The sequence below is a fragment of the Pinus tabuliformis genome, chromosome 3_2, assembly GCF_031772625.1.
Source record: "Pinus tabuliformis cultivar Carrire ecotype Pingquan chromosome 3_2, CPIR1, whole genome shotgun sequence".
In the NCBI taxonomy this organism is placed as follows: Eukaryota; Viridiplantae; Streptophyta; class Pinopsida; order Pinales; family Pinaceae; genus Pinus; species Pinus tabuliformis.
In genome coordinates, this window is record NC_142302.1 from 1,225,730,259 (window position 1) to 1,225,802,347 (window position 72,089).

General features: G+C 36.8%; 1 protein-coding gene across 2 annotated transcripts; it reads left to right on the forward strand.

Annotated features, from left to right (window-relative positions):
* The first annotated feature begins 18,474 nt into the window (after positions 1-18,474).
* LOC149185158 (polyadenylate-binding protein 2-like) lies at positions 18,475-53,122 on the forward strand. 2 transcript variants are annotated; one of them, XM_089417783.1, is made up of 9 exons: positions 18,475-19,002; positions 50,339-50,457; positions 50,579-51,238; positions 51,392-51,469; positions 51,585-51,674; positions 51,793-51,939; positions 52,043-52,222; positions 52,312-52,536; positions 52,640-53,122. In XM_089417783.1, the coding sequence occupies exons 1-9, from the start codon at positions 18,777-18,779 to the stop codon at positions 52,877-52,879; spliced, it is 1,965 nt and encodes a 654-aa protein (XP_089273909.1). In that variant the 5' UTR covers positions 18,475-18,776; the 3' UTR covers positions 52,880-53,122. The 2 variants fall into 2 exon arrangements, with proteins under 2 accessions (XP_089273909.1, XP_089273910.1); XM_089417784.1 differs by having other exon boundaries at positions 52,043-52,213; positions 52,309-52,536.
* The last annotated feature ends 18,967 nt before the right edge of the window (positions 53,123-72,089 follow it).

Genomic DNA, 72,089 nt, shown 5'->3' on the forward strand with positions numbered 1-72,089 from the left:
GCCCATAGAGATATGGGATCCATTTCTACAATGTTATAGGATTACTAGGGACCACAATACCACCCTCTCTCTCTCTCTCTCTCTCTCTCTCTCTCTCTCTCCCTCTCTCTCTCTCTCTCTCTCTATATATATATATATATATCTATATATATATATATATATATATAGAGAGAGAGAGAGAGAGAGAGAGAGAGAGAGAGAGCCTTGGAAGTAACTTTTGAGGTAACTCTCGAGCATTTCCCAATGTTATAGGATTACTAGGGACCACAATACCACCCTCAATTTAAAAATCTAAGTAAAAAGTGGAAAACAATAAAATGACATTGGTAAGGCTCTATCTTTTTCATTCTCCACTAAGTGTATGAGGATGATGAAGCATTATTTCTCATGTGTGTGTGTGCAAACAATAATTTAATTGATACATTTTTAGTATATAAGTGAATGTAGAAGTGAGAGAATAAACTAAAATTTACATTCAAAGCGAAAGATAGCTAATAAGATTACATTACTAAATTAATTGTAATAAATAACACATAAACAACACCTGATCTCAAAAACCTATTTACACAAACAACACTTAAAATAACACAATTAACATAAATAAAACACTTAACCCATATACCCACACAGATAAATAACATAAACTCACACTTATAATATTCATATAAGTAATGCACATGTACAATAAACTCACACATATGCAATACACATTATTATTGAACTCACACACATAAAATAAAATAGAGATCTATAAAAAGGTACCTTAAAACTTTTCTAACCTATCAAATGAATACTGACAAAACAACACATAAACAAGTTATTAATGAAAAAGTCCAATATACGTCCCAAAATCTGTATCGTATCCTTGGGAATGGTAAGCGTGTCAAGTTGAGAACAAATCACATAATGGGGCAATCGCCCTCAGCATCAAATGATAGCCTGCAAGAAATCTGCAAGCTTCTTGAAAGCAGAGGAGATAAGACAATATATGATATCTCAAAATGGGACGAATCCGGGTTCTGGATTGATTGGAACTTTAGTAACATACCAAATCATTTATCACAGCAAACAGAAACGCTAAAAGAAGAACTTCGTGAAGCAGCTCCGGTGCACAAGACAGAAAAAGATAAATGGGGTTGGGGACCTACAGGAGTATACTCCTCAGCCAAAGGTTACGAGTTGTTGTAATCACACAGAGATAGATCTCTCCTTGCAAGGTTTTGGATGGAGGTATGGCATCCATTGGCGTTGTCCAAGGTTAACTTCTTCTTCTGGATATTAATGCACAAAAAGATTTTCACTGGTGAAAACTTATTGAAAAGGAAAATAGCAGGTCCGTATAGATGCTCACTATGCAAAGAGGCCATGGAAACCAAGGATCACCTGTTTGTAGACTGCTCATTTGCAAACAAAGTTTGGACTCTCATACTCCAAGGACTCAAGGCGGCAATCCCCACTAAAATTTCAGTAGTGGACTTATTTTTATCTTGGAAATATCGCTATCCTTTGTCCTCCCTCAACTCCTCATGGGCTAGAATATGGATCACCATTCCCAAATTTGTGTGTTGGAAGTTATGGTTAGCTAGAAATGAGCAGATATTCAACAATGAAGCCTGGACACCCAACACGGTAGCAGCAATAGCAAAAGGCCTTCTCCTGGAAACTTTGAACTCCCAAAAACTCAAAGATGACTCTTCGGTGCAGCAGGAGGAAAAGAGTTGGCTTGGAACCCTTGCATTAACCCAACAAATCCACAATATTGGAAAACCCCAACTCAATCCTGAGTGGAGGCTAAGAGATAAGAACGAAATATTTCAGAGTTGGTGGAAGCAGCAAGGAATAACTACAGTCTTCTTTGATGGTGCCTCAAAAGGGAACTCTGGGATAGCGGGAGCTCGAGGACTCATATACTCTTCTGACAGAAGCACCAAAGAAACCTTTTGTTGGGGACTAGGACAACGATCCAACAACCAAGCAGAAATCTTGAGCTTGACAAAAGCATGTCAAATAGCTAAAGAAAGAGGACATCGAGAGCTGCAAGCATTCGACAATTCAGAAATCCTGATCAAAATGATACATTCGAAAGGTCAATTTAATGATGCCGGCTTAAATAAGAATCTGCAAAGGCTGAGATATATCCTACAAGACTTCACTTCCTTTAAATGCTACCATATCTCAGAGAATCAAATAAAGAAGCAAACTATTATGCCAATAAAGGATGTCTTTTGAGCCAAGGAGACCTCAGCATAAACGAGGGAGAACCAAAAAAAAATTGCATCCCATGAAAAAAACATCAGCTTGTAACAGGAAAATGTAAAAATCCTGCACTGAAGATTGTAAGGCTTCGGCCATTTAGAGCTCTTTATTAATAAAAATCCACACCCGTTTCAGTTAAAAAAAAAAAAGAGTCCAATATACATACATATTTACAAGTTTAAGCAAATGAATATAAATTTAAGCAAATGGAAATATTACATGAGTAATACCAAAGTCTTCACAAAATATTTTAGCCAACCCATATTTTCCACTGGTTTGCACATTTTTTCTTGGCTTAGAACATGGTCCATCTTACAACAATATGGATGAAGAATGCCAACAACGAGAAAGAAGTATACCTTCTTTTCCCATAAATTCCAATTGCATGTTACATATATCTACTTTCCTTCCCTTAAATGTTGGGAACGGATCATACTCAACACTATATTTTCCATTTTGCTTTTCACGAAGATATGTATATTTTATTGTATTAAACAAATTTATGCTTTGGGAGTTGTAATTAGGATTGTAGTATTTTAGATCGGTTCTTAATTTTTTGGGGTTGTTTTAATGTTTCTTACAATGTTATATTTTAATAATATTATGTATATATTTTATTCCGTGAATTTTGTGCAATTATTATGGTATAATTTTGTTATAATATTTTTATAATAAATATATAAATATTATTTAGCAAAGTTTTTCGGTAGAAATTATATAAGAGAAATTTTTGGCCGACACATTTCGAACCAACGAGTGTGGTTCATCATCAGGATCATAAATTTTTGGTTCAAAACGCGTTGGCCAAAAATTTCTTTTATGTGATTTCTACCAAAAGACTTTGCTTAATTCATTATAGATCACGAAAGCCTGAATATATAAATATTATGTTTAGAAGAGAAAGATTATGAGATGATGATGAATACAATACATATTGAAAAAAGGAAAATAAAGCAAAATATGGTATGGTGTAGAGTTTTGTAATAATATTCTTTATTATTTGTATATAACATTGAAATATATGTATTTATGTTATGAAGATTTACTAATATGTAAATATTATGTTTAGAAGAGAAAGATTGTGAGATGATGATGAACACAATACATTTTGAAAAAAGAAAAATAAAGTAAAATATGGTATGGTGTAGAGTTTTGTAATAATATTCTTTATTATTTGTATATAACATTGAAATATATGTATTTATGTTATGAAGATTTACTATTAGAATTTTTATGAACAATATTTTATATTTTGTTGTACAAAAGTATGAAAAAAGATATATATATATATATATATATATATATATATATATATATATAAAGTATTAAAGTAAAATAGAACATTTTCTTTTTTTACAAAGGAGAATCAAATTTTTAATTTTAGAAATCATTTTCTATTAAATAGAGTCGCTTTTTATTTACTATAAATACAATTTATCCTACCTTTATTAATTAATATTAAACAATAACTTTAAATTTTAATTACATTCTGTTAGGGTCCTATAAATTATAGTGATCAATTGATGATTATCTAGTTATTTATTTTGGGAATCTGCTGATAAAATTTAGCCTACAAATACACCAGGTCTTATAGTCTAAATTGTCTTTGTACAAAGGCCCTAGGAGGTCATCATTGAGATGTCATGAGTCAGCTATCAGAATCCACCCTTTCCATTGTTAAAAGATGAAATGTCCCTAAAGTTATTTCTAATAGTTTTGATTTTAAATGAGTTTTAATTTTACAAAATATATATGTATTTTGTAAAATTATTTATTTGAAATATTAAACTTAAATCTAAAATAACTTAGAAAACCCAAACTCTAAACTATGGAACCATATTTTCCTTAATGCGTCACCCAACAATAAATTTTGAATTAAAAAATCCAAAAGTCAAACGAATGGTTTACAAGTAAAATGAATTTGGAGGTGAAAGTAAAAGGAGATTTACAGGTGTGAAATGAGGTTACAGGTGAAAGAAAAGGGGAAGATAAATATTACTTTACCAACCATAGCAAAATAGGACATCGGTTTCAAAATCCATGGGAAAGCAAAACAAGACATGGTTTTTAAAACCCATGAAAACAAGGCATGGATTCCAAAACAAGATGGTTTATTAAATCCTTCAAATAAATATGTTGAAATTTTAATTATGAAATTCATTTACAGGTTTAATCAAAATATTTGGAAATATTATTCAAAATAATTTTTTCTCCCCAAATATTTTGTGACAATAATGAAGTATTCAAAAGATGATGAAAGGCAAAAAATGACAGAAATAGAACTCAAAGGGACAACTAGATGATATAGGTGACAAAGTTAATCAGATTTGAGAGGGCAACTAACAGGTTTTGTGAAGACAACTTCAACCTTTCCATGTAGAGGATCAACATTAATGAATCAATTTTCAGATTTGAAGGCTGAATATTTCCAGCAGTTCCAGATTTCTTGCAGTTTTCCAGTGATTGATTTTATTTTTAGTTTATTACTCAATTTTTTTTTCTAGAAATTGTTAGATATTATTTTGGAATCTGATATTAGTTTAGTAGAGAGTTTATAAATATATTGTAATAAAGTTGAACAAGGGTTGGAACTTGTATGAAGAAAGCATACCTTTTGATGTAAGTTGTGCATGTACTGAAGTGATCAATTTCATCAATATAGAAAGTTTGTTCCAGGATTCCTGTGTCAGGCAATTGGTGATGTCTCCTCTCATGTGAAATTGTTATTTTCTCAGTTTTCCATATGTTTTCGTCTCTATTGTTTAAAGAAGATTAAGGGCTGAATTTGTTTAAATACACTATGCTCTGGCTTATAAACAATATTTATGTTTTCACTTTGATATTAAGTATAAAATTCATCCTAGCATGCTCTATGTTTAATTGAATCTAAATCTTTTCATCCCATTCACTCCACAAATGCTCTAAAGATCCAAAAGCTTACCTACCTTGCCCTGTTACATCTGTTCTGTCATTTTTGTATTTAATCACCCCAAGGCTCATGACTCCATGCCCAATGGACTTTCCATGCAATTTTCAACCAAATCTTTGAAAAAACCAAGCTCATAACTCAATAGCTAGCATAATATTTTAAAACAACAAATCTAAATCAGAAAGAGAGATCCCTCTCTGAAACTGGAAGGGCTAGATCCCAACTTTGCAAATGATTTTGCGATTACCTCTGGCTTTCTCTACATAGCCTTGGGAAATTACAGAGTGATAACACATTCCATAGAAAACATTTGTCATAAAACTTATTTGTTCTATGTACAAAAATGTTTAATAATACATAACATAATGGGAAGTTGAATCAAAGTAAAGATTTGTTTTCAAAATAGATCAAAGTTGTGATTAGATGAATACTACTCATTTCCAATCAATAAAAATCAAATATTTAGAAAAAGACAAGACATTTCATCATATAATTGATTTAATAATTATGGTGAAATTTTAAAAACAAAATCACAAAAGGTAGAAAAGTATTGACAATGATATTAAATGAAATACATTAAAATATATTTACAATAAATATGAATGCATAACTAATAGTGAATTAGGATTAACAAAAATGAGACACACTATGAAGAGTAGAAATGACATTTCATTATTTTGTTGGATTACTTTTAAAGCTTTCTTTTTAAATCTCATTATGTTCTTTTATTATCTTATATGGTTTATTTCATTTTTTAATTTTATTGTAAAAGATAAATATAATACTGGCACATGAGATCTTAGCCGGAGGTAGAACACTAAAATATTATAACGAAACATTTAAAAAATAATATATATTTAGTTTAATTACCTATTCAAATTTGTTTATAATATATTTTACATTACTATTTTATTTCTACACAATGGTTATATCATATTAAACAAGTACAAAAGTAATATACAAATAAATAGAATCATATATTTTATTGGTTAATTAGAAAAAATTATGATGGTATAATATATTTCACATTACTATTTAATTTCTACACAGTCGTCACTATAAGATATTATACAAATACAGAGTAATATACAAATAAATAGAATTATATATTTTATTGGTTAATTAGAAAAAATTACGATGGAAAAATATTTTATAATTTTGTCAATATAATTTTATTTATTTTAAAAAAATTTCAACAATAATAATTAAATACTTTTATATTGTTTTATCTTTAATAATAATTAATAATTTAATAAAAAATCATATGATAAATAATTTAATTATATCATACATAAACAAACACATTGAGGTTTCAACACAATTGGTGTGAGGTTTCAACATAATTGTTTTGAATTGTATTAGGAGCTAACAATAATATGGAAATTGCATTGGAAAAAATGTTCTATTGGAATTATATATTTATAGAGAACAAATTGGGAAAAAAAATATGTAATCACCTCAATTGTCGCCTCAAATCTTTAGTTTTTTTTTCGTTAATATTTCATTTATGTTTATTAAATAATATGATGCAATGCTAATAAATTTGGGAATTTATTAGTGCATCAAAGTGGAATGTATCAATGTATGAGCCAAGTTTGAGGGAAAGGTAATAATTGGTTTGTTTATTTTCGTTAATTTCTCATAATGTTTATAAATACAATAATATTATATTATTTTTTATTTGAGTAGTTTTGAAGTGTGATTTTTTGAAAAGTTTTCCGGTTTATTTTTTGATCTAATTTGTTTAGAATCCAACAGGTATTCATTGAAATCACAAGTTTGGTAGGTTAACTCTTCACAATCGAAGTGCCCTAGGGTTTTTTGAGGGTGTTGAATCCATATATGCAGTCAAAAAACCAGTTTAAACAACACAAATCAAGATTTGATCACAATTTTTTTTGCAAGATTCCAGCTAGAAATCCACCAAAAACTCTAAAAATTCGCACTTAAACCTAATCTTTTTTTATTTAGTTGTGTTTATATATTTATTTTTTCAATAAATTTACTATCATTACTAACCAATTTGATCTCTTTGTAGAAAATCCTGTAGATTCACAAGCTAATGCAATTTGCTAAAGCAAGAGACAAGAATCTACTTCTACTCTTTACAACAGAAGCCCATAAACGTAAAGCAAACCATAATCAATAGGGGAAGAGAATCAAAGGCATATAACACAATAAATATTTGGGGAAAGCCATAGCTCAAAACCCCACTATCTGTTTTGTACTAATCCGGAAAATCAAGATGAAATTACAACGCTTGTTCTCTCTAGAACAATCCCATCACTCAACAAATTCAATCTCCAACTCAAAAGCAAGCTCAAGGCCAAATCTTAGCCTCTTCACAAGCTCTCCAAGTCTTTATTCCAATGTATAATTCCTATGAAGGATAGCTTGTATTTAAAGGGAAATAAAGCCTCTAAAAATAGCACAATCCCTCAAGGATTAGTTCATGAATGCATGCACTATCAGTGCAACTCAGAAAAATCTAAAGCAAATAGTACATTGTCCCTGCACTCTAGTCTCAACTGGGTCTTTCTCAGAATCGACATGCATGAGTTTCTGATGAGTAAATATTCAGTTAACTAGAGTAACATTGGTGGAGTTCATTAGTGTCACCAGTGACTGTTAACTCACTATTATTTCTCTCAATCAATTTGAGAACTAATTTAACTGAATTGACTCATGAAACTGAGTCTTCTATTTTACAACTCATAATTAACTCACATTGGACTCCTACAAAGTAGGGAGAACATATACATGACTTCCAACTCGAATTTCCTAAGTTAGGTAAGTTTAATAAACTTAATTTAACTATTTTAAGTTGTTATGAGAATAGAATTCAAATTTAATTCACATTTTAATTCAAGGACAAATTAAACTGAAATTTCTTGTTGCCATTTCTCAACACTCCCTCTCAACAAGAAAGAGATTATCAACTACCCCAATCATGTCTTTGTGAAACTCGAATTTACATCTTGCTCCTTCGTGGGAATGTAATCTAACAACATGATCTGCCTCAATACACAATCTCTAAGATGATGATATCGAATATCAATATGCTTGGACCGATCATGAAAGACTAGATTTTCATAGAGTTTGATACAAATCTGATAATCACAATAAATCACTGTCAGATCCATCTCCTGACCAAACAAACCAATCATGATCTTCCCCATCCAGATAGCCTCACATGTTGCCTGACTTGCAGCCATGTACTTTGCCTCTGCCGAACTAAGTGCAACAGATCTTTGTTTTCTATTGTACCAAGAAACTGCCGCTGACCCAATACTAAAGATCCCTCTTGATGTGCTCTTCTTGTCGGATGGACTCCCTGCCCAATCTGCATCGATGAAGCCTTGAAGCTTCACTCTCTCTGTCCGTCTGTACCATAACCCAAACTGAGTAGTGCCTCTGAGGTATCTCAATACATGTTTTGTCGCCTTCCAATACAACTTGGTAGGCCTAACCATCGCTTGACTAAGTTGGTTAACTGCATAGCACATATCTGGTCGTGTGTTCACCAAGTACATGAGTGAACCCACAAGTTGTCTGTAAACAATAGCTTCCACTACTTCCCCTGAAGTAGCATCCTCCTTCCTCCAGTTACCAGCTAGAGGAGTCTCCATGGGTTTACTTCTCTCCATGCAGAATCTCTTGAGTATCTCGTTGGCATACTTGCACTGAGATACAAACAACTCCCCATCTCCCTGCCATACCTCCATGCCAAGAAAGTAATGCATGAGCCCCATGTCCTTCATCTCAAACTCCCTTACAAGGTCCTCCTTGCAAGAGTTGATGAGCTTCTCATCACCTAGTAGTATAAGATCATCTTCATAAAGTACAATGATCAACAACTTACCTTCCACCACTATGTGATACAGGTTCACATTCGCTTCACTCTTCGTGAAGCCCAACCCAGTGAAGTAGCTATCTATCCTGGTGTACCAAGCACGAGGTTCTTACTTCAGCCCATACAACGCTCCCTTGAGTCAACACACATGCGACTCACAGTCCAAGGTTTCAAAACCTTCGGGTTGTTCTATGTACACCTCTTCCTTAATCATGTCATTAAGGAAGGTAGTCTTCACATCCATCTGATGGATCTTCCAACCCATCTGTGTTGATAGTACCAAAATAGATTTGATTGACAAGTACCTTGCAACAAGAGCAAAGGTCTTATCATAGTCAATCCCCTCTACCTGTGAAAAGCCACGGGCCACAAATCTGGCCTTATGCTTCTCCACACTACCATCTGCAACTTGTTTTACCTTGTAAAGCCAATGTGAACTCACAACTGACTTGTCCTCTGGCCTCGAGACCATATCCCAAACACTGTATCGAACTATGGAGTCATACTCCTCCACCATTGCCCGACTGTTGCACTGCTTCTTGAAAGGAAGATGGCTCTGTCACAACACATGCACCCATAAGTGTCGTGTATCCAGTGTACCTCTCTGGTGACTTCCTTTGTCTACACTGAGAAGAGGGTGCTCCCACATTCTCCCGTGCATCATCTAGCCTCTCTAGTGCACTTTCTTCCCTCTTTGGAAGACTCTGCCTAAGAGGATGTCTCCACTCTCTGAACCTCTGCATGTGGCTGCTCCACATCCATCTGAGGTCCCTCAACCTTAGGAGCTAAAAGCTCCTCATCTGCATGTAGCTCAAGCTCCCTCTCAAGGGATACTCGCATGGCCTTCTCCTCATTGAACCTGATATCCTTGCAAACCATTGTTATCTGACTGGTCAACATGTACACCTGATAGTTGTGGGGTGTATTAGTGTACCCCACAAAGATCCCCAAGTTTGTTGTTGGCTCAAGCTTCTTTTGTGCATCTTTGGTAACATGGCAATAAACCGATGATCCAAAAATCTTGAAGTGACCAACATCCGGCCTCTTACCAGAATAAGCCTCCTCTGGTGTCTTCATATTAAGTATCTGATGTGGGTTGCGGTTCTGAACATAAATCGTTGTGTTGCATGCCTCAGCCCACAAGTGTAGTGGTAGGCCTTGATCATGCAACATCGCCCTTATTTCGCCCTACTGCTCCTGTTCTTCCTCCTAGCAACCACATCCTGTTGAGAGTTATGGGGTGCCATCAACTCTTGTTTAATCCCTTCCGCTGCATAGAAGTTCTTAAACTCATTGGGGACATACTCACCATCATTATCACTCCATAGAGCTTTAAACTTCTTACCAGACTCTTTCTCTACCAATGCTTTGAACTTACAAAACTTTGTGAAAGTTTGATCTTTTTTCTGCATAAAAAAATACCCAGCATTTACGAGAATAGTCATCAATAAATATAACATAATACATGTGTTTGGTCGTGGATGATGTCGAGAATGGTCCACACACATCTGAATGGACTCTCTCTAGAATAGACTCTGCTCGACTGTCTTTGTCACCAAAGGAAGACTTGGTTGTATTTTCCCAAATTACAACCCTTGCATGTATCAACTTGCTCAAGCGTACCTTGGGAAGACAGTAGAGATTTACTGCAATATCTTCAAAGCCTCATGATGCAAGTGGCCCAATCGCCTGTTCCACAACTCGCCAACATCTCGGCTCAACATCTTTTCCGATTTTGAACTCAAAGCAACACAATCCTCTACCTCTATCTTATAGATATTCTAAACTCGAATCCCTATCTTATTTACTTGACCCGTGGCTATGTGTCGAAGAAACGAATTTCCTTTTGAAAATATCACATCATAGCCTTTATCCTCAAGCATGACAATGGATACCAAGTTCTTCGTCAGCCTAGGTACATGCATAACATTCTTCAAGGTGAGTGAAGTTGCATGCTCCCTATGAAAAGTAATAGTGCCCACACCAGTAACACTATACTTACCGTCATCACCCATCTCAATATGCATCTTGAGATCTTTCTCCTCCAGTTCACTAAATAACTCTTTGTCGCCAGTCATGTGGAAAGAAGCTCCACTGTCTAAGTACCAAACACTTCCCATCATTGAAGACACCATGCATGCAATGAGGGAAAAGTCCAATTCGAATTGGGAGGCCAAAGCCTCACCCGCCGCTCCTCCTGAGGACTTCTCCTTGGACTTTTTCAATGGACAATTTGTAGCAAAGTGACCCATCTTGTGACAATGAAAGCATTTAACTTTCATCATGTTCTTCTTCTTACCTCCATGATAAGAATCTGATTTGGAATGGGAAATTTTACCTTTCCCCTTCCTCGCCTTGATTGCTAAGGCACAATTCTCTTCATCATCAGTCTTTGATGAAGAGCTATCCCTGGTGTTCCTCCTGATCTCATCCTGCATCAAATTTGACCATAGTTGTTCCCAATCTGGCAGCTTCTCCCGACCATTGACAGAGTCCTGATAACTATGCCAACTCTTTGGGAGTCCAAGAAGAGCAAGGTTCACCATATCCTCCTCGACAACCATGATTCCAACACTTCCAAGTTCATCCCGACATTGAGTGAACTTGGTCAAGTACTTTGGAATCGTCTCGCCTTTCTCCATCTTGATTTTACGAAGTTTATCCTTCAGTGCCAACTTCCTTTGATCACTGCTATTCTGATACAAGTCCGTCAATGTTTTCCACATAGCATGCAGGGTTTCCTTTCCATGGAGACTTGAGACAATATGATCTCGAACTCCCTCAAGGATTATCTGCCTTGCCTTCACCACACACTTCTTCCACTCAGCCAAGTTTTGTGCATCAGTAGCTGCTAGCTTAGGAATTGCTTGTTCAACAAATTCCTTCAAGCCATTGTCCTCTAGCACAACCTCCATCATGTCCCTCCAGGCTATGAAATTCGAGTTTCCTTCCAAGGCATACTGAAGCCTCAACCCATGGAATGCCATTTGCCGATCTTGAAGTATGTATTGCAAATTCGAATTTCACCTGTAATTCAAAACTTCGAAATCTCCCTCATCCGAAGTCTGATTCGGTCGATTTTTTTTTGAATTTGGGTATATTTTCCCAAGGAATCCAGATCTACAATCTGTTTCTGAAAATTTTGCATAGAAATTTTCAGATCTGCCCTGCAAACTCTCGGCCCAAAAAAAATCTTACTCCAATACCATGTAGAAAATCCTGTAGATTCACAAGCTAATGCAATTTGCTGAAGCAAGAGACAATAATCTACTTTTACTCTTTACAATGGAAGCCCATAAACATAGATCAAACAATAATCAATAGAGGAAGAGAATCAAAGGCACATAACACAATACATATTCGGGGAAAGCCACAGCTTAAAACCCCACTATCTGTTTTGTATTAATCCGGAAAATCAAGATGAAATTACGATGCTTGTTCTCTCTAGAACAATCCCAACACTCAACAAATTCAATCTCCAACTCATAAGCAAGCTCAAGGCCAAAGTTTAGCCTCTTCACAAGCTCTCCAAGCCTCTATTCCAATGTATAATTCCTATGAAGGATAGCTTGTATTTAAAGGGAAATAAAGCCTCTAAAAATAGCACAATCCCTCAAGGATTAGTTCCTGAATGCATGCACTATCAATGCAACTTAGAAAAATCTAAAACAAATAGTACACTGTCCCTGCACTCTAGTCTCAACTGGGTCTTTCTCAGAATCAACATGCATGAGTTTCTGATGAGTAAATATTCAGTTAACTAGAGTAGCACTGGTGGAGTTCATTAGTGTCACCACTGGCTGTTAACTCACTATTAGTTCTCTTAATCAGTTTGAGAACTAATTTAACTGAACTGACTCATGAAATTGAGTCTTCTATTTTACAACTCATAATTAACTCACACTGGACTCCTACAAAGTAGGGAGAACATATACATGACTTCCAAAAGACTTCCAACTCGAATTTCCTAAGTTAAGTAAGTTTAATAAACTTAATTTAACTATTTTAAGTTGCTATGAAAATATAATTTGAATTTAATTTACAATTTAATTCAAGGACAAATTAAACTGGAATTTCTTGTTGCCATTTCTCAACACTCTTTTCGAGGTTGTCATTTTTATGGACTCTTCCATTGACATACACTTAACATGTATCCAAGTTAACTATAATTACCTTGTAACCATGGATTGACCATCCCCTTGTGTTGCTTCATCTTCCCTACATGATTTCTTGCACCGAACATTCTCTAGCACAACTCCACTCTTTACTCTTGCCATGTTTATAACTCCTTGGTGCATTGATCCTCCCTTACACTTAACCACTTCCTTATTTACTTAAGTCTGTCGCCCCTTAGTTCTCTCACACTTGCATGCACTCCTTTGTGCTGACATGCCTGTTTCACTTATAGACACTCATTCTAATGCACTTGCTTGTGCATTGAATTCCTTTGTGCCTCGATGCTACAAAGTCCTTAACTTATAAGTTAGACACTCTTATTTCAAGAAGCCAATTGTGTGCAAGTTGACAATTTTGCATTAATATTAGGGCTGATAAAGACAATTGTGTTCATGTTGACAATCTTGCATTAATATTAGGGTTGATAAAGATTGGGTGTGAATATCTAAGTGTGTAGGTACCAATTTGTCCTTAACATTAGAATAGTTTAGACATGATACAATTTGGACCCTTGCTAATAATATTTTCACAATTATTTTTATTCAAAAATTTGATTAAAAAATTAAGAAAATTACTATAACTACAAATATTAATCGTTGAAATTGTAAAATTTGTAAACAATAAAAATTTAAAAACATACATAATCTATTTTCCAAAAATATAATTTCAACAACAAAAAATTATATAACCAAATTTTAATGATGATCCAAAGAAAAAAAGTCCATCCCATAGAATGTTTAGACTTCTTCCATAACATTTGGCCACTTGAACCTGAGTTGAATTTCTTACAACCTATGTGCATTTCACATTAATACCAAAGAAAAAAAGTCCATCCCATAGAATGTTTAGACTTCTTCCATAACATTTGGCCACTTGAACCTGAGTTGAATTTCTTACAACCTATGTGCATTTCACATTAATACCAAAGAAATAGTGACTCCTATATTAATAACGATTGAATTTTTAACTTTTTAATCTCTGCTAAAAATAAAATCCATATTCGGCACAAAGTCGTAATGGCCTCTTCACAAGCCCATTAAAACCATAACAGTCTTTTCAAATTCCTTTTATACGCATATTAAAAAAATAAAATACTTTTTAGTCATTACTTATTTTTTAATTGTTTGTACAACAAAAAAATCCTCTTATCTAAAAGCCTACTAACCTATATTAATTGAAAATTCTCTTTCACAATAAGATATAGATCTTAATATGCTAAATCCTAATATACTAAGATCCTTCCTTATTTTAATGAGTATAACAATAAGAAAGTGAGGCTATTTATTAACATAAGTTAATTAGTAACATGGGTAAGGCTATTTATTAACACAAGTTAATTAGTAACATGGGTAAGGCTATTTATTAACACAAGTTAATTAGTAAGGGTGAACATAATGACTTTTTTGATATTCCCCTCCTATTTTTTTTTTTAATAATGTTAGTTTAGTGGTTTTGTGTTCTTTTTTTTTAAACTAACAATATTTTATTTTATTTTAATCTAACAATATTTATAATAAAATAGGTTAAATATTTTTAATAGGTTTGTTTTTTTATTTCTTAAATTTCTATGTTGAATATTTATATAGTCTATAGATTTTGGATAAACAGTTTTAGATAGACGTGATAAGGTGTTATGTTAAGGCATTTCTTGATGTGAAGTCACTAGTTCAATTCCCCGCCCTAAAAAATATTCATGTCTATGTTTTTTATTATTGGAAGTTAATTTGGGAAAATTAAACTTCCCAAGGGGCTTTTTTAGGCTCGATCAATGATCAATGATTCCTACCCACAATCCTAGTGATAAGTATTCCATTGTGAGTAGATTAGTCTTCTTCCATCTAATACAAATGCTAGCCCTTATCTAAACTCAACCTAAAAGAAATAAAAATAAAAAAATTCCTACCCACAATCCTAGTGATAAGTATTCCATTGTGAGTAGATTAGTCTTCTTCCATCTAATACAAATGCTAGCCCTTATCTAAACTCAACCTAAAAGAAATAAAAATAAAAAAATTAATTGTTCGTTACAAAATTCCCTATTAAAACATGTTGATTATTCCTTACACAATTTCCTATTAAAACATGTTGATTGTTCCTTACAAAATTTCCTATTAAAACATGTTGATTATTCCTTATAAATCTCAATATATTACGATTTATTTATTTTTATTTTTTATTTTTAAGTCCTTAAGTTGAATATTCATATCCATTTGAGTATGATATCGTGATAAAAATGTTTTTTGCTTTGTTTTTATTTTAATTCATAATTAAAAAAAAGATCTATGATGGGGGTGTCAATCTCCGAGACATGCTCTACGCATGGGCAATGAAAGGTTGTATACGATAGATGGGGAGGAGGACAAATCATTTGACCTCCCACTACGCAAGATGTAAGGTGAAAGGATATGTGTAGCGTGTGAGCTTTCATTTGTCTTCTAACAAAAGTCGCGCTAGTAAGGTAAGGTGTTTAATGACACATGTTGGGGCTGGTGTAGATTATAATGGACTTGCTGAGTGGAGTTTGTTCGCCGTTTGTTTGAGTTGCTGTAGTTTGAATGGGTTCTTCGACTCTCAGGTAGTCTTGGAGTGGTGTTGATTTCGACATTGTCGCTCCCCCCCATTGTGCTCGAACATCAAAAGCTTCAAGTTTGTATGCTTGTGCCCATTTCGTCGTAACTGTTAGTGGGTTGTGGGCAATTTGTAGGATAGGGTGGTTAGTCTTGGTGTCCATTCTTGTGGTGCTAGGTAGATTGTTGTCTGAATGTTTTCTATGGTTGGGGTGGTGCCTGGGCCCTTCATCTGCGTTGAGTCTTTAAGTCATATGCCTCTCTCTGGTTTTATCCTGGCCCTCTACAACGCTTGCTTGTTGGGGTGTCATCTACTGGGTCTCGGGGAGGAATTCTGCTGGCAAAGGAGGTAGCGGGGTGTTGGCTTGGGCGGATTCAAGTGTGGATAAAAGCTTGGCTGGTAGTTTGCTCAATTGGGTTACTACCATTCGATCTCGAAGGTCACCAGGGGATTTGGTGGTGTTTTCTCTAGATTCCATTAGGCTCTGGTTAGGCTCTCGGGGTTCTGGGCCCTAGGGTGTTGTCAGTTGGCCCGTGACTCTACTTCCTGGTGATTCCCATGTCAGTGGAGAGGAAGAGGCATTGGTCTGGCTGGTGTGGAATTTGTTTGTGGTTGAGGCCTTCTCCTTCTTGGCTTGTGTGGGGTGGTTGTCAGTTTCGTAGGGGTGGCTCCTGATGGTTAATTTAGGGTTGGCATCATGTTTGCTCTAGCTCATGGTTTGTCGAAAGGGATTGAGGAGCGCAACATGCCTCATCATGGGGGTCTATTCATGTGCATTCATCATGCGTCCAATTCCATAGAGTTCTCGTTCCCAACCCTTGAGGATGGGCGTCTCGACCAATCGGGGTGGCTAAGACAACACATTGGAGGTGGCGCAGGGGAATAAGACTGATGCAAAATCCAAGCGGGTAGGGTGTGTAACTAGCAATGTGGTCCTGGTGTCATCCAGAGCTCGAGGTGGCAAGAGTGGTGCGAGCTCCGGGAGGGGTGGTCATGTAACTAGCAACGACAAGGAAGGGGCTGTGGCTTGTGGTTATGCAGCAGGCATGCGAGGTCATCGGGGCGTGTGGGCCTTTCAAGGCGCTTAACTGTTGGACGACACATTCGTCCTGTCACCCTTTGTGATATGTTCCAATTTGTTATGGATCATCTAGAAGCTTATGACAAGATCAAAAAGGAAGAGCATAAGGCTGTCATCGCCACGCTTGATCAACTGCATTACTTTCAATGCCATGTTAGAGAAAGGATTGTGGTGGTTTGGTGGGGGCAAAATTTGTTAGCAGAGAAGTTCGAGAAGCTAGAGTCATGGCTGACTCACTTTGAGCAACATTTTAACTAACCATATCGCCCCCCTCCCCCACTGGGGACTGGGCCGGATAATCCAACGTCATTTACCTTTGATGATTGAGTATGGTTGCAAGTTTCCTTTTCTATTTGTCTTTTGGTGCTTTTGGCTTGTTAGACTTTGGACTTCTAATCTACTTCTCTTACTGTTTCTATGTCATATGGTGATAACATTGGTCAACAAACCCGATTGGGGTGAGACCACTTACATTTTGATCAATGAAAATTTTAAGGATGATTTTTTTTTTTTTCAAGTTTAGAAACCTTGGCTAATCTTATTGGTCCCTAATATGCAAATTGTAAAATGTTTGGAAATATCTTTCTAAAAATATTCTTATTTCTAATGATTTAATATAGAAACTATAAATTTGTGTGATTTTTAAGATGAGATAATTTTATGCTATAAAATTTGGGCAAATCACTTTAGAAAAAAATGTAAATTGGGTATTTTTTGTTGTTGGAAAAAACATGGAAAATTAACCCACTTATGAATAGCCCTAAAATTTTCCCTAATTTTGATATCTATGTATTTTCTTTTTGATTAATAAATAGAACTTCAACTTACAAAAACAAATTTATTTAAAAACAATTTTTAAAAACTAATATTTTTTGGAATAATAATTATGAGTTAATTTACTATTATGAAATAATAATTAAACATAATTTTTTAACTAATAATAATTTTATGGCATTTTGTTAAACATAATTTTTTAAAATAATAATAAATTTTATGGCATTTTCACTTGGTGAGAGTTAAGTGATTTGTTTGGAGTTTAGTTTCATTTGAAAGTAACTTAAAAAGATAAAAAATAGGCGTAGTCTAACGAGGCCGAGGAGTTGGCCAGACAGTGATGGAAATTCCGGTTATATTTAGAGAAAATCTAGTAAGGATTTTTGTAAATCTAAGTTATAGTTGTTAAGCTTAAAAAATTTAGGTGTCCTTAAGGTTTTTGATGGTGCTAAATCCATTTCCACCATCAAAAACACAAACACTGCCTCTACATTTTTTTGCCCAAATTCCAACCACTTTTGACTGTCCCGTCAATTCCTATACCTCGTTAAACTACTCCCAAAAAAATACCACTTACTATTTTTTTTCACCTCAATGCGTCAATTTTTTCAAATGGCGTTAGACGACCCAAAAAAATACCACTTATTATTTTTTTTTCACCTCATTGGGTCAATTTTTTCAAATGGAAGTTGTTATTTATTGAGAGGAAAACGGAGTAAAAACACAAATAATAACATATATAAAACATGAAAGAAGAATCGAGTTGAGAAAATCATTGTCGGTTTCAAGTTTTGGTCAACACGATCGTTGTTGTTGAAGATATGATAAACATTCCTAGTCTGGTCTTCTTGCATGTGACCCGAGGGCAAGTGCGGTAAGCTCCTCCCGCCGCTTGTTTTTAGCTGCAACGAAAACCTCAGGGAAAGCGCCCCTGAGACTTGGACGTGTCAGGGCGTGTACTGTGCAGGTCCAGGTTCCATATTTAGTAAGCCTCGACAGGAAAAATTAGGGCTTCAAATAAATACCCAAAAACACGTTGCAGCTCTCTTCCTTTCCTGGTCTGCGCCTCTGCTGTTGCTGTTCTTCTTCTCCTCCTTTGTTAACAGTTCATTGGTTTTCTCGTCCATTCATTTGAAGCCATGGCGCAGATGACGAATCCCGTTCAGCAGCAACAGCAGCAGGCAGCGGCGGTTGCAGCGAACGCTTCTCTGTATGTGGGAGATCTGGATCCGACCGTCACCGAAGGGCAGCTCTACGACATCTTCAATCAGATTGCCCCCGTTCTTTCCATTCGCGTCTGCAGAGATCAGATCAGCAGGAACTCCCTCGGTTATGCTTACGTCAATTACAACCACTCTCACGAGGGTATTTTAATTCTATCCTTCCTTCTTTTAAGACATTGGACTTTTTAGCGATCTGGTAAAGACCGCGTGTTTTTTATGTCGGAAAATTTCGAAGCTCAAATTTTGCGGATTCTCCATGTTTTGGAAATTATGTTATTGATGATGATCATGGACTCCAGGGTAAAAATAACTTGTGTGAAGGTTTCAGGGCTTGTTTTCATATCAATAGGGCATTAACGCAAGGAAGGAAATGGGGTTTCAAAAGCTCTTTGCTTATCACTAGTTAAAATTTCAAACACCCTTTACATGCCTCAATCACAAATTCTTTGATAAGCATTTGGTCAAAGCTGTTTTGACCTTTGATCAAATCGTTTTTGCTAATATTTAGGTAGGCTCTATTATTAATTATTGTTTTCTTTAGTGGGCATTCATATAAATTTTATTCTATCAGTTTCAAATCATTATACCTGTTTTATACAATGGAGATACATTGCCTAACAGTTTTTTCTTCGCCATGTTTTCTCTCCTATTTTTTTATAGCTGGAAAAGTGGGGTTTGCATGATCATCCTAGGAAATTTAGCCTTATACTTTATCCTTATTGTTTCTTGAGGAGCGCTCCTGTATAAATTGTAACGTATCAGGAATATTCACAATAGCGTTGCTGCCAGCAGTCCTTAAACACATTACAAATAGTGGAATTCCTAGCAGTCATACGACTAGGGTTTGGCAAAAGTCAGGCAATACTTAGCTTATATTGCGTTCCCAAGCTCCTTTGATGTTATATCTGTTACCCTTGCGAAAAAAGCTAGCACCCAGTAATGTTCTGGTATGGAAATTCAGGCTTTGTTTTTGTATTCCAAATCATTTAAAATTTTGGAGAAGCTTAAAAAAAATGTTGTTCAAATGCAGTCCGAACCAGTCAGCAGCAGATTAACCCTCTTCTCAACAGACAAGAACAACCAAAATGACAGAAAAAGGCTAGAAAAAGTGTGAAATATTCTTATATTCGCTGGCCGAGTCTTTCTCTACTGACTAGTGAGTCAACTTGGTCTCAATAATAGGGTTTCCTTATCTTTTTTAAGAGAATGAAGTCAACCTTGCCTTTTCTAAAGCCAGACCCTGCTGCTCGGACCAAAGCATATGGACTTGACTAAAAGTAAATACCCTAAACTAATCTGGAAATAGGTCAGCTGCATTACTCTTTAAAGTTTAAACACATCGCAAATGGTGAAATTCAGAGCAATACTTTTGTATCAAAGGGCATGGACCTGCCCACAAATAATGAAAATCACAACCTTTTCCCAAATCCCATTGATTTTTATCTCTACCAATGTTAATGTAGTTGTCATTGAGTGAACACCTCCATTCCTGGTCTCCTGTTCCAGAATCCGAACTGCCACATAATTAATTCTGGGACGCTGGAAATTCAAGTCAATGTCAGCTTGAATTTAAATTGACAAAGTTGTGCAACATGTCTTCATTTTTGGAACTCCCATTCTTGGAAGCTAGAGTGCTACATTTTTCCAGAACAGGAGTTGAAAGTAGAAACCAAGATACAAGGCCTAGAACCAACACAGGTAACCAATGAAGAGTATACTTTCACTCCAAGACCTGAGATCCCATGCCATTCAAGAACATGAGGAGTTGTAGCCCAAGTAAAGGCCAGAAGTTGACTTGGTGAAATTGCACAAAATGTATTTATTCTTGACCTTGGGTGCTATGCCATTACTAGGAGTTGAATTCCAATACAAGGCCCAAAATTGACTTAGTGAGCTGAGGACGAGGACACGCCACTATAGAATCTTAATTACCATGTTAGTATCGAACAATGTGTAGAAATTTTTTAGGTCCCTTTAGCCCCTCCATTTTCAGTTTGTTTTGCTCATCCTTGTTTAATGTCCACAACCCATTTCAATGTAGTTGATATATAAACACGAGTGTGCATTCAAATAAAACACTGCTAGGCTACCAGTACTTTCAATTTTTGCTTTCAGCTGATAATAGACAACACAAGCATACACACACAATTTACGACATTGATATTTTTAGTCAATCTTTGACCTTGGAAAAACACACAAGGGGAAACCATAGTATTCAAAACTGGAACTGGTGACCGGACCGATCCACCTAATAAACCGGTTTTCAACTGGGTACTTGGGTACTTGAAAACTCTGCCAGGTTCCTAGGAAAATGTGCCACAGATCTGGAAACTCGTGCACAGGTTCAGCAATCACTGCATAGAAGATTGTGCCACTGTCTGCTCTTCTCTGCTCAGAAAATCAGACTTCCAGATCTGAGATTTCATGCCACTGACTGTACCATCTGCACACCAAAATTTGTGACACAGAACCTGCAATTAATGTCCTCAGATTTCGAGCCACCTATGGCTACATCAGACTCAGCCCTCAATTTCAGCGCTGCCAGACTTTAGCAATTCCTCCTGAAAATTCATGCGACAGTCTGACAAATGCCCCCTGAAATTTGTGCTGCCATTTGAGGAATCTCAGCTCAAATTTTGCAGTGACAGATTCAGGAATCTCCTCATTTTTTGGGCTGATAATACTGCCTTTCCTGCCTGGAAACTCATGCTGGAAACCTGCCTATATCTCGAACCGCATGCTGTTATCTCAGCCTAAAAACTCGGGCCAGTTTCCTTGGGATATGTGCCTTCTCTTCAAGCCTTGAACTCGGGCCTGTTGTTTCTCCTTGAGCAAACTGCTATCTCAGCTATCACAGCCTCCTTGCCTTCCCCTCCTTGCTCTTCTTTCCTCAACTCTTGCACATGAAGAATGAGAACCTCCTCTTGTAGAAGCTATCTCAGTCTCCTCTTCTCCAACTCCACACTTGAAAAATGAATTCTCTCCTTTGCCTTTTCTCCCCTTTTAGTCTCTCTAATGAAGAGAGGCCCTGATGAAACCTTTTTTCTTGAGATTGAGACACATAGGGCATTGAGAAGGCCTGATGAAACCTTTTTTTCCTGAGATTGTCGGCTGTAACGATATGAACACGATACCCTTTTTCAAGCACTCTCAGTGGTATAACCAACCCCAAGAAATGCGACACTTTACTAGAAGAGGGAGACGACCTTCAATTGAATTGAAACAAGGTAAAAGGTACAAATAAAGAGTGTCTTTGATCCATCCAATGAATCTCCCAATGATCATTGGGATGACTCCTATATATGAAAATAACACTCTATGAAGAATGGAAATAATTTGCCGTGTAAGTATGTGGCACCATAAAAATCTTACTTGAATGAGAGCTAAGCAAGGCATTGGGGACATTATTAATCATATGAACTGTGGAGAAATGAAGAATGTGTGGTTGCTAGTTGAAAATCTGTATGATAGGAAAACAAATTTCTCCTATACTTACCTGTGTATTATTGATGCTTGTAGCATCAGATATGAACTTTTGCATTGGTATAGTGTTGGAGGTGTGGAAGTCATCAAAGAAGGTCCTTTCTATTATGTAATTCACTTTAATTAAAGTTAATTATTAAAGTGAATATTCTTTTATTAGTCTGATAAAATGTAAAGTATTTACATTAGTGATTTAGATATAATCTCCACCGTTGATTGGGATTTAATCTCAACCATCAATCTGTTTGAGAGATTAGGCTTATGGACACTTGGTCATCGACTCAATGTTATGAATGAAAGAGAGTGGAAGGAAAAGACATAGCAATAGTGATACTCAACGTTTGAAAAACACATGTGAGAGAGTGAAATAATTTTCATTCATTGTGCAAGTCCAAAGGAGAAAAGAGGAAATAGTGTCAACAACAAAGGAGATAATCCTAACACTCAGAAATTGAAGGGGTCATACATAGTAGGTGCAAAAGGCTATACAACCAAACAAAAGAGAAGGGCAACTGTACAAATTTCCATGACAGATTCCAACAACAGTGGGAGGGTTTTTACAGTAGGCTTTGGCAAGGCCGTACAGGCTGCACAGTGCACCAAAATAGCTATGTTTCTCTGTAATTTTTTTCTTGTTTTCTCAGTGGGCTATGTTCTTAATTTGGGAGCCTTTGTAAGCTTGGAGTAATCTAATCGAAAGCTGATACTTAAAAGGCAGAAATTTTTGTGTGTATTTTGAAGATTGGTTTCTTCTAGCTTTCATTGATTTTTTTTTTTTTGTTGCGTTAAATTTCTAACAAGTGTATTTTATTCTATGAGCTGAACAATTCAATCTAAATTAAGTTTTCTGGTAAGGAAGTTATTAGAAATTAATTTACCTATGTTGCTGGAGTGGAGATTTTAACATGTCAGTGGATGGGCAACAAATCCAATTTACTATAGATAGGAAAACATATCAATAGTCCAATCATGAGACAACCATCAGTAGACATAGGAAACACAATTGCTTCTTTGAATTATGTTGCTTGGTGTTTTATTTGGTGGCTATTTCTGTTGAGTATGTTGGCAGTTTGATTGTTGTCATTGATGGCAACACCACTAAACATCGCTGGTCATTGATGGCTTTGCTGAAACTCCTACTTATGTTGCTTGGTGTTTTATTTGGTGGCTATTTCTGTTGAGTATGTTGGCAGTTTGATTGTTGTCATTGATGGCAACACCACTAAACATTGCTGGTCATTGATGGCTTCGCTGAAACTCCTACTTACTCTGAGATGTAAAAATTTCTCATTTCCCACCCTGGTTTTCAGTTTCACCTTATTTCTCCAAAGTAGTTAAATGCTCTTTCCCATATCCATACATTTAACAGCTGGAAAGTAAATTTCACTGAAAACACAAATTCTGGAAAAAATTACAGAATGCTGGAAAATGCGGAAATAAAAATCAGCACATACAAACAGCCATTCAACACATTTAAACACAGTGATTTTTGGTCAAGGTGACCCTGGAAAAACCCCCTACAACTCTTGGGGAAAACCAGTTCGAAAGCTCCTCCTTATTTCTGGAAAATGTGTTTTACAGTGAGAGAAAATATTCAGCAAAAATCAACGAGCAAACTTTTACAACTTATCTCATTTTCCGTGCCTCACATCCAACTGGAAAAACTTGCAAACAACAAAATTGAACAGCAATAATGCTGTACGGCCTCCTCGATTTTTGTGCCAAATTTCAGCGTTAAATGCTATTGTATGGCTTGCCTAGAAAAGCGTGCAAGCTGCCATAAATGCTGTTGTACGGTTTCTTCGATTTCTATGCAGAAAAAACAGTAGTACAATGTACAGATTTTTGCCTAGAAATGCGTGCCAAGGTACAACCACTTGCTGTACTGCCTCCTTTGAAAAACGTGCCAGCAATTTTCAGACTTTTTGCTCCTCGATTTCTGTGCAACCTTGCTGTACGGCCTCTTTGGAATTTGAGCCAAAACTGTTGTACGACCTTTCTAGAAAATCGTGCCCAAAACCTGCCCTTCACTATGTGCTAACTTAGCTGTACGGACTTGCTGGAATGCTGCCTTGGAATGTGTGCCAAGCTATTGCCTCCTCCTCACTGTCCAAAAATCTCCCTTGCTCTCTTGCTCTCCTTCTCTCAATCTGCTCATGAAAGAATGAATGACCTTTTCCTCCTTTCCCTCCTTTAATCTAACCCTAAGTGATTTTTGGGGAATCCCCAAATCCAATGGCTGAAATAGATTGAGATCTAGGGCTGAGATTAAATGCTCATTTAAATCTCACTTTCTATTTTTTAATTCACCCCACTTTAATAAAGACCCACTTAGTCATTTATTTCCAAAGTCACTTTTCCAGGTTTCCTTTTTAATTTTACATTGACTTTATTAAAGTCACTTTAAAATTAGACTTTAGTAACTTTATCACTAAAGTCACTTTTAAATTAGATTTGACTTTATAAAAATTATAAAGTCACTTTAGGAGAAAAATTAAATTCTTTTGGACACTTTTCCCTAGGGCAAAGATCAAAGCAGAATCACTTGTCCTCCGGTACTAAATTTCAACACTCCCTCGTACCGAGGAAGGTGTTTCTCACCACACCCATCTTGTCTCCGAAGTAGTCATGCTTGCCCCGTGGTAAGGCTTTGGTAAGAATATCTGCAACCTGCTCATCAGTGGGAATATACTCAACCTTCACAGCGCCCTTCTAAACACAGTCTCTGATGAAATGATATTTGATCCCGATTTTCTTTGACCTGTCATGAAATACTGGATTCTTTGTGAGTTTAATGCAACTTTGATTATCACAGTAAATCATTGAAGGTCTCAACGGCTGACCAAATAAGCCAAACAACATCTTGCGAAGCCAGATGGCCTCACAGCTAGCTAGACTGGCTGCCATATACTCTGCTTCCACTGAACTCAATGCTACTGACTGCTGCTTCAGGCTGAACCATGACACTACTGCCGAACCCAACCCAAAACAGCACCTTGAAGTGCTCTTCCTATCAGAAGCACAACCTGCCCAATCAGAATTAGTATAACCTGCCAATCTCACTCCATCCCCCTGCTTGTAGTCCAGACCATAATCCACTGTTCCCTGCAAGTATCGCAAAATGTGTTTTGCAGCCACCCAGTGAACCTTCCTATTCTCACACATAAACTGACTCATCGTGTTGACTGCAAAACAAATATCTGGTCTAGTGTTGACCAAATACATCAAGGAACCAATCAGCTGCCTGTACAATGTGGGATCCACCAACTCGGAATCCGAAGCATGAAGCTTCTTCCAGTTGGTGATTATCGGTGTCGACATGGGTTTACAATCCTCCATGTGGAATCTGCCAAGGATGTCCACAATATACTTCCCCTGCCCCAGGAAGAAATGCCCCTCCTCCTGCCACACCTCCAAACCCAAAAAGTAATGCATCAAGCCGATGTCCTTTATCTCAAACTCCGCCGCAAGATCTCTCTTGCTGTGCTCTATGAGTCTCTCTGCACCTGTAATGACCAAGTCATCCACATACAACACCAGAACGAGAGGCTCTTCACCTACCACAATATAGTAAATGTTCGGATCTGCCTCACTCTTTGTGAAACCCATCCCCTGCAAGTACATATCTATCCTGGAGTACCAAGCTCTAGGAGCTTGCTTCAGGCCATAAAGGGCCTTCTTCAGTCTGCACACATGAGACTCCTTCCCATGCACCTCAAAGCCCTGTGGCTGCTCAATGTACACCTCCTCCTGTATGAAGCCATTGAGAAATGCAGTCTTCACATCCATCTGGTGGATCTTCCAACCCATCTCTGCTGTTATCGATATAATGGAGCAGATTGAAGTATATCGAGCCACAGGAGCGAAGGTATCCTCATAATCAACTCCCTCTACCTGGGAGAACCCTCTAGCCACAAACCTCGCTTTGAATTTCTCAATGCTGCCATCTGCAGCATGCTTTACCTTGTAAAGCCATCTGGAAGTAACCACGGATTTGCCCTTAGGTCTCGGCACCACCTCCCAAACATCATTCTTCATGATAGAAGAATACTCCTCCTACATGGCCCCTCTCTAGACTTGCTGGCTAGCTGCCTCCTCATAGCTAGAAGGCTCAGAGTCAAGGATGCTGGTAGCCATTTTCATATAGCTACAAAACCTCTCAGGTGGTCTACTCTCTTTGACCGACCTCTTAGGCTCAACAACAGATGTGGCATCTCTCAAGGTGTCCTGAAGCCACTTTGGCTTCCTTTTCCCTGAGCGTACTTCTCCCTTTGGAGAATGAAACTCCTCCTCATCATCATCAGGAGCCTGAACTCCTGACTGTCTGTCTGCTATCCTCCTGCCTGCACCTGAACCTGTAGAAGCTGAGGTACCGTGTGAATTGTCCATCAGTGGACTCCCTAGTGAACTGCTCTGCATGCTGCCCGGAGCACCACCCCTCTGGCTCGGTGAGCCACTGCTCACTGACAGACCTGACATCCTCATAGATGTACCTTCGGATCCTCCTGATCCCTGCCCACTGGATCCCTGTGACTGACTCAACCGCTGCTGAGGGTCTGGCTGATCCAGATACTCTAACTCCTGTGATGTCCTAAAGGCCCTGTCCTCCTCGAACTTCACATCTCGCCTGACAATAACTTTCCTCTGTGCAGGAATGTAAATCCGAAAGGCCTTTGAGGTCTCACTGTAGCCCACAAAGATACCCTTTTTGGTGTTGGGCTCTAGTTTGGTCCTCTTCTCCTTGGGTATGTAGGAGTATGTAATGCACCCAAAGATACGAAGATGACCAATATCAGGCTTCTTCCCAGAAAAAGCCTCCTCCGGAGTCATGTGCCCCAAGGCACGATGCAAACTCCTGTTCTGCAAATAAACAGCTGTGTTGCAGGCCTCTGCCCACAAGAACAATGGCAACCCCTGATCATGTAACATGGCTTTGGCAGCGCATCCGATGGATCTGTTCTTCTTCTCCGCAACCCTGTTCTGTTGGGGGTTGTAAGGAACAGTGAACTCCCTCCTAATGCCTGCCTCCGCACAATAGTCAACAAACTCTCCAAGGGTGTACTCTCCCCCATTGTTCGACCTCGGACTTGATCTTTCGACCTGTCTGTGTCTCCACAAGAGCTTTGAACTCCTGAAACCGCTTGAAGACCTCACTCTTGGTCTTCAAGAAATAAATCCAGGTCCTCCTGGAGTGATCATCAATGAATAAAACATAGTACTCAGATCCACTCAAGGAAACATGAGACATCCGACCGCTCACATCGGAATGAATCAAATCAAGTATCCCAGTCGCTCTGCTGTCACTGCTGGGAAAAGGGGATTTGGCAAACTTGCCCATCGCACATCCTCTGCAAGTATCAAAGTGATCAGTATTGAAATCTGGCATACCTGTAGTGATCTCCTGTAAGGTCCTCAAGGCTCCATGATACATATGCCCCATCTTGCGATGCCAAACTAGCTCTGCTGTCGGTACTATTGCTCAATGCCAAAAGGGGCTGGAATGCAAACTTGTACACCTTTGCATGGCGTACACTCTAGCTGAATCAGCTGGAGTGGCCCTGAGATACATCAACACTTGTCCTCCCCTGAACAGTACCTCATATCCTTTGTCCTCCAAAGCTGAGATGGATATGAGGTTCTTTCTCATCCCTGGCACATAAAGAACATCTGACACCTTCAAGGGAGGTTTGGACTCCCTCTGAAATGTCAGTGTCCCCACACCGACTGCTCTAACAACTCGGTCATCACCGAGTACTACCTCTATATCAGTGCCACTCTCTGAAAGCTCTGAGAAGTACTCATGGACTCCTGTCATGTGACGTGAAGCCCCACCGTCCACATACCAGATACCCGAAGATGCTCCGCTAATCAAGGGAAAAACATGCTCCCTCTGAACCTGAGTGGCAGGTGATCCTGCACTAGAGGACTTACACACAGTGAACGCAAACTCCTGGTGAAAACGATCTGCAAAGTCCTCAACTTCTGCTGAAGCTGCCATGCTCTGGTTCTTCCCTTCTTCTTCTTCTTCTCCGGACACACAACTGCATAGTGTCCCACCTTTTGACAATTTGAACACTTCACCTTGGAATAGTCCTTCTGTGTGTTACTCTGTTTACCTTTACCTTTGCCTTTGCCCCCACCATTGCTTGTGGAAGCCTGCTTCTTCCCTTTGCCTTTCTTGCCTCCTGCCACTAGTGCTACATCCTCAACTTGCTCAACTGGCTTGGCTGTCCCAAGTTGACCTTTCCTGATCTCTGTCTGAATGCAATCATCCCGACACCTCTCCCATGTGGGAAGGGTCTCACGTGCACAAACCCCATCAGCAAAGTTCATCCATGAACGGGGGAGACCATTCACTGCGATCCGCACCAACTCAGTGGGTGGAATGACCTCTCCAACTGCTGCCAACTCATCTCTCACATTAGTAATCTTTGTGAGATATCTAGTTGCACTATCATTGCCCATCTTAATGGTCTTCAACTTCTCCTTCAGGACCATTTCGGTTCTCATTGGTACTCTGGTAGAGATTGGACAATGCTGTCCACATCTCATGGGCATTTCTCTTTCTTCTCACATGAGGAATGCAATGGTCTTTGACTTCTTCTAGAATCAGTCTCTTACCCTTGTTGTTCTTTCTATTATAAGCAACCAACTGAGTAGCATTAGTAGGCACAACAACAGAGTTTTGTGTGGTATGCACCATGATGTCCCAGACTTCTGCCTCCTCAAAGATGCTCTGCATTCTCTCCTTCCAAACGCTGTAATTGGAATGCCCATCCAACCTATCCTCCACCCTCAATCCCAATGACATCCTGCTGTCCTAAAACTGAAAAATAGCACTGCTGTAGTAAGGATAAAACTGCTGTTTGTGAAAAATCAGCTTGCTGGAATTTTTTTCCTTGCTGTCCCAAACTGCACTTCAGCATTCAAGCTCTGATACCATGTAAAAATTTATCATTTCCCACCCTGGTTTTCAGTTTCACCTTATTTCTCCAAAATAGTTAAATGCCCTTTCCCATATCCATACATTTAACAACTGGAAAATAAATTTTGCTGAAAACACAAATTCTGGAAAAAATTACAGAATGCTGGAAAATGTAGAAATAAAAATAAGCACATACAAACAGCCATTCAACACATTTAAACAGCCATAAAGAAGGATGGCATAATATCGTCTTTCGTCATCTTGATAGTTCTTAATTCCTTCGTTCTTTTCGAGGATGAGATCTATTCTCTTTTTCCAGGTTTTGTAGTTGGAGGCTCCTTCTAGTTTGTTTTCTCCCGTCATTGAGTTTGACATAGTTCCTATAGATAGTAGATTTTTCTTCTTATGTAATCGTTTTCCTTAATGACCTTCGTTCACTCTCCTTTTCTTTAGTAGATCTTTAGGTTGCCTTTTCTTCAGTAGATCTTCAGGATACCATGTTGGAAAATTGGAAAGGTGAAAAGATTTTCTCTTGTTGATAATTACTTGTGATTTTCTTGAGTTATTATTATCTTTCTTATGTTCTTCCTTTATCTTAGTTCATCAAGCAATTACCAAAACCAAAACACGAAGATCAAAGACACCAAATGTAGGCGCACAACCATTTGGTGTCCTTGATCTTCAGTAATTAGGTTTTCCCCTATATAGGGGAAAACCTAGTCAAGAACTCTTTCTTCAGTAATTCAAATGAGATAGACCAAGACCCTAGACCAACAAACCTTCCTCCTCCACCAAGTCAACCTTTCAATGAGACACAACAACCTTCAATAGTCTCTTCTTGTCCAATAACTACAACCCAACATCAATCCAAAAATTTTGTCTTCAACTTCACCAACAGCTTCAGAATTTCAGCTTCCCAGCAACCGCAGAATTTCAGCCCCCTAGCAGCACTCCAAACCTTCGCACGAGTGGAATAGGAGAGAGAAAATTCGGTTTCTTGATCACGATGATGACCTCCTTCTTCTTTGCTAGATTCTTCTTTCTTGTCCCTTGAATTTCACAACTTTTTCTTGCCTAGAAGTTGCAATACGAACTTGATGAGTGAGTGTGTCAAATGAAGTTGAGTTGCTGCCTTTATATAGTGATTCTGCTGCCCAGTTTAGGCCGACTTGTCCAGTTTGAGGCCGACTTGGCGGAGGAGGTCTAATTGACTTATTTTACAATAAAATAAATTTCTTCTTTGACAATTAAATCCCAAGAAGGGTCTTTTACAATGTGACATGGACAAAGACACTTGACATAAACCCTAGAAGCCTTCAATGGAGGCTTTGACTTAAAAGCAATTGACCCAAGCATGAAACCCATGTTTTAATAAGTCAATTTCTTTTTCTTTCTTTTGATAAATATATTCAAATACAATTATGAAGACCGACACTAGTTACATTCTTCAACAACTTTTCCTCTTCCTATTACTTTAGCTGAGGTATCATTTCCAAGAATAATGTTGCCACCTTGACCTTTTTTAGAAAGTGAAATATGCTTTTATCTCCTGTCATATGATGAGAGCATCCACTGTCTATATACTACTGATCATTTGTATTTCGAGCACACAAAAGTAACTCGCATTTCTCTTGCTATTCTTGCTTTGTTTACCATGCCTTTGAACTTAGTTTTCTGTTAATGATCTTTGCGTCTGATATCTCCTTCCTGGTCTGAGTCAGTTCCTTTTGTTTGGTTTGCTTTAAAGTGCTAACAACTTACTTCTACAATCTTTTGCCTTGTGCCCAAAATTGTTACATATGTAGCATTCAACATGATCTAAGAAGGGGGCACAAGAATTGTAATTTCGGAAGGCATAATAACCTCTAGAGTTACTGCTTACATAACCATTCCTTGAGATCTTATATGCTTTCTTGCTGCTATTATTCTGATTTCTTACATAATGTCTACAATCTATGACTTTTGTCCAAAAATATTGCAAGAAAAACAATGGTCATAGAAAAAGCTCCGATACTTGGGAGTACTTTGCCTTTGAGAAGGGAAGCTTCTGAGTCTTTGATGACTTCATCTTTGAGGGGGATAAAATCTGTGCTGATTTTTCACTTGTTCTCTATGGTTGTTTGAATTGCTGTTGTGAACTTTCTATTGTTGCTGCTGAGTTGTATTCTTGTTCGCTCATTTTCTTTGTTGTTGCTGATTTCCTTTGGCTGCATTTCTGTTAGGTCCTTTGACTACTTCAACATAGCTGATTGATTCTGTCTTCAGCTTTCTTAGTGCTTAATTCTCCTTCATAGCCCAGACCAATTTTGATAAGAGGGGATCTTTCATTGTTAAGAATACCATCTAGGGTTTTGGTACACTTATCAAACTTTGAATATTGATTTACGTCATCGTTGGTTGTTTCTAGATCATTTCTTGGTGCAACAATCTCAGCTTCTAGTTTTTCACAATGACCTTCCCATTCATTTAGCTGATTAATCACTACTTCATTCACTCTTTTGAGTTCTTCTTGCAGAGTCTTCAGGATAACAATTGTCTTCTTTAATTCTTCAACATCCTGATCTTTCTTCTCATAAACCTACAACGATTCCTTTTGTCTTTGATTTGTTACTGTGAGCCTCTTAATCTCCTCTAGAGTAGAAATAAGTTTTATTCTAAAATACATCTTCTCATCATGGTCTTCTTCTTTCTCCGAATCCAATGTCTTCTCCATAGACATTAGTAAAATCCCTTCTTCATGTCCTTCATATGGATTGTCATAAGAACTTTTCTTATTTTGCTCATGGGATGTTCTCTCAACTTCTAGTTCTCCTTTATTATTATCATTTTCTAAACTTGCATATGAACAATAAAGAGTAAGATGACCTATTCTTTTACAATTGCAACAAATTAGTAGCTTATCTGTGTATAACACCTCATTAGCATCTTCTTTACCTCCATGACCATCTTCATCCTCTGAATACTTTTGATGATCAAAGCTTGGGCACTTAAGAAAAGGGAGTTTCCTTTATCATCTGATTCATTACTTGAGCAATCAAGGTCTTCAACCTTTATTGATTCCTTTTGATTTCCTCCTTCATATATATATATATATATGTATGTATGTATTGCAACTGATCTAGCATTTCTTTTGCAGTTTCACAATCTCTTACTTTATCAGAGCCTGAAATTGATAGTCCACTCAAGATAACTTTCTTGGCTTCTGTATTATATTCATTCTTCTTTCCATCTACTATAGACAACTATACATCTAGGCCAAGAGCTATTAAATAAATCTTCATTCTTACCTTCCAAAATGCATAACCTAATCCATTCAATAATGGTACTCCATCTGGGGAAATGCAATCTTGATTTACCATGGTCCCTTGTGATCTAATTGATTCTAGATCAACAGTGTGCTCATTTTGAAGATCCGCCTTAACCTCAACCTCTTCTTCTGAATATAACTTCACTTCTTTTTTATCTAATATATTGCTAGTATACTCACAAACTTTGATGTGGTCTGTCTTCTTCTTGGATGACTTCATCTGACTCTTCCTTTTGCTGGCCATTATCTTTGAAAGATCTTCCTTCCAGTTGTTAGGCTGTTTATGAAGGAACCTGCTTTGATACCAATTGTTAGAAATATGATTACACTGAGAGGGGTGTGAATCAATATAATAGTGCACACTGAAAAGTTTGAAATTTTAATATAGTTTTCCTTTGTCTCTGCAACAAAAAGTGCATATTAGCAAGGTGAACTCATTGAAATTGATAGGATAGCACTAAAATGCAAATTTTGACTGTATATGATAGATTAAGTTTATAATCCTGACTATCTAGGAGTTTGGAATTCCAATTTGACAATGGATGATTTTCATCCCTGAGCAACATTCTCAATGGTTTTAGTTAGCATAAGATCAATTTTTAGCATATCTTTAACTTAGTGATGGAATCACCCACATATTTTCAGAGGATATAGCTTTACTTTTGAAGAAGCACAAAGTTGCTAAAGTCGATGATCATTCTTGTTGATTAGAACAAATATCGACACAATATATTATTTGCCTCAATTTTTATGACAACTGAAGATCGTGGATAACGATTGAGGATGTATTTGTAGGAACCAATAGAAGGTCATCGACAGTTCATATATGATATCCTATTGATGGAAAGGTTATTTTATGATATATAGATTAGTTTGTAACAATTTATTAATACTGAGGCATGTTGGATTACTATAGATGGGTATGTGTCATGCATGTCACATTTACTTTCAACCAATTTGTGATGGAGGTACTTACGTTTTGGAAGATAATTAGTTCTGCGTACCACCAGCTATAGAAAGGAATTGGACATCTCAGTCCTCCTCTTTTGATCTTTTAGAGATGCTAGGGATGCAGACTGGCAAGAGTATGTGCTCTGTGTTTAATCATCAGCGAGAACAAGAGAAAAGGGTTTTGAAAGAACAAGAGGGGATAGAAGTTGACAATGCGATTGAGAAATGAGAGAAACTTGATTCTGATGATTAACTGATGCTTTGGCCTTGTCAGAACACTTTCAACATAGCTTTATCTTGTTCAATGGTCATGTTTTGATTATTTTGGTGGAAGGAAGATATAGTCAAAATCAAGGGAAGAATAGCTGTATTCAATTTACTAATTGAGGAATCAAGAAATACACAAGGGAGAGATGTCATTCTACTATGGAAGAGACTTTATGCATTAATAGATGATCAAAACGCTCCAGAAGGAATAAGTTTCATTCCACTAATAAAGAGATACAAGTCAATTTTTCCTGTAAAGATGTCCTAAGCATATAAATCTTGTTCTAGCAGAATGATTGGAAATGTAACTAATCACTAATGGCCATTTTGCCACTAAAAAAATCATTCTGCTAGTGAACAAATTTTTTGGTTTTGTTTTGTAAGTTGAAGTCAAGAGATGTTATCTGTCCTTGGCTTGCCACATGGGAAACCAAATCAGAGATAGAATAATTGATTGTCAGAAATTGTCCAAAAATGGGCCGAGGAAGAAAGCACCTAACACAATTAAAGTATAGCTCTCCCTATAAGGGCAAACCAATCGAGGGACTAAAAAAATTAAAAACTAGTGTTTTTGACTGCATACAAGGAACTAACAGCAATGGGCTATAAAGGAAAGTGACTACCCAACGATGGGAAAACTAGCCAAAAAAGAAGCTATCCTAGAAACCAAAGATTTAACAAAGCAGAACAACAGATAAGATAAACTTGTGACTCATGAAGATAAGGAGGTGTCCAAGTCCATGGGGTGGTCTCCATCCTCGTAGTAAGATGACTCTCTACATCCATCGATAACATCGTCAACTCCTCCATCTTGTGGATCAGATTGTCTTAAGCATCCTGCCTATCAACCAACACCTTCCTCAATGGAAAATTAACATGCCAATACAAAACAGTGTACAAGTAATGATTATGTCAGCCTCTGGTGTTCCCTGTATTAGGGATTCATGCAACTGTTCCATCCAAAAGCTGTGTGTCCAGAATCCCTGTCGTTCGTGATGCACCTTGTCCTCCACATTATGAAATTCTGATTGAATCTGAGGGGGAGTGTGAGTCTGATAATGGTGTGTTGACAACTTAATGTGGAACCATGCTTGCAAACCTCCTACACTACCATGTCATCTGCCACCTCTATGACAAGGGACATGTTGGTGAGTCATTGCAGTCACCAGGATGGAAAAAATGAGTTGGATAGAGAGTCCCGGAGTCAAGGGACAGATGACGTGCAACCCAAAGAAGAGGTTGATGCCGCCCATGAGAGCGAAGGCTGACTCGACTACCATCGCTGTATATCCCTCCTTCGTCAATTCCAACAAGGACAAGAGGAAAGCCAACAAAAGGATATTAGGTTGAGAACAAGGAAAGAAGGATAAGCAATTGAATCATGGCAAAAAGAGGAAACAATAGGGGAGAGAATTCCAAAACAAGAATTGTTAGCATATCAACGAGATTGGAGAAATCATCCTCAATGAAGGATCTGGAAGCACTGGCACGAGCGGATTCAATGCAATTCATACTGGGAGGAGGGTGGTGTCGAGTTCAAGGTGGCTATTAATGTGCTTACAAACCATGTGGTGCGTTAGAGGGGGCTATATCCCAGAACTCATTCTTGCTTACTAGCTATCACCTGCTCGCTGATGTTAGTCACCTCCATAGGGGAGAATGAATTCATTTTGTAAGACTGTATTGGCATAATTCTCAAGAAGCCTCTTCTAGAAGCAGAATGATTGTTTCACACACAAGAACAAGGGAAGGCAAAGGAGTCAAAGTTTTCATTAGTAGCAAATGAGGAATGCAAACATATTGATAAACTTTGTCAAATTGGACCAATGCATAGATAAGTTTAGGACAGTAGTTGGATCTGATCCACATGAAGATAGTAATGGACATAATTGCAGGCTATTTTTTGCCAAACAAGTTATTTCTAGACAACTAAACATGAAAAGAAGATTCAAAGCTAACCAGAGAAGCAAAAGCAGAACATCACCAAAAATAATCCAGTTTCCCAAAATACTATTAGTCGATTTGTATAATTAAGGTGCTCGGCTCAATGTATAGATGTATCCTCTTTGGCCCCTAATTCAATTTTGGCTTAGGTTTGAGTTGTTGGAGCTCTTTGATAGTGAGCCACAATTGTTAGTTCTTATGCTGGAAATGTGTTAGACTTTTAGTTTTACTTTTGTATTTTAGCATTTTAGGGGAGTTAGATGCTGTACGTGCAACATTGTAGGGTCCCACTCTAACCCATGTACTTAGGATACTTTATCAATGTATGATACCGTCTTCCTTGAATGAGGGCCATGAAATGGTTAGTTAAGAGCCACTCATTGTAAAAAGGGTCCATTTGGTTAATAAGGACCAAATTAATTAGTAGGCCCTCATTATAAGTGGGCCATGTAGGTAGTTAAGGTTCTCAATGGATAGCTATATATTGAGTAGAAGGTTATGCAATGTTTTGTCAAGAATGGTTATTGTATTTGGAGCTTTGTTCTAGGAGGTTGCCCCCTTGATGAGGAAAGTGAACATAGTTCTTTATTTTTGATTATCAAGAAATCTTTCTCTGGGTTTATCTATTTTCTCGTGTTCTTTGGTTTTGCATTACATTTTATGTGATTGCTATGATGTTTTGGGGTGAAGTACATTACAAGTGTGGTTTTAGAGTTCTTTATTGGGATAAAAATTGGATAATTTTTTTTTCTTTCTACAAATTTTTGATGGAAAAAAGAGGATGACAACATTTAAATCGATTTCTGAAACTTTCTTTGCATAATTTGAAAAAAAACTAGTTGCAGATCTGAATGTTGGAAGAAATTGTCATTGATGTCAAAGGGTGAATGAGCCAACACTTGTTTGTTGATATGCATGCACAAGTTAGCGAATTTGGATGCAAGAACACTCTAGATTGGTAGCCTTTGTCTCACTATTTCATTTGATAGGTGGTACGTCTTATGGGTATTCTTGGTTGGAGAGATATTCAAGTTTGGAGTTTGATGCCCCAAATGGATGGGTGTATCTCCAACTTATGCCCCATAAATCCATGGCTTTAATAATTCATTGCTGCCCCTAAAAGGAGGTCAAAATTGTTATTAGAATTGACCTAAATCCACGAGTCCAGATCAGCCTTGAAAGAAGATATTATAGAGGAACAAATATTTTTTAGGTTGACTAAACCTTCTTGATCAGGTTGGCCTGATAAAAGGTTTTATAGTATGATAAAAATCATCTTTTTTTGTGGGCAGGTCGGCCCCAAATTAGCCACCCTCGAATCCATATAAAAGCCTAGTCATGGGAGCTTAAAGGCGCAAGGAATTGAAGCAAGACATAGCTCTAAACATGCAAAAGAAGGCTGAGCCACTAAAGGAGAATCGAAGGAGAATTATCTGATGAAGTGCAGTGGTCAAGGTTGATAAAACGAATATTTTCTGATCTAAAAGTGGGAGACCGAGATATCTGTGGAAGCAGTTTCTGAGTGCTGAACATACTTCACTGAGGCATTCATTCGTTGGACCAACTTTGAGGCTGTCCTGAGGCTCATCCTAAGGTAAAGTTCGGCCCCTCGTGTGGTATAATTTTGGTCTCCTCCAAGGCTATTCATGAGGCAATCCGAGGCAGATCTGAATCCTCTTTCACTGAGTTTATGTGGCAGATTCGTAAGCCTGTCCTGAGGCCCCATTTGAGCTTGACCGAGGCCTGTTCTGAGGCCATATCCAAGACAGATTGAAGTATGTTCAGAGGTTCATCTGAAGTGAGTTGCATGACCTTTTGAAGTACGAAATTCAAACCTGTATTGGCTGCAGACTTGGACTTGTAATGACTGCAGGATTGACCTCTATTTGAGGAAAATTTGACCTTGTATTGGACTCAGATTCAGGCTTTGTCTCAGTGGTTTTTTACCCTGTGTTGGCCTCAAACTTAACCACAGATTTGACCTTTTTTTCTTTCAGCCAGTTTCAGCCTATTCAAGCAGTCATTGAAGAGGAGATTGGAAGGTTGTCTAAGGGTGGATAAATCACATTCTTTAACCGAAATCAAAGGGCATATTAAGGGCACCTTCGAAGACAAAGCTAAGGACCAAATTCATGACATATTAGTGAGTAAGGAGAATTGATGACCTGAGGTAGGAAATATAATCCTTCTTTTGTTGTTGGACATGACTAAGGGGAAAACCCGAAGTTGTAAATGACTTGTAGAGACAATTGTGAATGAGTGCTGTTGAAATTGGGTCATTGTCCCTGGTACAGGAGCCCAAGAACTTTTTTTCTATCTCTTATTGTTAAGGGTGGCAGGGTGGTGCTAGGCAAGGAAGTTGTAGCTTCCTTCAGGAGGTTGTCGCCTCCTTCTAGTGAGAGCTGGTAAACCTGGTGTTGTAGCCTTTCTAGTTGTAGCTGGTAAAACTGGAAGTTGTAGCTTCTATCATGATATAAATAAATTGTTTATATATATATATATATATTGTGTTCCTTGATGTGATGCTATTGGTTAATGCTTAAAATACTAAATTGTAAGAAAAAGTGAAATACTGATTCACCCCCTCATTATTTCCAACACTGACTTCTTCTTGAGAAAATACCCAAATTCCAAAAAAAGTTCCTCCAAAATGGAGTTCGAGAAGTGGAATTATTGCTAATTTAAAACCAACCTTTGTTTAGGGTTTTTTGGTGACGACCATGGATTTTGCAGATTGGATATTTTTTGATAAAATACACAGATTTCGGTCAAATCATTGCCAACATATCTGGATAAGCCATGACATTTCATAATTGGGGTGATAATAACCAATCCAAGAAGTTAACAAAAGGTATGATCATTTTCCCTTTTCAGCCTCAAATGCTACTTTCAAAAGTAAGTTATTTTCCAGTGATTGTAAAGCTCTTTCTTGGGTTAGCAAGCTCTTAAATTTTTGAATTTTTTTTATAGACATGTTTTGATAACTTTAAGTAACATAGTGATTTGTTGTTCAACAGGGAAAACTGTATTTGGGGAAGAATACACATAGGAAATACAAGTGGATTCACATTGTTGGAAACCCCTTGTAACATCTATTGGTGTTTCATTGAGTAGTACTAAATCAGACAATACCTGTATACAGATCTCACTTCCATATACTATCGGGTATATAGGAAGACCCCTAGGTATACATGGAACCAATTTAAGATAAACTAATTGTCTGTCTTGTTGTTATAGTACATTGAAAGCAACACTTGGGGAGATCACTTTCTAGTACCTAGGTAGTCGAGTAGTATGGCTAAGGGCCCAATTGATCCTCCTTAGTTAGTTCCTTGAGATGTTGGGTTAAAGTACTGTTGTTGGATGTCACCTGTGTATCAAAGATTTATAGCACTTGACACTTTGTTGTCCTTAGGAGCCAATAACCTTTTTCAGTGAACTCACACATGGTGGAGCTACATAAACCACCTCATAGCAACACCCCAGACAATATCACCACCTTCTTTATTGAGACTAGGTTGGATCACTTGGATGCTCAATACACATTTTAATCATTGGTTTCAGCATATGCAATAGACTATAAGTAGTGAGGATGAGAAGTTGGATGAGAGATTGGACAAGTTGGTTGAAAAGTTGGCACTTATTCTAACTTGAGGCATGCTAGAAGTAGAGCCCCATAATGCACAACTCATTAAGCCACACTAGGCATAAGCTTCTAACTTAGGACAATTTAGCCACCAACATTCATACTTGGGCAATTGGCAAAACTCAATTCCCTTTGGAAGAGCCTTGATCTCCTTGCATGCATTATCAAGTACTTCGTCATGACAAACCTTAAAAATTTACATGCTAAATTTAATTGCCAACAAGTCCTAGTCCTAGTTGATAGTGATAGTACTCACAATTTCATTCACAAGTGAGTGGCAAAATAAACTCATTGTTTTGTCCACCTAATGCACAACAATTTCACTCATAAGCAAGTGGCAGAATAAACCCCTTGTTTTGTTGACCTAGTGCACAACTTCCAAATCATGATAGCCAATGCAAGTATGATGAAATGTGGGGGAAAACGTGAAAATGTCAAACTCCATATGGGTGATTACTAGCCCAAATCCCATCTAGTTTCTATCTATATGGGTGGTTTCGATAGGCCCTCCTGAAGTAGTGAGCTTTCATCATATGGGGAAGTTATTAGAGAAAGACAATTTGGCATGATTGCCTAATTTAATGCCATATAAGTTATGGAAAGTTTGACATAAGGAATCCACCTAGACTTGCAACCAATCCTTGACAAACATCCTTAGGTCTTTGAGATACCGAAGGGTTTATAACTTTATCCCCTCATCGAGAGCAAGTCCGTCATATTCCCCTGATTTTAGGAAGTAAACCACCAAATGTACGACATTATAGACACTCTTTTGGGCAAAAGAATGGAATAAAAAAAGACCGTTTAGGAATTGTCGGATGCAAGGGTTGTATATCCTATTACAAATCCTTCCTTATCACTAGTAGTCATGATTTTAAAGAAGGAATGAACTTGACTTATATGTCTTGATTTTAGGGCTCTCAATAAGTTGATGATCAAGGAAAAATTTCCTATCCCAGTTATTGATGATCTCCTTGATGAACTTCATGGAGCCAAAGTTTTCACTAGGTTTGATATGCATTTAGGATACTACCAAATCAAGATGAAAGAGATCGACATCCCTAAGACAACCTTCAAACACATGAAGGTCATTATGTGTTTCTAATGATGCCTTTCAATATTTGTAGTTTTCCATCCACTTTTCAGAGCCTCATGAAGAAGATTTTCAAACCCTTCCTGCCCAATTTTGTGCCCATTAAGCGATTGTGTGACTGTAATTTAGGAAAATCTTCATCTGAGAAGGAAATAAGGGCTATTAGATTTGATACGCATATCTTATAGGGAGGTGTTTTTAAATCAAGACTGACAATCATAGTTAGAAGAACTTCCTTGAATGAAGGTTGTCTTCATTAAAGCAATAAGATGTTGGGGTAAGGTTATGAGATTATACATAAGAAGGGTAAAGAAAATGTTGTTGTTGAGAAGCTTTATCCAAACAATTTTAGGAGGAAGCTTTGTTGTTGATGGAAGTCTGTAGGGAATGGTTAGAAACAATACTTTAAGGTAGCTCCTCCAACAACTTCAAGCAAATCCCAAGCCACATAAAGGTTATACATGTCAACAAGATACATTGTGGTAAAAAAGGCACATTATTTTGGCAAAATATTTAGCCCTAAAACGAGTCTTGGAGGATACGCATTCATCATCGATAGTAGGTCACTCTAGCTTTCTTAAAACCTATGAAATATCTAAGCGCTCATTCTTCTTGGAGGGAATGAAGACAAACATCCATGATTTCATGGCATCTTATGATAGCTGCCAAGGAAACAAGGGAGAGATGATGAAGATACCAAGGGCTTTGCAACCACTACTAATCCCAATACAGATTTGGATAGACATCTTAATGGATTTTATGATGGGACTCTCGAAAGTAGGTGACAAATCAATCATCATGGCAGTTGGTAATTGTCTTTCAAAAGCTACTCATTTTTGTGCCATGGCTCATCTTTTCACTCCTTCCTTAGTTGCCTAGAGGTGAAAACACGAAAATGTAAAAAAAATAAGGAGCAATGTTACCCAGATTAACATTTTCACCCCTTAGAGGTCTTCATGGATTAAATGTTTAAGCTACATGGTATGCTGGTTTCCATTGTCTCAAACCAAGACCCCACATTCACTAAGAAATTTGGCAGGAGCTATTAAACTTCAAGGTACATAGTTGAATATGAGCATTGCATATCATTCCCAAATTGATTGCCAAACAAAAGTGTTCAACAAGTGCTTAGAGACCTATTTGATATGCTTTGCTTCTAAGAAGCTGCACAAATGGGCTATTGAGATTTTAGCTTGGACAAGTGTCTTCGAGATTGGCCATGGTGTCTAGCATGTGGGAGAATGTTCAAAAAATGGTCTCTAGAACATTAACTTTATAAGTTTTAAAGTTAAAGTGACTTTTATGCATTATTTAATAATTAATGTGACCTAAATGATTTAAGTTGTGATAATGAGAGATTAAATCACAACCTGTGTTACAAACATCCTGATTTTATTGCAAAATCACGATTTTTTAGCCAGCTGATGTTTACCCATCTTTACCAATATTTTGGTGGTACATTAATTTTGCCGATGTTTATCGATGTTTTCTCGATTTTTCAATTTTTTGGTTTTTTCGGTCCCTTGCCAATTTTTTCTCGATGCTGATCTTATTGGCCAAGGATTTAATCTGAGCCATTAGATCTTAGGTTTAAGTTACAACTGTTATAATGAGACATAAAAGGAGTTTCTAGGGAAAGACACATTAATTTAATTTATTTTTGTCGCTCATTCTTGAGGAGAGAGAGAGGAGAAGAAGAACTGAAGGAAAAGGAGCAGCAGTGAGAAGGGGCACGAGTTGCAAGAGATTTGGCACACAAACCAAGGAGAATATTGCAGCATTTATTTCACAGAAATTGAGGCAGCTTGTACAGATTTTGAGGCTAAATCATTGCATAGAAATCGTGGTGTCTTGCACAAATTTTGAGGCTGATTAATTGCACAGAAATTGAGGCACCCTTGCACAGATTTCGAAGTTGAACCATTGCACAAAATTTGAGGCATCTTGCACAGATTTCGAGGTTGATTCATTACACAGAAATCAAGTCACCCTTGGACATATTTCAAGGCTGAATCATTGCACAGAAATCGATGCACGTTGCACAGATTTTGAGGGTGAGTAATTGCACAAAAATCAAGGCATCACTGCACATATTTTGAGGGCATCTATTGCTGCCAGTTTAGACCATATAGGCCATACAAGCTGTACAGAAAATCAGGCACAGATTTCGAGGCTGAATCATTGCAGAGAAATTGAGGCACGCGTAGTCTAACGAGGCGGAGGAGTTCCCCGGAAAGTTATGGAAATTCCGGTCATATATAGAGAAAATCCGTGAAGGATTTTTGTAAATCCAAGTTATAGTTGTTAAACTTCAAAATTTTAGGTGTCCTAGACATTTTTGATGGTATTGAATCTATTTCCACCTTCAAAAACATGATTCAAACACTGCCTCTACAAGATTTTTTGAATTTTTTTGCTCAGCTTTCGGCCACTTTTGGCCGTCCGGGCAATTCCTCCGCCTCGTTAGACGACTCCATGGAGGCACCTTACACAGATTTTGAGGCTGAGTCATTGCACAGAAATCGAGGTATCACTGCACAAATTTTGAGGGCATCTATTGCTGCCAATTTAGACCATACAGGCCATACAAGCCATACAGGAATCAGGCACAGATTCGAGAAGTCTGGCAAAGAAATCGAGGTGGTGAAGGGCACAATTTTTCGAGATAAGTACTGTATTTATTGCTGGAAAAAGTTTGCTGTAAACTCATTTTTGTGAGAGCCTATAGTAACATTTACTCTCTCTACTAGTTTAACCTTTGGGATTTTTTTAGTAGCATTGCCCAATTTTTTTGTCTTTTATGTGTGATTTTCTGAGTTTTCTTTCAGTGTTTGAAATAAATTATTCAAAATGTTTTCATTTATAAGTTTGGATGAATTTTCATTTATGAATGAGCATTAAATTGAGAAAACTTATTGAAATTGAAAACTGGTGATTGGGTCAAAGAATTTTTTTTAGATGGGCAAAATGGCTTTCCCTTGCTGAATGGTGGTATAACATCACTTGTCATGGAGCTACCAAAATGACACAATATGAAATTGTTTATGGCCAAAAGCGGGTTACAAATCAACCGTCATAGTTGTTTTCGATCGTCTTGCAAAAGTTTCTCATTTTTATGCCTTGGCTCATCCTTTCACTCCTTTCTTTGTTGCCTATGTCTTTATGGATCAGATCTTTGAGCTACATGGTATGCCCACTTCCATTGTCTTAGACAAGGACACCACATGTGCCAACAAATTTTGGTAGTAGCTATTTAAACTTCAAGGTACATTGTTGAATATGAGCATTGCATATCATCCCCTAATTGATGGCCAAACAAAAGGTGGTCAAGAAGCACTTAGAAATGTACTTGAGATGCTTTGCTTCTATAAAGATGCACCAATGGGCACAATGGCTTCTCCTTGCTAAATGGTTGTATAATTATTAATACCACTTATCATGGAGCTACCAAAATGACATTGCATGAAGCTGTTTATGGTTGAAAACCCTTGTTAGTGGCATTCTATGTACCAAGCATCTGCAAGGTTCATGTAGTAGATAGAACACTTCACAGTGGAGAAGCCATTATCTGTATCTTGAAGGGCAACTTAGTTATGATGCAAAATTGAATGAAACAACAAGTTGATTAGCATAGATATGAGCACTCTTTTGTAGAATGGGATCAAGTGTTTCTTCATCTACAACCTTATAAACATACACTACTCAAAGATAAACTTCCCCAAAAGCTAGCTCCCAAGTTTTAAGGTCCTTGTTACCCACCAAAATGGGTAACCCCCTAGGAGAAAAATTTTCTCTTGTTTTGGACAGCTAGCCAAGCCATATACTACCTCCCATAGAGATGATGCCTTGGTAGATAGTAGTGTTCCACATTTTTGGCAGTGTTAGACCTTTTGATGACTTGAGCAGTTGAGATACATCCCAGAGCATCCTAGGAGTTAGAATGCTAGGCTTCTCTTACCTAGCATGGAGGATTATTAATGATGTACCAATGGACCTAGCATGCCCACAGGTTGGCCTTGACACAACTAGATGGTCATGCCATGATACAGGGCCCACATGAGGATGATCATCCTTACGATGATTGAGGAGGGCTTGTTGCACCTGATGGAGCCTTAATGTTGGAGAGAGGTGGCACCATGTTGCTCACTTGACACCCGTGGAGATGAGGTGTCGCACCCACAACTGAATTTTGGACTCTTGGAGCTATTTTGATGAATGATTTAGGGATTTTCCTCAAGTGGAGGATGATCACGATGCTTGGATGCATTCTCAACGCTATCTTTGCCTTGGTGGAGCAATTGGAGCTGAAAAAGGACACGATGTCATCATATTTTTAGTCCTACGACTCACACATCTAGGCTTTTATGGAAAATTATATTGTGAAGCTAGTGGGTTGGCATGTAACCCTAATTTACTTTTTGTCCACTCAAAATCAAACTTGCGTAAGGGCTTCTTAGTTAGAAATTAAGTGAGATAGACCTCATATAAATAAAAGATTACCTCACTCATTTTTTCATCATCACTTGTGGAGAATTCGACCTCTCTTAGAGATTTATGCCTAGCTTGTTGTACTTCACTACTTTGTGGAGATGTGATCTTTTGCTATTGGAAACTAATACTTGCTGTGGAGACATCATTTTGAGATAAAGAAGGCTTGTTTTTGGATATATTGTGAGTACCTTATAGGCTTATTATTGAATATTTTCATGATTATTGCATGTAATGTTGCTAGGTTTTTTTATGTTCCATGTCTAAATGCTTGTTTAATTTTGCATGCTTTAATTTGTATCCTTGAACTTCCTTAGAGAACCTCCTAGAGAGTTTTTTCTCTAGTAAAATTTATTCCCCCCCCGCCTAAAATGATAGCTGTGGTTAGCAAGTGAAAACCTAGGGTCTTCCCCCTTACTCCCTTCAAGGATTTGATATTTCTGTAGTTAAATTCCCCCAAGACTTCATCACCCATGTAGAAGGCATTGACATTCATATTGATGGTCAAAAATCAGAAAAGCTTATCTTTTTACTCCCTCCTAAAATTTTTGCCCTTCAAGGCAAGTTGTTAGGGTCGGGGTTTGAGGCCGAATTCAACTAGGCCATGAGCATTGCGCTGGTAGGAGGCCGTTCTACCTTGTTGATCCTTAAAACACCAAAATCTAACAATTTGAATCGTTGGAAGCCCCTCATTTGGGTTGATGTCATCAACCCTAGGCCTTTCTAAGGCTAGAAAGGCCCTAATTCTGCACTAAGGCTTCAACCTAGAATCAATTGAAGATTTTGTGGACCTTGTTGATTGAATTTGTATAACAAACCTTTTCTCTCTCCTTGTATGCATAATTGTGCCACTTTTGAATCATATAATAGAAACCCTATGCTACAAGTCCTTTATAGGCTGCTTGAGTACCTTGGGTAGACCTATTTAGTTGTCACCTTTGAACCCTAGATCAAGAATATCCTTATATGACCTAAAGTTTAAACTGGGAAGCCTCCTCTATGGTGAAATTCCATTAAAGAGCAGGAGGTGGATTGCTCAGGTGACATTGGCATCCACCTCATTGTTGTGTCTTGATTGGCTTTTGCCTTGCGAGGCATCTCGCAAGACTTGCTAGATTTTGAGGCCACAACCCCTATTAGATCATGCAAGGTATTGGTTGGTTGCCTCCAATTTGGTTCTCTTAACTAATGTTATGTTAGTTTTTGTAGCATCGAATGTGTTCTAGCCACGAAATTTTGTGAATAGGATAGAATACGTGAGATCTCCAAAACCCATAAATCGTTTCTAGAAATTCCTCCTAGAAGTGTCTCATTTAGATTATTAACCATTTTTAAAATATTTCTTAAGTCTAGACTTAGGGAATATGTTTAATTAATCAGCATTAATTGAGATAAGGTGAGAATCATTGAGAAACTCACACGGATCGATCCAGAGATGATCCTAGCCATTGACTAAGTTTTAATCTTGTCGTTGGTGCTCCAACAATTGATTATAAGAGGAGGTTGATGTGGTGTTGGAGAATACACTAGTGCAGATACTCAGTTTCCCAAGCAGTTCGATTTTCTCAATAGCAGTAGCTCAACAGAGAAGATAGAGCCAGAGGGTGAGTAGCAGGTGGAAGAGGAGGGTAGCAGAATTCCAGGAGGAAGGTTTCCAGTCCCTAGAAGAGGCAAAGGAAAGAAGGGCGAAATTCTCATAGGGTCAGCGTAAGCTGTGTGCAGAGGGTGATGCCAGAGGCTCAACACAAAGGCTAGGGAGATAATTTTAGAGGCAGAGATTAGCTGTGGGGTGAGAGAAAATTCTCACAATAATTTTGCTAGTATTTTCCTCAGATTAGATTGCTAGTTGGGCATCTAAAATATTGTCCTTAGAATTGTTGCTAAAGAATAATAACAAGCACCGGTTTTCCCACATTGGGTTTTTTCCGGGACAATTGTCCAAAAATAACCATGTCAAAATTCTTGTGTGCGCGTTAGAATTTCTCAGTTTTTAGTGTTTTATTTTCCGCAGTATTTTTATGGTGAAAATTGCAGTTGTGATTTTATTTGTTGTTTGCCGTAGCAAATAAACTGCATAATTAAATTTACAGTTAGAAGAATAATTTCTAGTTACTGCAATAGATAAGAATTTCACATATTACATTTATCGTTGTTGATAATTTATCGTGGGGGCCAAAATTTAAATTATCGACAATATCGAGGAAAATATTGAAAATTATTAGGAAACTTTAAAAAATACAAAAATAATCATTTTGTTCTCAATGTTTTAACATCTAAAACAACCTCAACATCAAACAAACACATTGCTACATAAATATGAAAATAAAATTGATATATAAGATGTCAAGTGATACATATTGAGATATGATATTTGTCCCGAGTCATAAGATCTAATTGAATGATACAAAATCATATCAGAACAAAAATAAATGTATCTCATGAGTTGAATTATGGCAATGAAAACAACAAATTTCCCCTTGTTACATGATGGTCACATCATCCTCAACTGGACCAAAAGATTGGTCAACCAAAAAATATATAGAATATTCAAGTTTTGAAAAGAACATATGATTCATGTGCATCCATATGAATCCAAATTTTTGTACACAAATATGCAAAAATTCTCGTGTATATAGCAAGGGTGCATGTAACCAAAATATCGTTGAGTGCAAGCCATCTTTGAATCAAAAAGTCAATAAAGAAGCTAGAAATGGCCATTGAAATCCAAAGAAAATCACGCTACAACAAATAAATACATAACATCAAAATCATTGCCTATATTGGGATCCTCCTCATCAAGATCACTCTCAGAGCATTAAAATAAGATAGAAAAATCTTAACATCCTAATCAATGATTTTGCTTGAGTGAGGTGTACATTTTTACTAGGGTCATGAATAATTGAGTGAATTGTACATTTTTACTAGGGTCATGAAGGAGGAGCTCAATAGTCAATGCCACCAACATCGAGGTACATAGAGGGTTTAGTGATCTTGATTAAATGTTAGTTCCATACCCTCATATGTTACAAAATGTGGTAGAAATGTTGCAATCCCGCTGATCCTAAAATCCTAAAAACTGTAACGTCTGCTGGATTTTGAGTGGGATCTAAAATTCTACTTTCTCCATATGAAATCCAATGAGGTTGGGACCACTCTTAAACATACAGAGTCAATTAATGGTAATGTTAAAAATTTATGTATCTCATGAGATGAATCATAAGAAATGAAAACAATAGATTTTCCCTTGTTTGCTTGATGGAAATAGTGAGACTATCCTCACAACCCAACCCCCCTCACCCACTTTTAAAAAATTAGGGTCAAAAGAAAAAAATTGTTATTAAGTTGAAATTGACGGAGATAGGGTGATAATTTTAAAATTGTCGTGGTAATTACATAAATTATCACTATATATTGAAATTATTGTGATAATTCAAAAAGGCAAATTATCACGATAATTATTGCTGATATTATCGCCAAAGTTGGTTTTGGCAATATTATCTTGATAATTCTGATAATGTCACGATAAGTGCAACACTTGTAAGGACATCTTTGGACATTGAAGTACACATGATGGAAATTCCAAGTGTACTTACGAATAGAAATTTAGCGATCAACAAAGCAACACTAGTGCATGAAGAAGATATATACCAAAAGTAAATCAAGAAAACACTACAAGTACAATAAGGGAACACCATACCATAAAGATAGCTTATCAATTCCCTAATCACAAGACTAGTTACCTAAGTAGTTAGTGTATCAATGTTGGTTAGATAAAAATCAATCGACCTATCTTTTGAAGAATATTGATTTGGGTGCAATTGAGTCTTACAATAACATATCACCTTGGATTCTTGGAATTTTATAAGCGCAATGTTCCACAAAGGATTGACTTAGGACAGTTAGATCTTATTAGAGTTCAATCATATCATCTTGTATTGTTAGCCATCACAACTACAAGAATAGAGAATCGTGAGATTTCTTCCCAAGCCAAAACCAGGAAAAAGTCTTTCCATAAACATGGTTTGAGGACAAAGCATTGCTAAAGGGGAAGACAATGTTATATATATATATATATATATATATATATATATATATATATATATATATATATATATGTAGTAAGTAATGAAAATACATTCTAATGAAAGGACATGTCTCTTAGTGAAAAGGCGCTTGCTGAAGTATTTATTTGAGGTCCTTATATTATTCATTATATTATCATCTCCTATATTTTATTCAATATAATATTTTAATCTATATGGATTCTTTTATGTTATTCCATTTATTTTGGATCTTTGTGACATCAACTAGATTTGTTCGTTTAATTGTTGAAACAAATAAGTTTCATCCAAGGCCTCTTCATTATTGAATGAAATGGCTCGAATCCTTTTCCTAGATACCCTTTTCATTAAGATAGACTTTAAAAAGGCCCATGATAGAATTGAGTGGCACTTCTTTTTAGAAATGTCACAGATGGGACCTTAGTGGTCAATCCTGAGCCGATGGCTGGCGGGTGGAGATCTCTGCTAGATGACAAAGATCCTCTTCCCGTCCTGGTTTGGTTCCAACAGTGTCTTGATCTTCCCATCCACTCAAGCCAGTTACACATAGGGAAATGTCACTGAGGGAAGCTTATTATGGTCAATCCTCTAGATGCCAAAGATCCTCCTCCTGCTCTGGTTTGATTCCAACAGTCTCTTGATTCCCCATTCACTTAGGCTAGCTGCCTTGTCTTGTGTTAATTGTTTTGTCTTGGTCAGCGTGGACTTTTGATATCCCTTGTGGCAGTTTTTGAAAGGTTAGGTTGTTTTTTCCTTGTGGCCTTAACTCATGGTGGTTGTTTTCACGCCCAAGTTTTTATATAGAGTGCATGTACATTCACTCTATATATTCATAAGATTTATGAACATTTTATCAAAAAATGCTCTCCCCTTGCCTGGAAAGAAGCTTTTTGGCTCGAATTCAGGCCTTGTGAACTTTGACTGTGGCATATAGAGTTAGGGACTCTTATCCCCTTACCTTAGTTGCAGCTATAACGTCCAGAGAAATTAGCATGCAGAGCATCTCTAACCTTGCAGTGTGCTCTGGGTTAATAGTCCTTTAGGCTCAGATTGTTAAGGACGTAGGGATACCTCTCTGCCCGATGAATTCTGTTGCACAAGATGATATCAAAACATTCAAAATTTATTTCAACCAATGAATCAATTGCTGTTTATCCATTCTAGAGACAATCTTTTTTTGGTCAGGAGATTAAATGAAGGTGGTTGTTAATGTAGATTGCTATAGGTCATTGGCATCATGTTCAATGACTGTTATCATTATTTTAATTCGTGATCCATCATACATGTAGTGGACTGTGGGTTTTGTTTTGCAGCTAGCCGTGCTCTGGATATTCTTAATTTCAGTCCTGTAAATGGAAAGCCAATGAGGATAATGTTTTCCCACCGTGATCCCAGCATTCGTAAAAGTGGGTCTGCAAATGTTTTTATTAAGGTTAGTATATCTTACCAGTGAAAGCTTAACCTTTGATAAATAAATACTCTATTTTTGTTTTTCTGCTGAGTAACTAAAAACATTTGCAAAACTTCATCCTTGTGTTTCTTTTTACTTGCAGAATCTTGATAAATCAATAGATAACAGAGTGTTGCATGATACGTTCTCTGCTTTTGGTCCAATTCTTTCTTGCAAAGTGGCCACAGATGATAATGGTCAGTCAAAAGGATATGGTTTTGTTCAGTTTGAGCAAGACGACTCAGCAAGAAGTGCCATTGAAAAGTTGAATGGTATGTTGATGAACGATAAGCAGGTCTATGTTGGTCTATTTATTCGACGTCAGGAAAGAGATCGAGCTACTGGTACATCGAAATTCAGCAATGTTTATGTCAAAAATCTGTCAGAAACAACCACAGATGAAGATTTGGAAAGGGTTTTTAGTAGCTATGGCCCTGTCACCAGTGCAGTTGTTATGCGAGATGCAGATGGGAAATCCAAAGGCTTCGGGTTTGTTAATTTTGAAAATGCAGATGATGCTGCGAATGCTGTCGAGAATTTAAATGGAAAAAAAATCAATGATGATAGGGAGTGGTATGTTGGAAGAGCCCAGAAAAAAGCTGAAAGAGAAGCAGAGTTAAGAGCCAAGTTTGAACAGGAAAGGAAGGCAAGGATGGAAAAATTTCAAGGAGCTAACTTATATTTAAAAAATTTGGATGATTCTGTTGATGATGAAAAACTAAGAGAATTATTTTCGGATTTTGGAGCCATAACATCTTGCAAGGTGATCTCATTTCCAACATTTCGTGAATGTTTAATCTGTTTTGTGATTCATCATTTTAGCATGAGCTATTGTAGTGTTTCATTTGGTTAGATTTTCTTACAGTTCAGTCACTTTACTAATGTATTTGCTGGTCCCTGATGATATTTTCTTTAGGTTATGAGGGATCCCCAAGGGCAGAGCAGGGGATCAGGCTTTGTGGCATTTTCTACTCCAGAAGAAGCCATGCGTGCTGTAAGATATCTTTTCATACTTCGTCAAATTTTCTGTCACAATCAAACCATGATGCAAACATTTTAATTTGGACTATGAAATGGGTTTGATGAAGTTGCATTTCTATGGACTATAGGTTTCTGAGATGAATGGAAAGATGGTTGGGAGGAAACCACTCTATGTTGCTCTGGCTCAACGTAAAGAAGAGAGAAGGGCAAGGTTGCAGGTATGCATTGCTGCTTTATAAGAGAAGTTCCATCTTTGTGATTACTTTGCTGGATGCACAATAGATTATGTTGTACTCTAGTTTTGCTGACTAGATGTTCATGTTCTTGTTATATCAGGCTCAGTTTGCTCAGATGAGAGCTCCGATTACTGTTACACCTGCATTGCCTACTAGCTTATCTGCATATCATCATCCTGGTGCTCCAAGGCTTGCTCCCCAGCAATTGTTCTATGGTCAGGGTCCTCATGGTCTGATTCCACCGCAGGTAACCTGTGTATTATGGCTACAAGCCTCAATGCTTAGGTTTCTGAGGCTTCTTTAGTGTTTTCTGGTTTAAACAATCTCTGATTTTGGCTCTTTGCTTTCAGCCTGCGGGATTTGGTTATCAGCAGCAACTACTACCTGGCATTCGTCCTGGAATGGCTCAGATGCCAAACTTTTTGCTTCCTTTTCATCTCCAGAGACAAGGTCAACAAGGACAACGGATAGGTGGAAGGCGAGGTGGTACACAGCAACAATTGCAGCAACAGCAGCAGCAGCAGCAGCAGGTATCTACTGAATCTTGCTGTTCCTCTTTAGGTTTTGCATATCAACTAGAAATTCAGGACTGTAATGATAGTTTTATTGAATGTCTCAGCTACTTCAGAGAAATGCAAACCAAGGCTACCGTTACATGCATAATACACGAAATGGACCAGATCCATCATTAGTACCACAGGCTCTAATGGGTACAATGATGCCCATGCCTCTTGATGTTGCTGGCATGCCAGTTGGTAATGCTGAGACAACCAGGCCTCAACCTGTGCCAATTACAGCCCTTGCTTCTGCATTAGCTTCTGCAAATCCAGAGCAACAGCGAGCGGTATGATAAAGAACATTCCTTATTCAGGTTTTGTGAGGGATAGTGCATTACAAGTTTTCTTATATTAGATGTCTCTGACTTGATTCCGTTGTCTATTTTCCAGATGCTTGGGGAACAGCTCTTCCCTCTTGTGGATCAGCTGGAACATGATCATGCTGGAAAAGTAACAGGAATGCTACTAGAGATGGATCAGACAGAAGTCCTGCACCTAATTGAATCTCCTGATGCTTTAAAAGCCAAAATTCAAGAAGCAATGGATGTTCTCCGCTTGGCTCAGGCTGCAAATGTTGCAAGCCAAACTGAGCAACTTTCTTCACTGTCATTAAATGAGCCTCTTGGTTGATGAGGCCTCAATTTTCCTGAAAGACACTGTAGTTTAGTTGTTGGAACTAGTTTGTTTACACCAGAGTTTTGATTGTGATCTTCTCATGTAGTCCTTGCAGATTCTAGTGCCTCATTGCGGTCCACCTAACTCGCCCAGTTTTTTGGGAGGGCTCGCGCTATATCTATTTTTTCAGTGTTGCAAGGTATTGCTGATTCATCTTACGAATGGTCTCACTGCTGCTAACTGTCGACTGCATTGGCATGTGGTGGCAAAGCCAAATTTTAGGGCTTGAGACAGGAGTGTATCACCTTTGCGTCATACACACTAGAAAGTCTTTTCTTTCCTGATTTGTTTTCCAAGGTTTGGGCAACTGTTTCTCTAGTTAGGCATTTTAGTCTGAATTAATAATTATATTATTTGCTTGAGAAGACTTAAACCGCATTCTAGATGCTTCTTTTTTAAAAATATTTTAAATGAGGTTGTGCGACGTACATGAAATATATTGTGTAAAACGATGACATTTTTTATTTGATCAAGCTAACACTATAAAACAAGAGGTTGTTTTGGGCAATTGCACTTGGAGTGTGATCATTTTTTTTTTTGAATTTGTTTTGCATCCTGAAGTTGTTTTCTTGAGAAGTTATTCAAACTAGATTGTGAAATATATGACATTACTGTGTAATACTATGTGGTGTGATTGATTTGGTCACCCTAATGCCATAAAAGAGGACGTTTCTGAGTAATTGTTTATAGAAGTGTCTTCATAATTACCTACTAAAATGCAATTATAGGAAAGCATTATGGGTTTCCATTTTCTTTTGGTGGGGTTTTGTGTTTCCTAGGGAAATCTCTGTTTTGTTTACCTTGACTTTTCTGACTGACAAAGAGTGATGCCATGATTATACACGTCTCTACATGCTTGTTAGGAAGACTATTGTGTTGCGCTTTTAATCACTGAAGTCTTCTCACAGATTTGCTAGTGAAGTGTTGATATATTGTGCTTCTACATATTCATAAATACTTGGATTATGGGGGTTCATGTATTCCAGGGAACTCTGTTTTCAGTTTACCTTGTTTTTCTGTCTGAGAAAGAAATGATGCCGTAATTGTGCATAATGGAGTGTAAATATGTTGTGCTTCTACCTGCTTGTAAACACTTTGATTCCAATTTTCAGTATTACTTTCATGTAGCTCAGATATATGCATCTGTGGGGTTGCATTGGTCCAAATATGCTATTATCTTAGAGTTGACTGTTTAATTTTTCTGTGTTCCATTGTTTCTTGGGTAAAACCTTGTGCTACTTGAACTTTAAGGGGTAGCAGATTTTTGATGCCTTGTCTAATTGGAAAAAAAATGTTCCAGTTTCAATTCTATGTTGACAATATTGGGAGCCATTTTCTGTGGGGTGTGCGTTATGCAGGTTATTGCAAGCTAGAGATTTCCAAAATTAAAATAGATCTTGGGGGTGGTGAGTGTTTTTTTATTTAGGTTATTGTAAAGGCAAGGAAGAGCATACATTTTTAAGCATCACCATTTTGCTAAAATAATGTTGTCTGTTTGATGCTATCCTTCAGAGCCCTTGAAACCTTTTCGTAGTAGGGTTCATCAAGTAAAAGTATTTTCTGGAACACTGTTACAGGCTGTACATTGACACAACTAACATACACTTCAATTACCATCTATATTTGGTGAGTATTGCATATCTCTGATTTTTCCTGATGTTGAGTATTTTTTTAAATTTTTCCAAGTTTTTCAAGTTGCTGAACTTCCATATATTTTGAATTTTTCAGGTTGATCTTATGCTTGTCAATATTTTCAAATCATTTCTGATATTCCTGATAATTTTATATCTGGACCTTAAGCTATCCCAAATTGATATTTGCAACATTATATATGACCAGTAAGGTCACAACATTATTGGATCAATTTTTTCTTGGGGTACAATGAAACATAACTACCAATATTGCCTTCATCTATGGGAGGGGTGGTGCAGAGTAATTAGGATCTGCGAATTCTAAATAAGGTATTGTAGTAATTGCCAAGGGTGTAGTTATGGAGTTGAGGAAACTATATAAAGGCACGCACGAGTAATTAGGATCTGCGAATTCTAAATAAGGCATTGTAATATTTGCCAAGAGTGTAGTTCTGGAGTTGAGGAAACTATATAAAGGCACGCACGACGCTGGCTGTGGTAGCTGATGAAAAACTAGATCCATGAAAAACATAGTGTCTTTGATCCTAGATGCCTCTTACTTTCATGACTCAGTGGTTTTCAATCCATCGATATAGATATACCCAACGTTTACGAACAACATGAGATCCTCCAAGGCCATTGAACCAAGTGATCCATTGGTCAAAGGTTGTTGCCTGCCCTCTCCAATTGATCAACTTGTAACCCAAAAAAATTGTCTTCTGAATACTGCAATGAAAACATTTATAGGCTCAAAGTGCATTATTCTCGAGCTTATAATTATCTCTCACGAAGTGCATTATTCTCGGGCTTACAATCATCTCTCTGATCATAGCATATCCATTGCTTGTGTCCACCTGAGAAGGTCATCTATATATCCCCTGTGGCCCAAAATAATTCAAATCATTCAAGTAATTTTCCATTGCCATTTTAATTGTCTTAAAACACATAGCTCATGCATATTGTGTCTTTCATATAGTCATCCAAGTTTTGACTGTATGTTTGGAGGATAATAGAGCCACATCCAAAGCACAATAATTATGGTTCTATTATAGAGTCACTTCCAAAGCAATGTAATTATGGTTCTATTATTTTAAAAAGGTCAAATGTTATTAACACTTTGAAAACACGGGATACTTGAATTTCATTTTTTTGGTGTTTTCCCATGTTATCCATTGCTAATTTGTAACAAACAAAGTTCGTATACTCAGAGGAATGCTCTGATACCAATGTTTGTTCATATACATAACAAAGTAATCTTTAGAATACTTGAAAGATGTAAACATCTATAGTAGGACAAATAATGCGTATTAAATATTATAAAAGAATTGGTATGAGATATGAGATGATTACAATAAGGGTGAGGCCTTGCTTATATACCCTAGGCATGTACCTCTTCACTCATGGTTATGCTCTTAGGGACATGCTTTTTCATTAACTAGTTATTAATTAATCATTGTTTATTATTATTATTGTTTTACATTATTTGTATTATTATATATATATATTTTTATTCATAGCATTGTTTTCCTCTTTAAAAAGCTGTCATCAAAGTTTATTGATGAAAGGGTTTGATCTCTTTTCCTGTTTCGAGTATGTTCTCGCTTTTGAACTTTCATCTTCGTTGATACTAGACGATATGATGCTCTAAGTGATAGACAAAATTGCTGGATTGAGAATGGGTCTAACCATCCTAGATTAATCTTCTGTTGAATCTTCCAATTACTGAAAATTTGTAATGAATGGTTATCATATAATTGGATTTTGTAAACTTTAGCATTCTTTGGAACATAAATTCATTGTTTCCGATGTGAATGGTTCAAATATGTAGACTGACTTAGTTATCTTCTCTTATGATTCAGATGTCGATAAGGAGTTCTTCTGGTTGGGCTTTCTCTTATCATGTGTATGGCAATTTCCTGTTTTACTTCAGATACTGTTGTTGTTGAGTTGGCTATTAAATCATCACTTGGAATTTCCATTGTTTGAACTGTAACATTTAAATATGTTTTAACTTCTATTGATTTCTCATCTTTTTGAGTTGTGATATTGACTGGATCGGTATTTGTTCCTCTTTCTTCTACTTGGTTTGAAGACTTCGACGCTTTTTTCGTGGTAAATTTTTCTAATTTATTTTTCAATGATTTTTTATCATCCAAATTTCTTAATTTGAGTGAATAGAATTTGATTATGGTTTTTGAGACGTAAAAATTCCTCATTTTCCGAGTCAATTTTATTTTGGTATTCAAGCTTCTCATCTTTTAAACATTTGGTTTGTTTTAATAACCTTTGGTTAAAGTTCTTTAAACATAAACTTTCCTCTTCTTTTCTTGATAGACTTTCGTTGAGTTTTTTTTTTTCTCTTTTTTTTTGTGTTCTAACTGGTGTTTTTTAGCTTTACATTTTCTCACTTGTGTAAGTAGTTTGTGATTACACTCTTTCAAACATGAATTTCCCTTATTTTTGTTGGATATCACTTTTTCAAGCTCTTTCTATTTGTTTGATACTATTGTTGGATTCTTTTGAAACATTAGTTTCAAAATATTTTTAAGATCTTTTGATGAAGACTATCAATTTTGATTTCATTGTCATGTCTTGGAATGTGACCATCTTCTCCTTGTAAGGGAACATCAAGAATTTTTGTGTGTTTAAAATGAACATACCTAATTTCTTGAACCAAAGGTTGATCCAGAATTATGTCAACCTCTTTGTCAAGTATAGTTACAAAACGAAATTGAGATATGTACTCATAATGATCAATTGTCATTTGTAAATCATTAATTTCACATTTATATATGTATATATATATTTTTTCCTCCTAGAAAGACATTTTGGTTTGCTTATATCTGGTTCTAGAACTAATAATTGATTTGCTAAATTAATATTGATGTAATTATCCTTGATGCTTAGATTTGTAGCGATATTAATCTCTTTCCTTTGGATACACCCTTTTAATATAAATAGTCCAAAATCTACAATTGGAATACTTTTATAGGAAAATCTTCCCGCATTTTTGAGTTTTTTTTTCCCTTTTTTTTGGGTTGGACTTGCTATTTTTAATTGTTTGTTTGTTTGCTTTTTTTGAAAACTGATAAATACCCTTGGAATTATATTTATTTAAATTATCCTTTTATTGAATGTTTATAATATTTTTGTACGAATTACAATACTTAGCGAACAAAGTTCGTATACACCGCAGAGTAATATTCAGAATATTTGGAAGAGGTAAACATCCATAGTAGGACAAATAATGTATATTAAATATTATAAAAAGATGACATGAGATATGAGATTATTACAGTGAGGGTGAGGGCCTGCTTATATACCCTAGGCATGTACCTCTTCACTAATGGCTATGTCCTTAGGAACATGTCTTTTCATTAACTAGTTACTAGTTAATCATTATTTATTATTACATTATTTGTATTATTTTATATATATCTTTATTCATAAAAAAATTGCATTGAGATGATCAAGGTTCATTTTATACCATTGTATTAGGGAAGTGTAATTTTCATGTATAACATTGACATGACATGACACATAAGTTATCCCTATAATTGAAAATTGAAAAAACAAAATAAACATCAAAGTGGTGAGAGATTTGCATCTCAATTTTTTTATATCATTGTCATTGGTTAATTGATATGGAGTTTAGATGGATTTATAGCATCAAGCAAGGGATGGTCCCTTTCTCTCAATAATATCTTTCTTTTTCTTCATTTTCTCCTCTAATGATAACACACGGGCTTTGGAATAACACTTATTGAAAGGAGGCTTGGGGTGGTAATGCAATTATCTTTGTTTCAGTTAAGAAAATAGTTAACGAACGTTTTTGGCTTAGAGTAGATCATTTTTTGTATGAGTGCTAAATTTTTTGACCATAATATTTAAACATTTATTGTTTGAAAGTTTCTTGTGGGAAGATAAGATAATTGCTCTCCTCAGAGTTCAAGTGGAGTAAGTAGAAATTGTCAACTAAGAGGTAAATGTCTTGATCGACTCAAAATTTTTGTGGAGAGGTAAGATGGAGAATCTCCTTAATTCTTGGTTGAATTTTTGTGTAATTGAAAATCTAAAACAATAGGTTGTAGTCAATTTTCAACTTTTGACTAAGAGGAGTCTCCCCAAGCAAGGAAAAACATCCTTGTACTTATACCTTCTTCCTGACTAATTTCACCATATACATTAGGGTTATGATATTCACTTGAGAAGGAATATGGAGAATCTCAATGGAATAGGAACTAATACTGGAAGTCCAAGAGATCTTTTTAAAGATGCGTCCAAGGGTCAAGATGATGTATATATTTGTGTAACATATTAATGAAAGTATTCCATAATTGTCACATTGCCATAACCTAACAATGGTGTTAGAACATGTCTCGCTCATAAACTCATTAGATCTATCATTTTTAGCTTTAAAGCAGTCCTTGGCATTTACCGTACCATTTCTCAAAAGTTTGAAACCCTTGCACTTGTTTCCAAACTCTAGAAAATCTTGTGCCCATCTATGTGCTTGTATGCTTGTCTGTCTTGCTTTATTTCCAAATCCATACTTTCTATTGTTCAGTTTCTCATTTGATAGGTTACTAGGCTTGACTCTCATAGTCGCGGACTAGACTTATACTCCTTAGGGATTTTGATAATTGATGCTTTTATTGTTGTTCATTTTACAACTCTTCTTTCAATTCATGATGCAATGTTTCCAATTTCCCTTCATTTTTCATTGGTGCCCATGCCTTCAAGTAGTTATGAAGCAAATTCTCATTGTTACGGTCAATCTAGTTCTTGCAATTATTGAGGATCTCGAGTTTGTGCATGATGAACGTGTGGTTCTTGTAGCACTCAAAGGGGAGCTTAAAGACCATTCTCAATGCAACCTCTTCATCCATTCCTTGTGGCATAACTTTAGTACCATCTCTTTCTGGATCTTCAACAATGTTAACCTTGTTGAGTATGTTGTCATTGATGTCAAAGTGGGTGCAAGATATCGTCATTGATGTCCTTAATAGGTTGGTATGTGTTGTCTCCTGGAGATAGTTCTTGGCTGCAAGGGAACCAATGCCTAGGATATCTACAAGGACTTATAAAGTTTTTTAAATATGTGGCAGAAGAGTGATGCCATGAGAGCTACAATGACTGCTCTAGTTCAAAAAGCTATATTTCAAAACGGAGTGGCAAAAAATAATGGGGATTGTAGACTTTAAATTATAGAGGTGATTAGAAGAAAGAGAAGGATAGGAAGTTTAGCTCAGGCATTTAGGACTCTGAACTTCAACTCTATAGAAAGAATAGTGAGTAGAATGAGAAGTTGAGTGAATTTCTGAAAAGTGGAGCACCTATTAAGGGTTTTAAATTAAAACTAGAGTACCGCTAAGTAAATTTATAGTCTTAAATTTAAATAACCCAGTTGCATCATACACTATTCCAATCAAAAGAAAAACATAGATGGAATGAAATACATAAGAAAGAAATACAAGTTTGCAACTTGCCCAAAGATGGAATCAAACTTGTCTTATTCTTTAGTTTCTGAGAGATTTCTCTGTTACATCTCTCTTTGGGATCCAAACTCTGCGTCTATGAACCCTTACAAAATATGTTTTTAGACTTTTATCTTTGCCTTCAGAGTAACTATTCTTGAATCATTTATAAAACTGATTGCTACATGGATAGTCTATATCGACTCATCGTTTACATAACAACTTTTTGTAAGAAGTTGTCTATAATGCGACTTTTTGGAGATTCCGGTGACGGAATCCCGCGGAAGAAGTTGAGGTTAAATCTTGATTTGTTGCAGTTAAAATGGTTTTTTAACTGCATATTTGGATTCAACACCCCGGAAAACCCCTGGGACGCTTTGATTGTGCAGAAACTAGCTATCAAACTTGCAATTCCAATAAATCGCTGCCGGATTTTGTCCGGAAAAACCCACTGGAAAAGCTTCCAAAAAGTCGCATTATAGACAACTGCTTTTTGTAATGGTATTTAAAAACAAAAAAATTAATATTATATATATAAATATATATAATATTATAATGTGATTTTTAATCCATAAAATCCCTTCCCTTTTCATAATTTTTTTTACAATATGCACCATAATTTTATTATGGGCTCTCTGACTTTACAAAACATGCATCGAATACTGTTTAATATAAAGTGTGGGTCAAGTGGGCGTCACCTTCGTCATGGGTATGTCAATAAATCACTTGTGGTTTTGGAAACCATAAACCATATGATGACACTTCCTCTAGTGGTTTCTAGAAATGAGGAGGGGTACCACCAGGATAAATTGTGGATGTTGATCTTAAAGATGGATGGTTTTGCCAAACCGCTTCCCGAAAGTTCCCTCAACATTTCCTCCATGCACTTCCAATTGTTAGGACTTCGTTTGGGCTTGCTTGAGACCATACAATGCTTTCTTTAACCTGCAGGCATATGTTTACGTTGCTCTATGTAAACTTCTTCCAATTCTCCATTCAGGGGGATGATTTGACATCCATTTGATATACTTTGAGTTTTCTTGAGCAAGCATACGCCAAGAACATGTGGATGGATTCCATTTTGGCCATGGGAGGAAAGGTCTCTTTGAAATCAATTCCTTCCACCTTTTCATATCCCTTAAATACCAATATGGATTTATTCCTGGTAACTTGTCCATCTTCATTCATATTGTTCCTGAATACCCATTTTGTGCCTATGACATTTTTTTCCTGCGGTCTTGGCACCAATCCCATGTGTCATGTTTTTCAATTTGATCAAGTTTTTCATTCATGGCCTTGGCCTAGTGTTTATCGTTGCTAGCTTCTTCAAAACTGCTAGGCTCAAAGGTGGATAGTAAGGCAAAATGTCTTTCTTCTGCCACATGTGCTTGCTACCTTCTTCTAGTCCCAATTCCTCCATCTATGTCTCTAATTATTTGTTTTGACGAATGATTTTTATGGCACAATTTATTAGGTGCTTGAGATGTTTGTTGATTAGTATCTACTTGTTTATTTGCTGGTTCCCCTGGTTCTTCTTCTAATGGCTCTTCCTTCACCTTCTCTTCTTTCCTTGGTTCTTTTATCTCTGTTTCTATTGAATCTTGTCTGGTCTGTCTTACAACCTTCATCAAATGTCACATTGATTCTTTCCACTATTTTGTTGAGTCTCATATTGTAACATTTGTACGCCTTGATTTTGGTGGAGTAGATTAAGAACGAACAGTTTTAGCTAGATTTATAATATGAGTATCTTTAGGCTATATAAAAATGTAAGGTGCTATCTTAGGGTTTCATTTGCTAGTTTCATGCCTTCATCCACTCAGGAATCTAGTTTGCCAATTTTTGAGTCATCCCTCTTTATGTAGCGATTACTCTCGAAGACCTTAAAGTGGTTAACATTCCCTACTCTTCCCTTCCATAATTCATAAGTGGTTTTGTCACTGTTGCTCCGATCTTAAGCATTTTATCTTCAAATTTGTTTCATTTTCAACCATTTCTTTGTATATCTTGAAATGCTTAAAGGCTATTGACTTTTTCTTGATACAATTGATAGCTATCATTTGAGTGTAATCATCAATGAAAAATATGAAGAAAGCTCACCTTTCAGTCCTTTAGTTCTCATGGGTCCACATAAGACGATGTGTACTAGTTCCAATGGCTTTGAGGTAGAATGTTCCTTAGTCTTAAATTCAACTCTGGTATGCTTTCCATGTTGGCAATGTTTGCATATGGATTTTGATGGCTTCGTGATTTCAGACATCTCTTTGGCTCCTTCCTTCTTACTGACCTTGACAAGATTGTCAAAGTGAACATGACCCATTCTTTTGTGCCATAGCCAACTTTCATCTTCCTTTCCTACACAACACATTTCCTTTCCATTTTTATCTAAATAATACAAGCTATTATGTCCCCAAGATGTTGTAGCCAATACTTTACTTCTCTTTTTCTTTTTTATTTCACACTTTTTTGAGTCGAAAAGAACTGTGTGCCCTTGGTCGCACCTCTGACTCATGCTTAACAAACCATTAGGGGAATTTTGAGGTCTAAAATGGGTCTCCTAAGAAAAATGTACAACCAAAATAAACTTTATAAGAACCAATAGGATTCAAGATAATGATGTCAACCATGGGGGATGATTCACCATTTTTGGAGTAAAAAAGTAAAAAGATTAAAAAATAAAAAAATAATAAAACTACTTTTTTTTTTCTTCTTCTTCCTTTTCTTTTTTTTTTTTAATTTTTAATTTTTAACTCATATTTTCAACTAATCTTTCTAGGGTTTTACTCAAATTTCGAGTGAGAGTACTCATTGGATGAAAAATTTAATTCCTAATCCAAAGAGTACCCATGTTGCATACTTTCGATGGACCGTGCTACACGAAAAATGAGAAATACATGAAAAACGTGATTGCAATCACGTTTTTCATGTATTTCTCACTTTTCGTGTAGTAGGGTCCATCGAAAGAATGCAACATTAGTACTCCTTGGATGAGGAACCAATTTTTGCATCCAATGAGTGTTTCCGCTCAAAATATGAGTAAACCCATAGGGAGATAAGTTGAAAATACGAATTGAAAAAATAATTTTTTCCTTTTTCCCTCTAAAATTTGATGATGTACTTTAATCTTATTTTATTATTTCCACTATTATTTTATAATTTCCTTAGGAGGTCCATTTTAGACCTCAAAATTCCCCTAATGTATGACTCAAATTCTCAACGAGCAAGGCATTTTCTTCCTTGGCACCTTTACGTCCAAGCTTAATTGTGCCTTTTTCCAAAACTTTGGATGATCCATCATTCCCGAATGAAACAGTTCCATCTTTGTCCTTTCAAAAGTCTATAAACTTGTCCTTCTCCATTGTCATATGCTTTGAACAACCATTGTCAATTAAGCATTCATGTTTCTTGCATTCTGCGGTGAACACAAGGTTCACAACTGAGGATGGTTTTCATAAATTCTCCCGTTTCTAGTATTGCAGTTCTCAACTTTGTGTCCAAAATTATTGCAAGAGTAAAAAACACCAAGAAAATTAGTTTGATACCTGGAGGAAGAGAGTCTAATTGCTGGTGCACTTCTCCATGAACCTTCTTGCGGGTTGTTGGCTGGCCGCTGCTTAGGCATCCTTCTAGTTGGATGATCCTGAGTTGGAAATGACTCTTGCATCCTGATGAACTCTTTGACGACTTCGAACAAAATTTTCTGTTTACCTTCCTTCCCTATCATGGAGCTTGATCCCTTAACAAAGTTTGTATTATGTCCTAATCCAGTTTTTTCATCATATGGCCTTTGTTTACCTATGATCTCCTCTAGTAGTTTTGAGCTGTTCATGAAGTTTTGTTGAACAATTTTCTTCAGGGCTTCTTTTCAGAGGGAGATTATTTTAGCTCCCAGTCTTTCTCTCATCTTGGATATTTCTTCTAATTATTTGTCGAGAGTTTCTTCAATCTTCTTTCCTTCTTCTAATTGTGTTTTTAGATCGATGATGATATTTTCAGAGTCCTTGGATTGTTCTTTTAATTTACTTATTTCCCTTTACAATTTCTTTACATTTTTTCTTTTTGCCTTCAAATCATCAAGAGCACTTATCAATTCGCATTTCAAGTCAATTTTTCCTTCCACATTTTCTTCATCCTCAGGGACATCTTCATTTTCAAAAGCCATAAACAATACCTATTTTGAATCACTGTCGCTATCACTATCACTGTTAGATACAAAATTGTCTTCCTTAGAGTAGAAGCTTCTCTTAGGCATTTTTTTTCCTTGTTTCTTGTTCCCCTTTTGATTTTTCTTTTTCTTGGGAGCTTCATCTTCTTCATCACTATCAAATTGTTTTTCATAGGGGCATTTTGAAGCAAAATGACCAATTCTTCCACAACTAAAACATTTTAGAGGGAGCTTACCTTTGTACTTGTCGATTCCTCTCTTGAGTTTCCTCGTGAGGTTGGTTACTTCATCTGAGACCTCACTGTTACTTTGATTGGACTTTTGTTTGATTCTTGCTTGTCCTTTCTTTTATTCATTGAGGCCACGAATGCTGCTTCACTTGTAGATGGCTCTTCCTGTTCAATCCTCCTCTCATAAGCTGTTAGAATCCCATGTAGCTCGTCCATGCTAAGTTTGTCCAAGTTTGGTCTATCTTCTAGGACAGAAACTCCAAGATTCAATCTTTCTTGAAGAGATCTTAGAACCTTTCACACAATCGTAGGAATTTACAGGGTAAGTTCCTCAGATAGAACACCAAAGGACACCGCCCACAAATAGATCACAGACCAGTACACCAGTATTCTTGATGTGGTTAAAACCCTCAAAGAGGGAAACAGTCCACGGCCTAAGCCAACGCGGCCACTTTAGGCAATTTATTAATAAAAGAATGAAATTTTACATAAGCTTCTCTCATGAACAGTCAACCTACAAATGACCCTCTATGCTCTTTAAATAGAGATCATGGACCAATCGGGTGTTAAGCCATAAATCAAGTGTTGATAATACCAAGGAGAGAATGAACCGTCAGATCACTACATATCGTGACCGACGGATTGTAAGTTACAAAAGTACATAGTAAAGAAACACACTTTACCTAACTCTACACTAGACCAAGTTATACTTAACTATTTCCTATGTGTTGGAATATCCTAACATCCCCCCTTAAGAACAACTTGGGATAGGATTAAAGGATGTACAAATATGACACAATAGGAGAAGGAAGGAGGCATTAGAGCCTATCCCCCCTTAGTGACAACTCTTGAACTCCAACCATAAATCAAAGTTTAGTAAACTTCGCCTCTGTGAGCCTTTGTAAAGATGTCTACAACTTGATCATCTATTGAACAATATTGCACTTCAAGAACATGGTCATGAATGAGCTTTCCGATTAAGTGCATGTGCATTTCAATGTGTTTGCTACGCTGATGTTGGATTGGATCTTTGCATAGTTGAATGGCACTTTGATTATCACACCAAAGTGTAGTCGGATGCTGCTGCTGAAAGCTAAACTCTAACAGGATCTGATGAAGCCACAGGGCTTCCTTACTAGCTTCTACGGCACCACGATACTCTTCTTCTGCTGAAGAAAGAGAAATGGCACTTTTTTTCTTGCAAGCCCATGTAATAGGTCCTGAACCAAGAGTGAACACATAACCTGCAGTAGACTTTCGATCATCAGGGTCACCAGCCCAATCGGAATCAGTGAAACCAACCAATAGAGGAGATGCTTCTGCACTGTAATGAATCCCAAACTGAACAGTACCTCGAACATAACGAAGTATTCTTTTAGCTACGTTCCAATGACTTTCATGTGGGTTTTGCATAAACTGAGCAATAAGGCCAACAACAAAGGAAAGGTCAGGATGAGTATGGGTCAGATACAAAAGTTTTCCTACAAGTTGACGGTATAAGGTAGCATCAACTTCAGGGAAGTACAAGTGACTAAAAGTTTGGCTCCAGACTGAAAGGCAGAAGGGGCTGGGTTACAGTCTTCTGTGTGAAAATGGCGTAGAATATCATAGGCATACTTGCACTGGGAAAGGGAAATATCTCCCTTGGATTGCGAGACTTGAAGACCAAGAAAATAATGCAAGTGTCCTAAGTCTGTCATTTCAATTTTTTTTTAAGGTTGGAATTCACATGGTTTATAAGGTTGGGATCACTAACAGTAAGGATAAAATCATCAACATAAAAAACAAGAATGATAAGAGACTTGCCCACTTTCTTGGTGTAGACAATATTATCACAATGACACCTAGAAAAGCCAGTTTCTAAAAGAAAGCTATCCATTTTGGCATACCAAGCCCGAGGGGCTTGCTTGAGACCATAAAGGGATTTCTTAAGCCGACATACAAGATTGGAGTCTGTTTGTATAAAGCCAGTAGGTTGTTACATATAGATTTCTTCATGCAAGTCCCCATGAAGCTTCTGCAAACTTGAGCCAATAAAGAAGAGGCTCTATCGAATTGAGAACGTGTACGTCGTTGATCTGTAGGATCACTGGCAAGAGCACCTGCTACATCCCGAGTAGCACGTACCCATTTTGGAAGCTAAGGAGTTGAAGGAGGATCCTGAAAAGGTGGGGGAGGATTGTCATCCTCGCTGTCATCATCTGAAGAAGAAATATTTTCAGAAGTAGAAGGGATAGAGAGAGGTGGCACATCTGCTGAACTAGGCTCATAGGTCGATATATTTTTAGCAAACTTTACATCTCTTCTAATGATAACATTTTTGGACTTAAGTGGAATAAGTTTATATCCTTTGACATCTTCAGAATATCCAACAAAAATACATTTTTCACTCTTAGGTTCTAAAGCTTTATGTTTTTCATCTGGAATATGGGCCCATGCTTCACTTCCAAAAACACGAAAGTGAATTACATCTGGTTTAATTGAGCTCCATGCTTCTTCTGGAGTGATATTCTTTAAAACCTTAGTAGGAGTGCGATTTACTATGTAATTTGTATAGTTAATTGCTTCTGTCCAAAAATTAAGACTAAGTCCTTTAGATTGAAGCATATAATTAGCCATTTCCTTTAAGGTGCGATTCTTCCTTTCAGGTACACCATTTTGTTGTGGAGTATATGGAACAATATGTTGCATTTGAATTCCATTCTCAGTGCAAAAGTTGATGAGTTTGTTGTTAACATATTCTCCGCCAATATCAGATCTTAGCTTAAGAATTTGATGTCCAAATTGTTTTTCAACAACGGCCTTAAAGGCCAAGAACATGTTAAATACTTCACACTTGAGTTTTAAGAAGTATACCCAAGTGCGGTTGGAGAAATCATCAATGAAAGTTAAGAAATACTTGTAGCCAGAGAATGAAACAACTGGAAGTGGACCACATAAATCACTATGCACACGCTGTAAGGGGCTGAGGCATGCCAAGAGGCACGTTTTTCAAAACTATCCCGATGATGTTTTCCGAGTACACATCCGGAACAAACACCATCTCTGCAAGATACCATTGGAAGACCTGCCACCATATTTTCTTTACATAGATTTTGAAGGGAGCGATAGTTTAAGTGACCAAATCGCTCATGCCAAAGTTTGCTCACTTCATCATTATGAGTAAAAAATACCGAGAGAATATTTGATGACCCAAAGTTGTTAAACTTATACAACCTTGTAGAATCATCAGCGATGCCGGTAGCTAAAATATGTCTAGGATCTCTTAGGTCCTTAATTACAACATCATGAGGTGAAAATTCAACAATTTTACCTTCACCTGAATGAGTTATCTGATATACAGATAGAAGGTTGCAGGATTAGCTTGGAACACATAAAACATCATTAGATTAACCATTGTCTAGATGAACAGTTCTAGTCCCTACAACACTAAGAGATCTATCAACACCAACATATATATTTTTGGTGTTACAATCATTTAAAGAAGAAAACATGGCTTTGTTTTTGGCCATGTGATAAGAAGCTCCAGAATCAATGAGCCACTCATGAGAATGAGAATAAGAAGATACATTTAATGCATAACCAGACCGAGATGCTTGGCAATCACATGCAGAAGGTGCTATTCCTGAAGATGAAGTTGAAGTTGAAGAGTGCTCCAAATGGATGTTATGCTTCTTCATTGTTGATAGACATTGCTACAAAAGTGGCAATGTCTATCAGTGTTCTTTTCTTTGTTTTTATTTGCCTTATCATTTTGTTGAAATGATTTTTTATTTTGAGGCTGAAATTTCTTAGGACCCTTGTTTGGTTTAGGAACATTCTTTTTAGGATACTGGTTCTTAGGATTCTTTGAATTTGGTTGTTGCTGGGTGGCTAGGGCTTTATTAGAAGAGTTTCCAAGATTAAGAAGACTGAGATATAAGAGTTTTTCTTGTTCTCTTATTAAAGAATCGCAAAAGGCATCAAAAGAGGGGGACTTGTAGTGTTGTCCTTGAGAAATAAAGACTTCTCTAGTAGAATGGAAGATGGAAACAAACATAGAGTATGTTGGTCCCAACTTAGTAAGAATGGAATAGATAAGGCTACCATCTTTGTTAGGATATTCCGACATATAGGAAATAGTTAGGTATAACTTGGTCTAGTGTAAAGTTAGGTAAAGTGTGTTTCTTTACTATGTACTTTTGTAACTTACAATCCGACGGTCACGATATGTAGTGATCCGACGGTTCATTCTTTCCTTGGTATTGCCGGCACTTGATCTGTGGCTTAACACCCGATTTCTCCATGATCTCTATTTAAAGAGCATGTAGGGTCTTTTGTAGGGTAACCGTTCATGAGAGAAGCTTATGTAAATTTTCATTCTTTTATCAATAAATTGCCTGAAGTGGCCGCGCTGGCTCAAGCCGTGGACTATTTCCCTCTTTGAAGGTTTTAACCACGTCAAGAATAATGGTGTATTGATCTGTGATCTTCTTGTGAGCGGTGTCCTTTGGTGTTCTATCTGAGGAAGTTACCTTGTAAACTCCTACACGGTATCAGAGCTATTTGAGGGCTGCATTCGTTGGTGATCCAAATATGAAGCTGGTAGAACTGCATCCAACTGTCGTTTCCTAGATATACTGTTTCTGACTACTTTCGGGCAGAGAGGACTGCTCTATTGTGTTAGGAGCATCTGTTCCAATGAGGAACCCCTTTCGTTTCACGTGAAAAGGTTTTCGGTAGCCCTAGCTACGTCATTTTTAAGATCTGGATGTATATAGTGTTTATTTGCAGTTTTTAGTTATTTTCTCTCTATTTATTTCGGTTTATTTATTTCTTTGTTTTTTATTACCAGATCTATACCTTTCATTTCTACGTATGCTCTTTGCCCCGCGACTTTGTGCGATCTAGAGAAATCAGAAACAAAAAAGAAGAATTTTTCTCATGCATATGCTCTTTTAGTCGCGCCTTAGTGTGATCTCGGAAAATCAGAAACATTGAGGAAAATTTTTAGTTTCCGGGCAGTAAAGCTAACTTCAAACCATAAGGTTTGTTTTTTTTTGTATGTCTGTGTTGGGTTTTGTGGTTTTTGTTTTGTAGGCAAAAAAGAGCTTTCTCAAGTAAGCACGCACCCAAAGCTTCAGTGATTAAAAAAACTTCTTCCTCTTTTCCAAAAGTTACTAACCTTTTAAACTAGCTCACTTGGTCCAAAGTTACTTTATGAGAATAGAGGCCTTGGGTTCAAGTCTTTGTTTTTGTTGAGTTACTTTTTCAAAAAGCACATGTAGCTTATGTTTTAAAGTTACTTTATGTAAAAATGTTCTCACCCATTATAAAAAGTGAGTCACTTATAATTCTAAAGTCTCTTTATCTTTTATTTAAGTTACAATTTAGTGGGTAGTTCATAAAATACCATTGTAAAAGTGATTTTCACTTATTTATAAAAGTCAGTCACATATTTTTTTTTTAAAAGTGAGCTAATTAGATTTATGTTTGGAAAGGGGGGGATTTTTTATTTTATTTTATTTTATTCTAAATATAACGTTATCATTCATTTCCGCACATTCATGCACTTCGTTGGCATCTTCAACAACTTTTATTCAAAAAGCCATAACTTCTTCATCTGGAAGCCATTTTTTTTAAACATCTTAATTTTTCGAGATATTTCCATTGGAACACTTAGTTTCAGCATCTACAACTTCAGTTCATGTTAAAATGGAAAGTCCATGTCAAGTTATTCTTGAAAATACCAACTACTTCCAATGGTGGTCCTACATTGTGGATTTACTTAGAAGTACAGGTATTTACAAAATAGCCTCAAGTCAAGAAACCAAACCTCAAGATGAAGATAAGACAGCCAAATGGGAAAATAGGCAAGATCAAGCACATGGGTTGATAGGGATGTCTATTTCTCCAGACCTTGGATTCCATATCACAGAACTTGATACTCCTAATGAAGCAATGAAACAACTCACTAAAGTTTTTGGAATTAAAAATGAAATTAGATCCCATCAACTCGAAAATGAGTTGCTTACATTGGACCCCAATAATTTCTCTTCCATTGAATATTTTTTGTCCAAGTTCAAGACCCTTAGAATTCTCTTGGAAGATGTTAAGGTTAAGAAAGAAGATGATAGCCTTATCTATTCCATTCTTACTAAGTTGGGACCAGCATACTCTGTGTTTGTTTCCACCTTCCATTCTACTAGAGAAGCCTTTATTTCTCAAGGACAAGACTACAAGTCCCCCTCTTTTGATGCCTTTTGTGATTAGTTAATATGAGAATAAGAAAAACTCTTATATCTTGGTCTTCTTAATCTTGGAAACTCTTTTAAGAAAGCCTTAGCCGCTCAACATCAGCCAAATTCAAAGAATCTTAAGAAGCAGTATCCTAAAAAGAATGGTCCTAAACCAAACAAGGGTCCTAAGCAATTTCAGCCTCAAAATGAAAAATAATTTCAACAAAATGATAAGGCAAATAAAAAGAAAGGGAAGAAGATTGATAGACATTGCACTTTTGTAATTGAGATGGCCACTTAGAATCCAAATGCTTTAAAAATATGGAAGCCTTGGAAGCAACAATGAAGAAGCATAACATCCATTTGGAGCACTTTTCAACTTCAACTTCATCTTCAGGAATAACACTTTCTGCATGTGGTTTTCAAGCATCTCAATCTGGTTATGCACTAAATGTATCTTCTTCTTCTCATTCTCATGAGTGGCTCATTGATTATGGAGCTTCTTATCACATGGCCAAAAACAAAGCCATGTTTTCTTCTTTAAATGATTGTAACACCAAAAATATATATGTTGGTGATGATAGATCTCTTAGTGTTGTAGGGACTAGAACTGTTCATCTAGACAATGGTCAATTTAATGATGTATTATGTGTTCCAAGCTTATCCCGCAACCTTCTATCTGTATATCAGATAACTCATTCAGGTGAAGGTAAAATTGTTGAATTTTCACCTCATGATGTTGTAATTAAGGACCTAAGAGATCCTAGACAGATTTTAGCTACTGGCATTGCTGATGATTCTGCAAGGTTATATAAATTTAACAGCTTTGGGTCATCAAATCTTCCTTCGGTATTTGTTGCTCATAATGATGAAGTGAGCAAACTTTGGCATGAGTGATTTGGTCACTTAAACTATCGCTCGCTTTAGAATATATGTAAAGAAATTATGGTGACAGGTCTTCCAATGGTATCTCGCAGAGATGGCGTTTGTTCCGGATGTGTACTCAAAAAACATCATCGGGATAGTTTTGAAAAACGTGCCTCTTGGCATGCCTCAGCCCCTTTACAGCGTGTGCATAGTGATTTATGTGGTCCACTTCCAGTTGTTTCATTCTCTGGCTACAAGTATTTCTTAACTTTCATTGATGATTTCTCCAGACGCACTTGCATATACTTCTTAAAACTCAAGAGTGAAGTATTTAACATGTTCTTGGCCTTTAAGGCCTTTGTTGAAAAACAATCTGGACATCAAATTCTTAAGCTAAGATCTGATAATGGCAGAGAATATTTTAACAACAAATTCATCAACTTTTGCGCTGAGAATGGAATTCAAATGCAACATACTGTTCCATATAATCCACAACAAAATGGTTTAGCTGAAAGGAAGAATCACACTTTAAAGGAAATGGCTAATTGTATGCTTCAATCTAAAGGACTTAGTCTTA

Excerpts from the sequence above, each read along its gene's own strand:
- LOC149185158 (XM_089417783.1), top strand. The coding sequence starts at position 18,777 with ATGGCGCAGATGACGAATCCCGTTCAGCAGCAACAGCAGCAGGCAGCG. Across the intron at positions 19,003-50,338 it reads TTACAACCACTCTCACGAGG|CTAGCCGTGCTCTGGATATT; the intron begins GTATTTTAATTC and ends TTTGTTTTGCAG. Across the intron at positions 50,458-50,578 it reads CTGCAAATGTTTTTATTAAG|AATCTTGATAAATCAATAGA; the intron begins GTTAGTATATCT and ends TTTTACTTGCAG.